The sequence below is a fragment of the Mytilus edulis genome, chromosome 1 (genome assembly GCF_963676685.1).
Source record: "Mytilus edulis chromosome 1, xbMytEdul2.2, whole genome shotgun sequence".
Taxonomy (NCBI): Eukaryota; Metazoa; Mollusca; class Bivalvia; order Mytilida; family Mytilidae; genus Mytilus; species Mytilus edulis.
The window spans coordinates 103,449,001-103,510,053 of NC_092344.1; the positions used below are offsets into that span (position 1 = coordinate 103,449,001).

The 61,053-nt window shown below is 32.4% G+C and overlaps 2 protein-coding genes across 9 annotated transcripts; both read left to right on the forward strand.

Moving 5' to 3' along the window:
* Nucleotides 1–7,411: 7,411 nt before the first annotated feature.
* On the forward strand, nt 7,412–32,290 carry LOC139516616 (uncharacterized). 8 transcript variants are annotated; one of them, XM_071306825.1, is made up of 8 exons: nt 7,412–7,547; nt 22,997–23,131; nt 25,623–25,772; nt 26,298–26,530; nt 26,928–28,987; nt 29,362–29,642; nt 29,922–30,107; nt 30,482–32,290. In XM_071306825.1, the coding sequence occupies exons 2-8, from the start codon at nt 23,039–23,041 to the stop codon at nt 30,584–30,586; spliced, it is 3,108 nt and encodes a 1,035-aa protein (XP_071162926.1). In that variant the 5' UTR covers nt 7,412–7,547; nt 22,997–23,038; the 3' UTR covers nt 30,587–32,290. The 8 variants fall into 8 exon arrangements, with proteins under 8 accessions (XP_071162926.1, XP_071162976.1, XP_071162918.1 ...); XM_071306875.1 differs by having other exon boundaries at nt 7,443–7,547; nt 22,997–23,098; XM_071306817.1 differs by lacking the exon at nt 7,412–7,547 and adding an exon at nt 7,587–7,923.
* A 5,408-nt stretch (nt 32,291–37,698) lies between these two features.
* Nucleotides 37,699–57,417, forward strand: LOC139516661 (uncharacterized). Its single transcript, XM_071306886.1, has 7 exons — nt 37,699–38,043; nt 38,563–38,804; nt 39,463–41,591; nt 54,599–54,763; nt 54,958–55,238; nt 55,524–55,709; nt 57,100–57,417. The coding sequence occupies exons 1-7, from the start codon at nt 37,831–37,833 to the stop codon at nt 57,232–57,234; spliced, it is 3,351 nt and encodes a 1,116-aa protein (XP_071162987.1). The 5' UTR covers nt 37,699–37,830; the 3' UTR covers nt 57,235–57,417.
* The last annotated feature ends 3,636 nt before the right edge of the window (nt 57,418–61,053 follow it).

A 61,053-nucleotide genomic window follows, 5' to 3' on the forward strand; every position in this document is an offset into this window, starting at 1 on the left:
AATACCTGAACGTATAAGATGTCTGCATGTTGAGTTATATTTACGAATTATTTCCTTATACCGGTGATAAAATTTAGTAAATGTTTTGACCAGTTTGTGATATCGAAAACCCTGGTGTAATAATTTTTCAGTAATACATAAATTTCTCTCGCTAAAATCTAATACATTGTTACATACACGAGCGAATCGTACAAGTTGAGATATATAAACACCATAAGATGGTGACAAGGGAACGTCACCATCTAAAAATGGATAATTAACAATAGGAAATGAAAAATCATCTCTTTTATCATAAATTTTTGTATTAAGCTTCCCGTTTATGATATAGATATCAAGATCGAGGAAAGGGCAGTGGTCATTGTTATCATTAGCTTTATTTAAAGTAAGTTCTACAGGATAAATTTCTTTAGTATACATACTGAAGTCGTCATTATTTAGAGCCAATATATCATCCAAATATCTAAAAGTATTGTTAAATTTTTGTATCAAATGTTGTTTTGATGGGTCTTTGCTAATTTTAGTCATAAATTGTAACTCATAACAATACAAAAACAGGTCCGCAATAAGTGGTGCACAGTTAGTCCCCATTGGAATTCCAATAACTTGACGATATACGGAATCTCCAAAGCGAACAAAAATGTTATCAAGTAAAAATTCAAGTGCATAAATAGTATCAAAGCATGTCCAATTGACATAGTTCTTTTGTTTATTGCTACTAAAAAATGATCTAAAAGAGTTTGAACATATGTACTCGCATTCCGACTTTTTAAATGCCCAGTTAATTAGGGATGTGAATTTTTTCTTAATAAGAATATGAGGCAAAGTGGTATATAGGGTAGAAAAATCAAAACTTTGAACAGATTCAAAATCACCAATATATGCATGCAATTTATCAAGTACTTCCAACGAGTTTTTGACACTCCAAAAGTAATTAATTCCACTATTTTCAAAGGCCTTATTTGAACAATTTATTATCAGGTTTTTTATTGTACCAAGTGTACTAGTAAGTAAAACAGACAATTTAGTAGTTGAACAATGGCTGGAAGATGAAATAAATCTATATTTGTAAGGTTTTTTGTGCAGCTTCGGAAGCCAGTACATAGTTGGGACTTTCATTGTGTTTGGTTCTGCTTGTAAAGAAGTAGCTAAAAGTTTATGTTTGTTACAGATGTCGTTTTCTGAAAATGAAGTCAGTTGGAATGTTGGTGAATTCGTGATTTCCTTTTGCAGAACCTCTATATAAAATTTACGTCAAACAATAATGATATTATTAGCAGCTTTATCAGCCGGGACAAAAACAAATTCCTTGGCTAGTTCTGTTAGTTTATTTTTGATACGCGAAATAGGGTTTTTATAGTTTTTGTCGAGGGTAAAATGTTCTTTAAAATGTTGTATTCGAATATCAACTTTCTTCATTACTGAATTAATAAAAGAGTCCAAAGATTTTTTGTCAGCTTTTTCCCGTTACATGTTTGGTATGTTCACTCCCAGGTTATTGAGTGGGTTCGTGTTGTTCATTGTTTAGTCTTTGACTTAAGGATGTCATACATTATCGGTATGTTCACTCCCAGGTTATTGAGTGGGTTCGTGTTCATCATTGTTTAGTTTTTGACTTTAGGATGTCATACATTATCGGTATGTTCACTATCTGGTTATTGAGTGGGTTCGTGTTGTTCATTGTTTAGTTTTTGACTTTAGGATGTCATACATTATTGGTATGTTCACTCCCAGGTTATTGAGTGGGTTCGTGTTCATCATTGTTTAGTTTTTGACTTAAGGATGTCATACATGTTTGGTTTGTTCACTATCTGGTTATTGAGTGGGTTCGTGTTGTTCATTGTTTAGTTTTTGACTTTAGGATGTCATACATTATCGGTATGTTCACTCGCCGGTTATTGGTTGGGTTCGTGTTGCTCTGTCTTTAGTTTTTGACTTGAGGATGTCATACATTATCGGTATGTTCACTCCCAGGTTATTGAGTGGGTTCGTGTTGCTCTGTCTTTAGTTTTTGACTTGAGGATGTCATACATTATCGGTATGTTCACTCCCAGGTTATTGAGTGGGTTCGTGTTGCTCTGTCTTTAGTTTTTTACTTGAGGATGTCATACATTATCGGTATGTTCACTCCCCGGTTATTGAGTAGGTTCGTGTTGCTCTGTCTTTAGTTTTTGACTTTAGGATGTCATACATTATCGGTATGTTCACTCCCAGGTTATTGAGTGGGTTCGTGTTGTTCATTGTTTAGTTTTTGACTTTAGGATGTCACACATTATCGGTATGTTCACTCCCCGGTTATTGAGTGGGTTTGTGTTGCTCTGTCTTTAGTTTTTGACTTTAGGATGTCATACATTATCGGTATGTTTACTTCCCGGTTATTGGTTGGGTTTGTGTTGCTCTGTCTTTAGTTTTTGACTTTAGGATGTCATACATGTTTGGTATGTTCACTCCCCGGTTATTGAGTGGGTTTGTGTTGCTCAGTTTAGTTTTTTACTTCAGGATATCATACATGTTTGGTATGTTCACTCCCTAGTTATTGAGTGGGTTTGTGTTGCTCATTTTAGTTTTTTACTTCAGGATATCATACATTATCGGTATGTTCACTCCCTGGTTATTGAGTGGGTTCGTGTTGCTCATTGTTCTGTTTCTTACTTAAGAATTGAATGCTTCTTATCTTTTTGTAACTTCATTGGGGTGTAAAAGGTTGACCTAAGTTCATTTTGTTTTCTGTGTAGAGTTGAATGAATTGTTGTTTGTTTCTTTAAGTCTCTTTTTCTAAACGAGTTCTTAATTGAGCATGTCCGTGTTTCTTTGAATTATGATTTTATACTTCTTGTGATGGATAAAATGTTTTTTGACAAATTCATCGTCAAATATTACTCTGTAGTTTAAGTGTGTTACCGTTGGCATAGTAGAGGTATAGAATTCATTTTTATTTGAGCAAAATGGAAAATGCAGTTGTTGTTAGAATGCATGCACAAATGAATGACGTATTATGTGTACAAAGATAAGTTCATCTCTGCAGTTACAAGGTTAATTTGAACTATAAATAGGTTTTTTAAACAGTGGAACAATGCTTGCTGTTCTTCGTGGTGTTTTTTTTTTTATTCTTTGGTGTATTCGCTAGTTCATAAATTCTTATAAATAAATAAGATGTGGTATGATTGCCAATAAGACAACCGGCCTTCACAGAGACCAATGTAGTAAAAGTTAACGACTATAGATCACCGTACGGTCTTTAACAATGAGCAAAACAAATACTGCACAAAAAGCTATTATTGTATAAGTATTTAATTATTTGTTCCATCCGTCTTTAAAGTCCCATATTTTGAAGTATGCCTTCTCCATTAACAGCATTAAAACCTCTCCAAAACTTACTGGTACCCTATATCTTTTAGCAGCGTTTGTAACTGAGTGCATTTATAGACCAATTGTGGGAACTGAACACGTATTTTCCATTTGCACATGCTTTGTCTCTGTCAAAGCCTGATTAGACAAACTGTTTTAATGTATTAACCTGTGTGATTGAAGTTATATCTGAGTATTCGATAGTAATTCATTTATTTACTAACACTTAAAAACTCAATAAATGGCTGATAGATAATCACTATAGTAGTGGTTCACTCTCTGCGACATTGGTCCGTATCAATCACCTGGATTATCACCTGTAAGGCATGTATATTTTATTATGTTCATATTTCGGTTTGATTTATATATCAAATTTACTTATAATTGTTGAATAATTGATCATCATAACATTTTTTGTTACTGTTAGACTCATACTTTTAATGTTCGATTTGGTTTTAAAAGTATTGCTTTTCAGTTTCTTATTGACGTATTTTAAATATTTATAAAAGTCGACTTACAGAAATCTTGGAAAATACAAGATTTGTACGTCGCCCTTGCAGTTGTCATATTTACCACCGCTGCTGTAGCTTATACAGTGTATTGTAACAGTATTTACACTTTGTTCATACATTATAAAAAAATGGATAAAGACTGTGAAATGAGAGTCAAAGTACTATGATAGTTACTTTGACTCTCATTTCACAGTCTTTATCCAACATCTGTAGTATGCATCTACGGAATATTTCGCATTCGTTTGGTCTTAAAAGCACCTGTATAACCATCATCTATAACACCACCCGTAAACCTACCATGTATGATTACAGTATAATTTTCAGAATTCTACATGTTTCCCTTCTTACTTCTGATGTAACCTGTAAATTGCGTAGATTTGAATCTTTGTGTTTCAATAGGATATAACATACCATTTTATACCATAAAATATCTATCTTGTTATACTAATAAATTATTGTGAAAATTAGTTTGATGGTTGATGTAGTGTTTGGAAAATGAATTAGAAAGTTCGTCCTCTGACGTTACCATTTGAAGACATTTACAATTGACCTTATACGACTCTCTGTTAATGGACAACTATCGACATATTTTGCTTTGTTTGAGCTCGTTTCCTTGTCAAATCTAAAGTAAATATGAATGGCAAACTTGATTCTTGTCTCAAGTCCGATATTACAGTTCTATTCATCGATGTTTTATATCTATGTCTGGTCGTTGCAATCAGTTACACCATTGAAATCTACGGCGAACGAAATAACGGATGTCATTAATTAATTATTGATGCTGGCTTTACAATGCCATTCTAGTATTGATTATGTATGAGAATGTATAAGGACATAGAGACAACATGCTTTATGAGAATATGACAGTCGATTTTATTTTATTATGACTAAGAGATAAGAAATAGATCTATAATGAAGACAAATGAAAATGAGCTAGATGAAAAACTATAGTGGGCTTTGTGTAATGTCTTATACTATTGAATACAGTTTTTTTTTTTATTGCAATCATGCTATACCCTTTGTTTGTTCTCTGATCGAGAATATCTTTCCTCATCAGATTTCTTACCTCATGGTTTGGGTATTTCGAGATTTTAGGCTTGATAGTTTTTGTGTAATTCACAATTTAAAATTTTTGAATTGTATAGACTATCTAAGATACGATAAGAAGCTAAGCTTGGTATATTGCATAGACAACTGCGATGTCTATTGTTGAAGACTGTATGTCGATACATGATGGATGTCTTGTGGTTATTGTTGTCTTTGGTGGCTGTTATTGACGTGTGCTCCGGATTCTCTTTATTTAAATGCAATATCGAGGAACTCTATACTAACAGAGAAATTTTGAAGCATGATACAATTTTAATTTGAAATAAGCTAAATTTCACGGTCAAACCATTAAAAGTGGTATTAATGAACGTATTCGTTATAAGATGTCTTCAAATATTGACCATCAAACAACGGTAAACATAGACATTGTTTGAATCAAACAGAAATAATCGTGAAGACCATCAGTTTTTGTTCTATAAAACTTGTTTGGCACATTGTTGTACTGATAATACAAAGAGAATTGTTCTGTTTTGTCCTGTCAACACTGTCATTGATATACGTTTTAATTAAGGTTATGCAGATGTTGAACTTGCTTTTAAGAAATTAATCTAAGCTGCTTTTTAATTGTTGAACATTGCCATACATTTATCACAATATTTGCGTAACTTGAGCTTGACAAATATCAATATTATGAATCAATTTAGGGTAGATAGTGATGGTGTTTGTTTTATTTACCCCTTGTCAATTCTTTACCAATCAATTTGTTAACCGTTAGCCTATTCGCAAGCATCCTTTGATTGGTAACTTTATCTACGGTTTTTTTTTTGGCGAAACCACTTATTTAGTTCACAAATTCTTATGGCATTCGATAAAATGTTTAATAGAAATAATTATGATTGGTAGACATGCATCTACTGACTGTGTGATTATAGCCAATAACATTGACTTCAGAGAGACACCCGGGACTGAAACCACTCGTTTTTGTAATGTGCAGTATTCGTCTGTCAGCAGATGTGGGTATACTTTTGTCTATTTTTTTTTTTTTTTCAAGCTAGATCTCTGTACTTTGTATGTCAACGGTTTTGATGTAGCCCTTAACGAATTCTATGTCGAGTCGAGTTTGCTGTACTTTTTTTTACTCCAAGATCCTAAGGAAACTTTATGCCTACTTTTTTATCAGATGTAAAGTACTTCATTACTTCCTTACGTGCATGGATTCGGATAGCTTAAAACTTGCTCGTATTCCGGATTTTTTTCGTATTATACTTCCTGTCTCATATAACATACACTAGTCCGAGCTTACTCTGACGTCCAACGGCTGTTTTGTCAGACAAGCTGGGGTGGTCCCACGTACATCTGGCAAAACAGCCGTTGGACGTCAGAGTAATCTCGGACTAAACATACACATTCAACTTTTTCCCCAACGGAATGGCTACTACGATGTTTTAACAAAGATTCATTCCATTACACCATGACGAGACATATTAAGTTTTATGTTATATCTTATGAAGTACCACAGCTTCATATCCTAAATTTAATCAGAAAATACATGTTTTTCTCATTACTAGATCTGCTGCAGTACAGTTTTAAGTGCTAACTAATTTATTATCCTGTTTGTAAAGCAAGAGAAAAAACATCTCTGAAATTGTTTCAGTTTGAATTCATATTGTGCATAGTTGTTTAAAGGATTATTCTGGTGGTCATATTACCGGTAGATAAAACAGGATCTGTGTTCCCAAATGTTATAAGAAACAATTGCATTCACTATATAGTGAACAGCATATTTGTGTCTGTGTTTCCGATATCCAAAGCAGAACAATTGGTCCTGTTTTAACAGATTTTTCTGTGTAACTAAATGGTTCTGTAGGACCGAAATACGCCAATAGGGTCTGAGGACTGATTTTAAAGGACCTTGTTTAAAATATATATATAACAGAAACATGCACATGTATTTATCCCTTGTTTTTCCGTTCTTTCTAGATGAAAATAAACATGACTTTTCTTTAAAATGATTAACAATAGACGTGGGGACCCTAGATTTAAGGTGGCACTTGAGTAAATTGTGCCCTCCGAATTCGTACATTTTTATAAAATGTAAATATTCCCCAAAAGAGTTGCTAACAAGTATTTAAGAGTACATAGGGTTACATTTCCATACGATCAGCAATTGACTTTCATAGTCTTGTATAATATAAAATCAATTTCAAGGTATTTGTGGAAATCTTTGGTCAGTTATTTTAATTTTACAAATATTTGTTTAACCATGGAAGTGGTATATTTCATTTTACTTCCCTGATATAACCGACTATTTTCTATTTTTTGTATATTAAACACTCATGATTCTAGCTATAAAATTATGGCAAACGGATTAAAATCAAATGCAAATCCGATTTATTGAAAATATCGCAAAAATATAAATGGTAAAGGAATTTAAAACAAAATAATAAAAGCTTAATTAAAAAAACAAATACTTAACGCCACCCATTGTGATGTTAACAAAAGAGTGTAAATAAATAAAAATGTTTGTTCTTATCACGTGACAAAGTACCTGTTCTAACACGGTGATAAATATTAAATCAATTTTCTTAAAAGACTCATATGCAGATAAAGTTTCTATCAAATACGGACTTGCAATTTAAAGAGGTTAGTTACATAGTTTATTTATACTTTATAGTTATATTTATATTATGCAATAGTCATGACTGAGTGAGTAAGCTGCCTTTGTATGTCAAAGCGTTGGTATTTATGTATGCTCCCATAAGTTACTTTTCGAGATAGTGCATGTAAAATGTACATTATGACTTAAATCCACCCTAAAGACGCGATTCAAAAATTGTCAAATTAAAATTCGTTGCGTTTAAACGTAGTTTGTATATGTGTAGAGTCACACTGTAACAGCCTCATGCTTAGAGGAATTATTCCACCAGTTCCATGTAAAATTTACTGTTCTAACATTTCTTGTGGGACTTATGAACTAATGACGTTGTTTAGGAGACAAAAACATCACGACTTTCAACAGGTATGGAATTAATCGTCTTATTATGTTTGGTTTTAGAAGTTTTCTTAGCCTTTTACTGACATAATCCACATTATAAAACTGAATTTAATAAAGCCTCACTTAAGCAAACACGACTGAAAGATTAATATAGGTTATAACAAAGTTTAATCCAATTCTATAACCTTTCTATTCTAGTAATATTTTGTAAGATTCGAAGAAAACTTGATGTTTTATCATAAGCTCTGAAAAGTCTGCTCATCAACAGGTCTTATAAAAAATTGTGGTAGACTAAAGACTTGAATTAATTTGGGCGATATAAGTACACTTTGTTTCCCCCCTTAAACTAGCAAATGCTTTCTTTTTATGAACCAGCAACACATTGGTACTGGCTTCTTATTCTTGTAATTATTTTGTAAGTTTGTACATATGCTCTATTTTGATATCTTGTATGTATCTCTTTACCAATTGAATTTTGTTTGCTAAAACATAAAGATTCATTACCAGCCCAAATACCCCGATATTTTGTTGATTTACGTTACATTCTGTTCGATTAAGCAATGATATATTGCGATTAGTTTACATGTTAAAATTTACCCTCTTGTTTAGTTTGTTTACTATGTTAAGTTTCCTGACAGTTACCTAATTGAAATGGGTTATCTATTTATGATCTAAGATGTACAAATCTATCTACTATATTGATCACTCAAACATTTAGTTTAGCTGGATTTAAAATATTTGTATTTACGCCAGGTCTTCCGGGTATAAACACAAAACAAATTAGTCAAATTGAATCCTAATTCATGGTAAACACTTCGGGTCGAATACCATAGGAATCAATTTTATATCAAACATGAAGCCTCATTTTAGTATGGCACATAAAAGATCGGAAGGTAAAGCATATCTTAACTTGGATGCATATATATTGGAAGAGGCGTTTATAATATTAGCTCCAACTAGCCGATTACATACAATTCATATCCCAATAAACTGCAGTATTACAAATTCGTTTCTTAAAAAGAAATATACAAGTGTCTAAAAAAAACTCTAACTCATTAACGATTATTATATTTGGTAACTGAATGTCGTGGTATTCGATAATGCAAACGAAACTGTTTTAGATAATCCGTTTCCTAATGTATGGATATACAAACAAAAACAAAACTGTCTACCGCTAAAATTCAATTGGAATCGATAACTAAGTTTTGACAACAATGTAAGAAAACAGATATGGTCGGTTAAATAAACGTGTTTTAAAATCCGGGTATAGGCCTTTCAAAAGTTTAATTCAAACGCTCCAGTAAGTTAAATTTATTTTTATTGTTTGTACCATTAAGACCTACGAACTGTAGACGCGTAGGATTTATAAATCAATAAATTTGAAACTAGGTATATACTTACTGGTAGAACAATGGACTCCTTCAAGGTAACGTAATGAATTCATTAATTATTTATTGGCGTGTAAATATGGTGTTGATTATGACATAAATGGACATATTATATAGCAGGTAGGAAACGTCATTATTATCATTATTTCGTGTTAACTTTTTAAAGTGAAAATTAAAGAAAGAACAAATGAACTCTTGTACTTTCGTACTATAAGTGTAGTGTGTGGTTTAATACAGTGTTTTTTAACTTGTTAGTGTTGTTACCTATTGTATTGTCATTATAGAGATAACTATCTTCTTGTACTTTCCATTTTGTGTGTTCTTTTATGAAACTGTGAGTTTCGTTGGTCTACGATGAGGCACATTAGAAATTGATTCCTGATTACCTGTCTAAGTCAGAGTCTCATGTGATATCTTGCTGCTCATTGATAACACTCCTTACACGTTTCTTTAAGTCTTACCATAAAATTGAAATTAGCATAACTTGTGAGTCCATGATATTGTCAGATCATTGGAAGAAAGGAACATTTAACCGAATTAGTGAGTATGCAATGCGTGTTGCTTTGAAAGATGTAAGAAATTTCTCCTACATTAAACATATTATTTCAACTTAAGTTCTTTAGACATCACACAGAAGATCTTGGTTTCAAATATGTAGTCACTACTGTTGAATATATCAAAAACACTTCTGAAATGGGTAGGGGCCTCGGTGCCCGAATGGTCTAAGTAGTTACTACTGTAATCAATAGCCAGTCAACACTGAGGTTCTGAGTTCGAATCCCGCTCGTGTGGGTGCTGTCGACTCCAATCTTAAAATTGACTAGGATTGTCAGTTTTCCTATCGAAGGTCGGTTGTTTTCTCTGGGCATTCCGGCTTCCTTCACCGAAAAAAACTGGCCGCCATGAAATATCCCAAAAGCGGTGATTAAAAGTGGCGTTAAAACACCAAAAATCAAATCTGAAATGGATGGGACGGTGTGGATACCTGTCCATTGTTGATTGTCTGATCAATTTTTATAAACTTTACATTCAGTGGCAAATATTTCATACACACGACATTGTATTAACATCGAATCTATAAAAGGAAGGCAATGAAAAGTTGGTCGACAGCTGAAGGCGCGGGAATTTAGTCTGGTACTGGAAATAATGCGTCTGTACAAAAGATTACATGCAAACCCCTTAATCAGTTTTTGCAATTTTTTTCTCAGTATGAGTCTCGTGATACCTTGCATCGATTAGAACTTTCAAAACTCCCATTGAGCTTGAGCATACACCAAAGGGACGCCCCTCTTTAACATATATTTACTTTGCTAAATGGTAGATCGCCAGAAGACCATATTTCTTTACCAGTAAACCATTTAGGTTGTCCATTATTGAAGGCTGATGGGTGACCTGCATGATCTGCATGAATTGTGTTTGTGGGTTGTCACCTCGCAATCTCGACTGTCATGTCTTTTAACGTTTAATGGGAGATTTCTGAAAATAACATTTTGTCATTGTATAGTATTTTTTAATGGGGTTTCCATTTTTAAACTATACTGAATCATAAGTTGTCATGGGAAAACTTTTCAAGCGAAGCTTTCAGTACGAATGCTTCATGCTTATACACAAGGTGACAGTAATTAGGGAAACCCAGATTTTTAGAGGGCGTTTATTGTAAATAATAACATATTTTCAGTGCTCATGTACGTTTTTTCTTGAGTCCCATAAGGGATTTAAATGTCGGTTATTCATCAAGCAATAAAAACTTATAATAAACTTTCTACTTGATGTATTTCAATTCATTATGTATACATATCTCACAAAGAAGTTGATTAATGTTTTGATAAATTTATCAAGATTCTTTTCGTTTATAAAGTACAATTTTAAGCCTCACTTATTTTTTTCTGAAACAGAACGCCAAATCTGAGAAACTGAAAGACTACTTAAGTATTTATAATCTATTTCGATATTGTCTCGTGTGCGTCTACCACAGAGTTTACAATAGTATTAAAGATACCAATTATACTGCGCCAGCTACGCTTTTTGACAATAAATATCTTTGCAGTTGTGCTCGAGAGTGACACCTATGGCAAGCCGTTCTCGTCAAAACTATGTTTAAACCATTTTTCGAAAAATTTACACACTGAAAATTACAACAAAGCACACTGAGATTTAAAAACTTCAAAACGCACACTGAGAATTGAAAATTACACCTTTGATAATCAACAACTTTGTCTAGGAGCTGATAATACAAAAACTGACCAAACATATATAGCAAAAATCCAGAACTAAATCAAAGAGTAAGTTCAGAGTATTTTCGTTGGCAACCATACCACATCTTTTAATTTTACAACATTTCCAAGTTGATATTCAGAAGATCGCTTCCAATAAACATTTGAAATTAAGAATCGTGGTTTCTATGGATCTTCAACATAAGGCAGTTCACATGTTCGCGTTTGTTATTATTTGTTTGTTGTACGAATTGTTAAACCATTTCCTCTGTTAGTAGCTAATGTTATACACACCAGGAACATATATATTAGATATACTGTTCCCAGTACACACCAAGTAAATATTGAAATATAAGAACATGAATATTTCTCTTGCTCAATACTGAAATGTTATAAAATCCAACGTTTTAACTGATTCTTTATAATCTGGAACCTATCAAACATTTGGAGTATGTATGGCCTCTATTATCACTGAACTAGTATGCATTTTTGTTTAGGGTCCAGCTGAAGCACGCCTACGGCTGTAGGGTTTTCTCTCTGTGTTAAAGGCCCATTAGTGGCCTTCGTTTGGTTTTTGCTCTTTGGTCGGGTTGTTGTCTCTGTGATACATTCTATTTCCATTATCAATTTTATACTGCTAACACTGGTGTCAACGTGATGATCGGAGTACTTTTCAAGCGTTGCTTTCAGTAAGAATGCTTCGTGGACTGGTTATACACAAATTGATGGTAATTAGTGAAACCCCAAACTTTTTTGTTGTAAATAATAACCCATTTCAAGTGCCCGTGTACGTTTTATTTTATTTTCTCCCATAAGGAATTTAAATATGTTAACTTATTCATTTAGCAATAACATCTTATAATAAACGTTTTACTCAAGGTCTTTCAATTATTTGTGTTTACGTATTTCACAAACAAATAGATAAATATTTTGATAATTTTATAGAGATTCTTTTCCTTATAAAGTAAATTTTAATAATTTTATGCTTCACTTAAACAGAACACAGAAGGAAAACCCTACCTACTGAAAGACTACTTAAACATTTTAAACTTATTTTGTTATTGTCTAAATTAAAAATGTACATTTACACTAAGGATTATAATAGCATCAAAACCTTATACTTTTGTTAATTTTGTGATTACATCAGATTTCGATAAAACAAAATCCATTCTGTTTTAATGGCAGTACACTGGACTAGTGAAACCGTCGGAAACTAATAGTCTACCAGCAGAGGTATTGGCTCAGTGGTAGTAATTATATTAACGGTACCGGGTTCTTTTTCTGCCCCATGCAGATGTGCATCTCAACAATTAATCTCACTTCAGTAATGCACGAGGTCAAAATATTTCAAACTACGAAATAAAATATTTAGATGATCGCAAGGAATAAACGATGGTTTCTTCAATATAACTTTACGCGAACGCTTTTATTTGATTTACATGTAGTTTGGACACAATTTGTTACAAAATCTGATTTGTTAGCAGCTAAATTATACACAATACACCAACTTGTGTGAAAACTCTATAGGACCAACGTTATTTCACTAAAGCAAGATTATTATTGCTCAATAATTACATTAAATGTATGTTTCACTATAATACTTTATTCTGATTGGCTAACTGTACATCACGTGTTATTCCTTAAGCAGTTGTATCACACAATAAAACTGTTCATTCATGATGACACGAGGTCCCACAATAAAGTGCACAGGTAAATGAAATAAAAACTTGATAAAAGGCGTGTTTTCATGATCCTATAGGTAAAACTGTAATTATAAGTATTGAAATGCTTTTTTTTTGTAACTTTATATGGTTGTAAAAGCGTTGAACGTGCGCACATTTTTAGTATGAAGCGCGGAATACAAAATGTACTTCGGTCAACGCTTTTACACCCCAATAAATTTACAAAAAAGAGCATTCAATTCTTAAATAATGAAATGTTATAAAACTAATGTTTCAACTAATTCTATATAATTTGGAATTCTTAAAGAGAAAATAAATATGTCTACTGCAGCAGGTGTCCCATACACTTATATTCTTACATTCCATATAAGTACATGTATATAGGCTAATAATGTCATTTTTGGGGCCCTTTATGGCTTGCTGTTCGGTGTGAGGCAAGGCTCCATGTTGAGGACCGTACTTTGACCTATAATGGTTTACTCTAACAATTTGTGACTTGGATGGAGAGTTGTCCCATTGGCCTTTACCACATCTTCTTATATCTAATACGGATACAAGATAAAACAAAATCCCTTTTCTTCTTGCTCCACGGTAAAGACAAACAACCGTATACGGCGACACAAATACCGGATAACGACAACAACTTCCTTGTTTTGATTTACAGTTGTGAAGACCATAGATTATAACCTTTATAGATTTTTAGTGTCTATCTATATTTTGTCTGTCATGACTATTCATATTTATCTTGATAAAAGCCGTCAGGAATGATTTTCGTGTTTACTTGTCGCTCTTATTTTGGACAACAACAAAGTTATTCGATTATTCTTGCTTGGTTTCTGCATTATCGTTTCCACAAATCGTGTTACTAAAGAAAATCGCCATTCATGTTTACAAGGTATATTTATCTGTATTTCTTCAAGCTTGATTATATACATACAACAGATATTGCACAATAGTGTATGTTTATATTTACCATGTTAAGTCATATACAACCAACTATTCTTACGTTTCATACATATAATTACAAATAGTTGATTATAAGACAAATAGGAATAATTAGCCTATAGTGGAAGAGGTATTGTTAGCTATAACATCTTACATGTATACGACTTGACTTCAAAACAATTGAGCTAATTTTAAAATGTTTTAATACCGAGTCTCTGCAGTCATTCTTCTGAAGTCAAGACCGGATTTTTGCATCTGCAGTTCTTGATCAAAATGCTTCCATCAATTCTATGGTCATTTAGGGACATTTATTTCACTAGAAACTTTTGGTCATGTTCGTATGTTATCAGGATTATGTTATGTTTATGAGTTTTTAAACTAATTGTTCATGATTAAAGATATCGCTTTAACAATATTCAATAAGGGCAATCCAATAATGTGAAATCAATACACATTTAGTACAAACCCGCTTATACTAATGCATTATTCACTAGAATATGGAAAAAGAATATGGAAAAAACGTCAATTTGACGATAAACAAGGCGTAAGTTGAGTTCTCAAGTCATTTTATTAGCATATTAAATAAAGATAAGAACAATGAGGGGGACTATGTATTACTATTGTTCTGCAAAGGTAAATAATATAAATGCAAAATGCACAATTTAGAACATATTTTTGAAGGTTACCTTTGGTAAACCCAGAAACTGTGTCTAAGAACACAATTCTCCAAAAACATTACTCCAAATTGTTTTTGGGAAAACAAATTAAAGAAAGTCTACAAAGACTTGATGTCTTGTAAGAACGCGAACGTTTGCAACGTAATAATTTGCCTTTACTAAAATATATGAGAAAGAGACGAAACGTTCGATTTTCTCTTCAAACGGAACAGCCATTCCACACCCCGTCTTCTTTTTGTTATCTCTCAAATTATCGTCCTGAAGCAGATTCGTCTTACTCTTTTAATTCACAGTCCGCTGGTTTATAACTCTATATCTTGTTGTTAAGAAGATACAAAATATCGGATACGATATTGTCAAAACAAAAAGATACGTACACCAAAATTAAGACAAAATGTTCCACAAATATATAAATGAGATTTTGTATGGAGAGTCAAATAAACATAGTATTACATTTCTTCAAAGCTAAATGTATATTATAATTTAATTGTTAGATTAGCTTTTAGCAGAATAACTATATGTTGTATCAATATTTTGGCCTTAATCTGTTTTTTACCATCACAAATGGGGTTTTAACCAATCGTCAAGAAAGAAACATTGTCAAATAAATATTCTACAATTTGAAACATTTTTCAACTTTCTATATATTTGCCTTTACAGTATCGTATTGTTAAAATATATCAATTTTATTTACTGCTTGATAATGTCATCTTTTATTGATTCTTGTAGGAATGAAGTGATGTCAGTAAATACTTATATGTGTAAAACTCCAAATTATAAACATATTTTATAATATTACAATAATACTTCAAACTAAATACGGTACCACTTTTAAAACCGTACAGTGACCCATAGTCGTTGACTTCTATGTCGTTTGGTCTCTGGTGAAAGTTTTCTCATCATACCACTTCTTCTTGTTTTATACTGTTACTCTCCAATAAAAGATAACAGTATTTATACCTCTTGTCATTGATTTTAAATTTCAAGTTATAAGTTGATGTTGGATGTGTACGGATTGATAATTTAGATCACTGAAGAGACATGTATTGTCGAAATGCGCATCTGGTGCAAGAAAATTGATACCGTTAATTTTATTAGATGCATGATTTGTTTTATTAGTTGTTAGTGTATTTGAACTAGCTGTCAGTTATCTGCGAGTACTCTCAGATCTGTACCTAGTGTCTTTTTTGTTGTTGGGGTGTACAAGTACTCGGCCACGTCCACTTGTATTTTTGTTCACCTGATGAGTTAAACCTTTTTTAACTGATTTTTATAGTTCGTTCTTATTAATGAAGTGATTTCAGTAAATACTTATGTTTTTTAAACTCCAAATTATAAACATATTTCATATTTTATAATATAATATTACAATAATACTTCAATCTAAATACGGTACCACTTTTAAAACCGTAACCTATTGTCGTTGACTTCTATGTCGTTTGGTCTTTGGTGAAAATTTCCTCATCACACCTCATTTTTGGTTTTATATATGCCATTACTCTCCAATAAAAGATAACAGTATTTTACCTCTGGTTTTTTGCTTTGAACCTCAAATGATATGCTAAGGTGAAATTGAGAAGCAGCTCTGCTTTCAGTGTCCATTAAAAAGAAACAAAAGTTAAATAACAGCCTCAACCATGAAACCTTACAGTTAATATGCTCCCTGTTTCATTGAAAACCGAATACCATTTGGCTAGCTTAAGTTGTTTGGTACCTTCCATTTTCTTTATAATTGGAAAAAAATATGCCCATTGTGACAAATTTGCCTCTCTATTTGGTATAAGCGAGAAAAAAATCACTTTTATTTTGTAAATAAATCAGAATGTCTTTTGATTTGTTTTTGAAAATGTGGTTTAAAATTAACTCAACCGAATAAAATATATTGAGAACAACGTAAGCTAATTGATATTTGTTTTTGTAACACACAACATTACGTTATATTTGAAATAAAAATATTAAACGAACATGAAAGTACTTTAATGGATTTTTGTACAAGTATATCGAACTGTTTGCCTTTGTTGTAGACCAAAAAAGGAATGCTGAATTAAACATTCATTGAAACGTTCTATTGGTTTTGTTCAATATTTTTACTTTTGTTGAAAACATTATCTAACTATTTACAACAAACTATGAAAAGCTTTCATGATACGTTATCGCAACAAAGTTGCAAATTGATAATTATTGTTTTCTTTCCTTTCCTTGTTTGCCCCTTTCAGCTAAGGAGGGGCATCTGTTAATGAAGTTCTACTAAATAACACTGTTTATAAGCATGATAAAAGAAAATTTAAATTAAAACTCATAGACAGCGTCCAAGTAGTATTGTCTGAAATGAGATATAAGTAATCATGGTAATACCCTAAACAGTTTTGACCAATGTTTATGACGAGGTCATATCTTGAGACATAAAAGTAGGCCATTGCGAGGTTTCTCTTGATCAATTAAAACACGTGGTTTTAAAACAATGATTTGTTTGTCAAAATAACAATGATATCCAGACACTTCCTGGTCCCTGCAATGACGTTTATAAGAACACTTCTCAAGTAAAAAGGGAAAATTAATATGGTTGTCTATATGGTATATAAAGTTTACAAAGAATACAAGGAATACAGTATTATAGAACTTCAATAATATGAGTTGTTCTGTGAAAGTATAACGATTATATGGTAAAATTCTATGCTTGTTAATTTGGCTTTCATTAAGATATCTTTCCTCCTTAAACTTTTGACATCTGGATACAAATGCATATCATAAAACGACAAGTCCCTATAATACTGAAATATTGTTATTTATATATTGTTATACAAGTTGTGGTCAAGATATGAAATATTTCACAAAGAATGACAGATGTTAGATAATTGTAAAAATTCAAAAGTCCAACATTTAACTTAATAACTAAAAACTGTATTTAAAATGATTAACTATATCATGGATATGTGCGTTTATACAGACTTCGCAGTTCGTGTCTACATAAGTTGTGGTCAAGATATGAATCTATTTTTAAGAATTGAATGCTTCTTTTTGTAACTTCATTGGGGTGTTTAAGCGTTGACCGAAGTACATTTTGTACTAAAAATGTGCGCACGGTCAACGCTTTTACAACCCTATGAAGTTACAAAAAGAAGTATTCAATATTTTAGCTAGGATCATGAAAACACGAATTTTATCATTTTTCTTATTTAATACACCTGTGCACTTTATTGTGAGACCTCGTGTTAGAATGAAATTCAAAACAGTGTAGCTGTGGCCATTGATTGACACATTAAAATCATCCATTGACTGGGACAATTTACGTGAACGTTTGTCTGTAACGACCACTGTTCACGACGTACCTACGATAGACATTTAAACTGTGGGGTCACCAAAGTTTTCTTAACGCCTTTAATTATAAAATAATTCGAAAAATTAATCAGGAATAACCTTTGTGTTTTGATTTATGTAATTGATATAAATCAAAATATCGTGTTATTTCTGATTAATTTTTCGAATTACTTTATTTAGGTGTTGAGAACCTTTGGTGACCCCATAGTTTAAGTGTCTTAAAAAGGTACATAGTGAGCATTGGTTTTAGTTTAGTTTAGTTTAAACATATTTTATTTGCTCAAAGCGAAAAAGGATCAGACACAAGTAAAACATACTTATAAAGTCTTCTCCACAATACAATATATATAACAATACAAATTGAACGTGAGCATACATCATATAATATAAACAATATAAATATAACTTATCTATACTGAAAAAAGTAGAGGGAATGAGGAAAGAACGACAGAGATTAGGTTGATGATGATAATGATGATGATGTGTGTTTTACCTATGTTGATACTATACTACGAGGAATCGTTTTGATCTCTTTATAAAATTGAATACTTGTTTAACAATTTGCACATTTTGATCATAGGAAAGAGTGTCTCTTGAGCATTGGTCGTTACATACAAACGTTCACCTAAATTGTCCCAGTCAATGGATGATTTTAATGTGTCAATCAATGGCCACAGCTACACTGTTTTGAATTTCATTCTATCATCAATGAAAAGTTTTATTAAGTTCTAATGTATTATATGGCCTTATTAACTCGCAGCAACAACGCCTTTGAAACAAATCATCACGTTTGAAATGTGGGAATCAAATTCTAAGGACTAGATTTGCATTCTAAAGCATTAACAGAACATAATTTATGAATAATTGTCATTGATAGGGGTCTTATTTACACCCGATATCAATTGCAGCATAACGTGTTCTTTTAACACATTCGAACAGCGGTATACTACTTGTTGCCTTTATTTATATGTGCATATATATTAAGACAATTAGAACACTCTAAGCTAAGACATGACCTCCGTGATATTGTATGTATATAACAATGATTTTTCTTTACTATGAATATTTAAATGATTATGCTGTTATATAAAGTACCTTCAGAAATATGATTATTGACAGGTCGGGTTTAAAAGATTAATTATGTTATAATACAATAGGAAAGGGTTGCACATATATGCGGTTTAAAAATACATTGTTGATAGAAGTATCCTTTTAAAATATTCAATAATGGTAACTCTAGGAAGTTAAATCAATACGCCAGTTTATTTCTCATGTATTCATTATTAATGACTTTTAAAAAATCATTTTGAGGGAAAAAAAGAACATTAATTGTTTTTTTATATGAGAGTTTGTTTCGTTGTATTGGAAAGTATCTAATAAATATTTAAAACATATCCTGGAATGTTAAGGGTTATCATGTTTTTGTACAGTGTAACACGAAAAGAACTAGAAGATTTAGCGACAACATTAAAGATAACTTGCTGCCTGTCGTCGCATTTTTATTCATAACCGAAATCGTGTGTGTAGTAGCTTTTTATCGAGATCGTCCTGGAAATGGTGTTGATAAAATAGACACAAGAGTATATGATTTTTTGGTGTATTTATGTTATATAGTCTATTTTTGTATTTACAACTTTTATAGACTCTAGCTTGGCATATTGTATAGGCACCTTATTGTTGTTGAAGTCCGTATGCTGAGCTCTATATGGTCTCGTTCAGTTACTGTCTTATTGACGTATGTACTATAATTTATCATTTAACCCTAAAGCAAATCGCAGGGGAGCAGTAACTTTACTTTATATTATTCTTTTGACGAGGTAGTAACTAATAACTAATAACAAGGATGTTTTCTTCTTCAAATCGGGGAACCGAATCTGAATAGTTGATTGAACTGGAACTCGTAGAAGAGTTCTTATCCAAAACTATGTAAAATTTTATCACAGGCAGTAAACCGCCAGATATTTTATTCTATTTATAGCGATAATAAATTTGGTTGTGGAAAGAGAGGTGCATAGCTGAGGTGCATAGTAACATTGATATAGTGTGCTTTCTTTATACGGTATATATCTTGTACCTAACTTCAATGTTGTTTAGAGGTGTCAACTTTATCTGTGTGTCAACAGTAATAATTATAATCTTTATTGATCCATATAAACTTTGAAGAGATACTTCTATGAATTATTGAGATAGCACTGTAAAATGTCAAATTTACTAAATTATATTGTAATTGTTTTACTACCACAGTATCGTTACTTCAAAATTGTCAGAACACTTATAAAAATACCACATATCATTTATAATGACTAAATATGAAAAGTTTAAACGATAACAGCATGGGAAAACGTATTTTAATAATTTAATTTTCATTAAAAAATAAGATTTTCCAAAAGTTTTTTTTTTTTATCATAAAATAGAATTTATATTAAATGTCAGTTAAAGCCTATTAAACATTTACTAGTAAAAAATTGGTAATTATACTAGATATGAAAAATGTAAACGATTTCAATTGGGGAAATCAAATTTACATATATTGCAAAGAAGATTAACCTAAGGTAAAAAACCTGTCTAAAAATTTATTCTAAGTTTAACGTAATTTTAAGCCAATATAATATTATAAATGAGTAACTTATACACACTTCAATACGCATGATCGTAATGCTAGGTCGCCAAGTAGTGACTATAGGAGGTATAGGTCGCTCGAGCTATTACTTCCCTAAACTGTTACTTTTCCAATATTCGTTTAAATTTTAATTACAAATAAAAAAAATAAAAAAATTATGTCGGAAATTCAATCGTGTTATATGATATTTAACAATCAGCTTGTGAGTTGTTTTTAAGATAGATAGCAAGACAATCGAGAGAAACGATAATTCATATCATACTATAGGCCATCGATGAAGTAAATCTAAACTACAAAATAGTACATAGAATTTTAATCTAAATCTTAATGAATGTACACAGAACAGGTCACCAACTGGAAACATATATTGGATTTTAAAATTGAAATGAAAATTAATAACATGTTATCGAAATAACCTTCTAGATTATTGTTACCTTTGTTAGTTTCATATATCAATGCTGTCAATCATGTTTAAGGTTTTACTGAATTATCCATATTTTGTCACAATACATGTTAAAGAACAAACTAAATAGCCCGTTTTCAATTTCATTTTCCAAGACAGATTACCCATTGTTTAAGGGGAACATTTTAATATAAACACCAACCTGTTTTTACTTTTATACAATAAACAGCGATCTACTGGTATTATACGGGATAAACTCTCTCAAAGAAAAGAGACTTACCTATTTACTCTACAGTGCGACTAACATGTGAAGTATTCAAATTTTGATTGTCCGTTCGACTTCAGGTGATGGCGTTTTCACAAAAAACTTCATTTTGACCTGTTAATTATTTTCATTCTAAAAACAGTTACTGTATTCTTTTTGTTTTTCTCAGTTATTATATATTACGTATTTTATTGCCTAAGTTAGTATGAACATTGTCTCTATAAAATAATTGCCATTTAAGGGTAAATTTCACAAAAAAGTTATGTATGTCTAGGCCGCAAACAATCAATCAAACAACAGTAAGCATCAGGCTGGAGTTTTCCCGCAGTTATTACAATGTTTTACCGTTTTGATCAACAAAGCACAACTTTACGATTTCAATAAAAGTTTCAAAACGATATGTAAAAAAAAAGAAATAGTAGAAGAACTACTTATTTTACACAAATATAAATCTTTAATAGACAAGACAGAAAAACCCTTAACAGAGTGTAGTCTTAACTTAATGTGATTACTATTAAAATACCCAATGACACGTAATATCTTTGATCAAATATATTAAAATGTGTTCCCTATTGTTGGATGAATTGTATTTTTTTGTCTGTCCTGAACGTAATAAGTGACAGTCTTTTAACTGTGCGGTGTTTAATCAATTAGACAAACAAATGAAAACGATTTATGATAATGTATAATAAGATTGCACGCGGTGCCCCCACTCATAATTCTAAATGCTGGAAAAGATAAAGTAGTTGTCTCATAGATCCAAATACCTCACACAACGCATCACTTTCGAGTTGGATTAATGTAGAGTCATTCTGTTCAGTAGTATAGAAGAAATGTGTGAGGAATGATTTTTTCAATAAAGTTCATTTACCACTTAAAATTTTAAAGTATTGGCACACAGAAAACAGGTTTATATTATAAATTCGAGAAGGGCTCACAAGTAACAATTTACCACTCTCAAACTCCAAAATAAATAAGAACTCATTGCGTTAAAAATTTTTGGAGAAAAATGTGACAAAAATATTTTTTGGACGAACGAATGTACGAACTATAGGTGTTGGGTTACAATTAGCTCTTGTTTCTTTAAATATGGTATTACAAAAAAATGGTAAATACTTTGAATTTTCTTCAACCGGATGGTCATAGTTAAATGCGGGACTGCTTTTCATCTTTCGTTTAAAAACATATATTTCGAAAGTAAGCCCACAGTATGTCGGAGCATATATGCGATCCAATTCTACAGAAGTAGAAGAAAAACAGGATTTTTTAAAATGATAATAGTTAGAGTATATGAATTAAATCAAATGTATTGCAATTGCTCGATTGGTTATGGCATACATTGAATCAACTCGTTTTCTTACTCTTCTAAACTTTCTCACGCGCATACGATACCCGGGTAAAATCCCGCTCCATGCTATACTCAAGCCTTTCTCAAGGAATTATATCAGAAATCGTAGTTGATTGAGTATCATTTATTTAACAATCCGCCCATTGTATATTATATCAGCTGTCAGCTAAATGATATATAATAGGATTTTCGCATGTTGATTGATTGTTGATTGCTTAATTTTACCTTGTTGTTTCAGATAGTTAGAGTGACCATGTAATGAGGTATTAGACAACAAACCATGGGTTCCGGTACAAGTCAACAAACTCAACAGCGACCTCAGTCATCTCCGAACAACAAAGTAAACGGCATTGCTAGTCAGCATGATGCACCTGTGAGTCTGCACCTTTCTCTCATACTTGTACCAATCAAGAATAGTAAATTTAAAAGTATAAAAAAAACAGCTCTAGCGTTGCTACATTCTTTTCATTTGAACAATATGTTTACGCCCTCATAAGAATCATTCTATTTGCTTAAAAATTGAATTGCTGACTTTTAACTGTCGTAATTATTTTCAAAGCTTATGAAACATATCAAAATCGACGATGAACGTTTAAAATCCATTTTATTTCATTTACATTATTTTATAATAACAGTTTCAAACGATTAGTTTTATTAAAGACATTATGTACATGAAAGGGTTGACAAAAACATGATAACATTATAAAGATTAAATGATTGGTACGGGTATTTAACCTTTATTGTAACAACACAGTCAGTATTGCAAGTCTTTTATATGTTAGTATATGTAGATATTTCAGAATGCCATCGACTGTAAGTGTCGAATGTGTAACAACCATGTAATAAGCATGATAATGCATGTTCATTGTAGACCGTCCTATATATATATATGCATATTATATCTGTTCTATTTTAGCTTGATAATTTATTCTTGTAGCATGTTATGAAAAGTTTCGTTTTGCGTTAGCATGTATGTGTTTTGATTCTTGTTGTTAGTTGTATTTCTGTACGTGTTGGTAGTTTTATTGTAGCCAAATATATCATATGCGTGGGCATGGACTCTTATCATACTTTTAAGTATATTTCCGATTCTTTATTTATTTCGTTTTGATACTTGCTGTTGTACGAGATAGAATAGATGTGATATAATTGCCAATGCAACAACTATTCACCGAGGACGAAAGGACGAGAACCCAAATCATGCGTTGTTTTGAGATTCTATATTCTGTTTTGAGACGTCCATACTATTTATCTATTTAAAAAAATAATAATACTTGTTTTTTTTAAAAAGGAAGATATAAAAAATCATCAAAACTTATCGATTCTCCTAATTTTATCATGATGATCATATTTTCATATTTTTATAATCACATGTTTTTGTGAAAATTTTAGTTGATGCAATTGGTTTGTATGGTGTGATTTATTAATGTTTCTTTATATATTTTTCTGTAATTCTCAAGATGAATAATAGCAATTAAAACGTTTGTCTATTTGTATATAAGGTTTCTATATATAATCTATCATGGGAATCCTGCCTTATCTATCCCCTTGTTATCATTTTCTCATGTGAACAGTTGTTTCAACCAATCAATAGCCAAACTGGTATTAACTTCCCTGACAGAACTTCATAATAGTCAACGGGTCTCGCCCTCATTATGACATCTTTAAGATACAAGTTCAATTTTGCTTGAACTAAAGTAGGTCAATTGCCATAAAAATTAAAAACGTATGAAAATAACGTAATAAAACACTTTATAACCATATATTCTATTATAAAACACTTAAAAAGTCAAGTGAAAGTTAACTGTACAATTATCATAGAAAACACAAGTATATCATTAGAAATTATATATCTAACCAGTTTGAACTTACTCTTTATATAAACTTCCTTCTTCTTTTCACACGGACTCAGGATATCTTCTTTTATTTATTCTAATTTGAACGATTGTAAGGGGGTTCCCGAAAATATTTTGAATAAGCATGCACTAGTCTGAATAACAAACGGTTTCCAATTTCTTTTTGTTTTCATTACATACAATATTGACCATTGATCAAAGCAGATGTGGAGTGTACGTCAATGTGACATCAACCCAACAAAAAAATCGAGAGATCAACTTACAATATTCAACAATAGAAAGGTGTTTTGTTTGACTTTTGGTCGTTTCTGTTTAAAGATAGAGCAATGTCCCCCTGTTGTTTTATCGTCATTTTCATTTTTATCTGAGTAGGTTTGGTATATATAATTCATTGAATCTTTAACTAAGTAAACTTAAAAAATAGTGCCTCAAAAGCCAGTTGGCCAAATGTTAATGGAATGGTATACTTAAATCAATGGTTGTTTAATGGATTCAAAACACCCGAACGTTTACCGTAACTACTTGCACTAAAATAAGGACTTAGAGTGATCAGGATATTAATTTGACTGTCTGCTTCTCATCAATTCAAAATTTAGAGTGGTTCGTGTTCATATCATCCATGTGTTTATTGTAAAAATAAGCATGTACTGGATAAGCTTAAGTGTCTGCGTTAGATCATGAATGCCACTTGTGATGAATGCACGGTTTAAATATTTCAAATGGACATATTCATGATAAAACAGTTTTTTACAGCAATGACCTGTAAATTTAATCTTTATGGTAACGTGTCGTGAATTTGGTATGAACTGTTAAATCGACATATATGATTGCATATACACTTAACAACAAATAAATAGATTAAAATTTTAAAACTTTAAGATATATAGAACTTTATTATAAAATTTCTAGTTGAAAAATAAAACTGTAAACTATGATACAGTAATTTATTTGTGATGGTATACGCTTGTTTGATTAGGATTTCAATAATAAGCAATGTTTTTATTGTAGGACTCAAGACCACAAACAACAGGAACAGAAAGACCACCTGATAAGAAGCCATCAAAGCCACAAGTTCCTCCTCCGTGTCCCCCTAAACGACGGAAAGCTGATGTGTTCCAGTTATCTAAATATACACATGTTGACGATTATTCACTAAATGTAAATACTAGTTTTCTTAGTAATGACTTTGATTAAACTAACATGATAAAGAATAGCAATAATAGCGCCACTTTTTTCGTATGTATAGTTATTTTCCTGTAAATCTTAGGAATGAATGTTCATGCACATTCACCAAACATCATATTTTCGAACAGATCAGTTTAAATTTGTAGATGCATCAAAGATATAACACTTAGGTCTGAGCACAGGGAAAAGGGCATTGACTCACGAAAGATCTTATTTTGACAAAGCTGTATTTACTTTGACAGAAATATGTACATAAGGGGTTCTTTTAATTTGTTTGTTGAAAGAAAATTGTATTAGAAGTGTAATCAGTAGGATAAACATACCACCTACTTGTGTCTACGTAAGAACAAACGTACTAAGTCAGAGTTCTGAAAATCAGTACTGTCATTTGCGTAATCTACCGCTCGCTCGATATCTATGTATATCCTCCAAGTACACTGCGACTATATATTTTTCCTTTATTTAAAATTCACAAATACATTACATGTTTATTTTCAGTCACCACCCAATTTACTTGTGGGTACCTTCAAAGAGTTGATAGCATACTTAACAAAGAATCCAGAATGGGATGACATGTGTAAAGTTCGTGCCATTTTCAGATGGGTGTCGTCTGTAGATGTGTACAGTCTGAAAACAGAAAATGACCCTCCTACGCATTCACCACTGGAATATTTTTTAAAGATCCAAAAGAACATGGGAAACCACGCCCATCTTGTGTCAGGTCTTTGCCAGTAAGTGTTACAATGTTTTACTTTTTTTTACTAAGCAATTATCGGAAACTGTACGCCTATCAACAATGAGAAAAACACATACTGTTTAGTTGCTAATAAAAGGCCCCGACATGAAAAATGTGAAACAATTCAACAGAGAAAACGAACGGCCTGATTTATAACGAAAAAACTTCCGAAAAAACAATATTATATAAATGAAAAAAAAAACACACAAAAAACAAACATATAACAAAACAATAATTCCCTTTGTTTTTGAGTGAACTTATGATGCTTTTCCAGACAATTGCTGAGTTTACTGGAGCCAGAGTTATAGTTTATACAGTAAATGCATAGGGATTATTTCAATATACATTAAAATCGCTGTATTCTATATAAATGTTCTCATATATTTTGACAGAATGGCAGGAATAGCCTGTGTAATTATCAGCGGTATGAACAAGAGTGCAGCATATGAAGTAGGCAGTAAAGTAGACCGTAAAATGATGGGTGCTCAATGGAATGCCGTATATATTGATGGCGAATGGCGCTTTATCGATGCCTTCTGGGCCTCTGCATGTGTTGTTGGTAAAAAGTCAGGCGAGTGGACTTTAGTGGACACCGATGGTAACGTGACCCAGGATGACGAAGAAACTTCTGAAGGAGAAACACAACACAGAGTTAATGAGTTTTATTTCCTGCCCGACCCTGACCAGTTAATTTGGACACATTTTCCTGACGAAAAGTCATGGCAACTTCTGGAGAAGCCGCATACTGTTTCTGAATTTGAAAATCATACTTATATCCGTGAAAGATTCTATTATCTTGATATGTCCTACACAGACAAGACTAAAGAACAATGTATGTTAACTGCAACCAAAGGAGAAGTAGGACTTGAATTTGGATTGCCTAAAGAGAAAAGTGAATACTTCAGATTTAAATACATGTTATATCAAAATCGAGCAGAGAGTGGATTGGATGGAGGCAATCTGTCTCTTGAAAGATTTGTAATGTTCGAGCATAATTCCGATTTATTAAGATTTGCATTACGATTTCCGGTTGCTGGTAAATTTAAGATGGACGTTTTTGGGTTAGATGAGCGAGAATCTGATGTATTTGATCTTTGTTGTACATACCTGATTTCATGTTCTGACCCTCAAAAGAACTGTATGCCGTTACCAGATTGTCCAGAAATTGGATGGGGTCCTGGCGTTGAAGCCAAGAACGCAGGTCTTAAAGCTAAATCGCACGATGGAGCAATTATTATTTCAAAAGATGGAAGGGTTGATATCAAACTTGGTGCACACAAAGATGTCCGTCTTCACCAACTTCTTAAAAATGCTATTGTTGATGAGGCAACACTAAGTAAATACGCAGTAATCAGAGAGGAGAATGGTGAGTTCACAGTTCATCTACGTCTACCACAGGATGGAGAATATGCAATGAAACTTTATGCAAATGACGAAGGTGAAGACGGAGATGCATCGAATGTCTTGAACTACCTGATCAAATACATAGAAAAGGGAACTAACGAACCATTCCCGAATATCACGGATGGGAAGATCGGTAAGAAATCCATAGCTGATAAACTTGGAGTAAAGGCAATCAGTAATCCGGGCGGCTCAGTAATTACGAAGGACGGCAAAGCATCTGTCACCTTTAAAGCTAGAAACGACGTCGAACTTGTGTGTGAAATACATAGTCAAGATCCAAACGCTAGGAAACACATGATAGTTAAACCTACAAATAAAAATGGTACTTGGACATTTGATATGGACATGCCAATTGAGGGAGAGTATTCTCTCAACATATTTGCTCGGGAGAAGGGCAATCCGTCAAGTGTTTATAATGTGCATTCTTACCTGATAGAATCAGACGGACATGCTATTGACGAGGAGAAGGCGGATCTAATAAAGGACGACCACAGCGAACCAACCGTTATAACAGAGACTGTTGAAACATCCGAGCCTGAAATTTTAATTCCCGCTCCAACTGGTTACGACAATGTAGTCGCTTGTTTCCACAGACGACACGCAGATGATTCTCCAGACAATGACGCAGTTAAATTGATGGAGCAAGACGGACTTAAACTTTTCCTGACTAAACTTGAAGACTTTGGAGAATACATGATGGATATATATGAAAGGGATGCCAAAGGTGTTCTTTTACATTTGGCTAGGTACCAAATCAATAGAAAACCAGCTTCAGAGTTGTACAAAGATGACGCCAAGATGTTGATGGAACAACTTTTACAGAAACCGGAATCAGAGGAAGAATTAGTCGATGACAATGATAATCAAGATTTACCAGATGACGAAAAGCAGCGACGAAATGCCAAGAAATTAATGGAAAGAGCAATGCAACAGAAAGATCAATATTCTCTAGAGAAGGCAATTGCAATGTACGAAAGTGCCGGAGGCAAAGACGATGAATCTGTTAAAAAGGCTAGGAGATGGTTGGAACTTCTTCAAGCTAAAGAAGGTAATATATGCGACAACATTTTGGTTATTTCAGAAAGTAAGAAACATTAATCAAATGTTAAGAAATACTAAAAGAAAAGATGAATATACTAAATAAATAAATTATGACTGAAAATGTCATATTTTATTTTATTAATATTCAATGAAATATTAATTGAAAAACAACTTTATTTATATAGAACTTAGCATTGCAAAAGATCTTTATATGTCAGTTAAAGAGATTGTTTTTTAAAAAACATTTGGTATCATTTACCAAAAATGGGTGCTGCAAGTTATTTATTTTGTATACTAATATACTTATCCCATTGGTCACATACGTAATATGTGAACCATATCAATGTAATCAGCGATTTTAATTGTGGTTCCTTATTTCAGAACTGCAAAACGCTGCACAGAGGAGAGAACTGGATGCCATTGATAAAGCACTGGCTAGAGCAAAGGCAGCCAACTTTGACAATCAGTTGGACTTACAAATAGTTGTTGCACAAAGACTCCGTGACCAGTTAGCTAGAATAGAAAAACTTCGTCATTCAGTGCTGAACATGGACCAGAAGACTATTGCTGAGATCAGGACCTATTCTAACCCACCAGAGGGTGTACATCAGTCACTGATGGGAGCATTCTTGTTATTAGGACATCCAATGAAAGAAGTTAAGGTGAGAGTTTATTTCCTTTCATATACACTCGGTTTCTCTCTGTTTTTATGTATAACTGGCTGCAACATCCGAACGAATGTTAGAGTACTGTAGTTTATTTTATGGTATGAAAGCTTGATGAATCTGTAATTATATAGCTTAAAGTTTCTAAGACTTTGAAAATAAATAAGGTTGATAAAAGGATTCATAATAATTTAACATGACACAGTCATATACATTCGAGCAAGTTCTTGTACTAGGGTACTCGGTAACTTTGATTATCATATTGTATTATTTCAGGTGTGGAGAACATGCCAGAGCATTCTGGGTAAAACTGGACGAGAATCTGTCATGAGAAAGATTCAGAAATTTGATCCCAAGGATTGTTTCTTAGCCGCAGCTGTACAGTCCAAAAAGGTCATTGCAGATTACACTCTCGAACATATACGAGATGTCAGTGCTGGTGCAGCAACGTTCTTTGTCTGGGTTAGTATTCTTATCATGTTATGATTCAACCTAAACTTGCAAGAAAGAAATGAAAACAACACTTTGAAAATTGCATGATGCGATTCTACGCTAAACACGCAGCATTTAGGAGTAAGAGCAAATACTTGTCAACTCGGAGTCAAAGCCATGGTTCCAACTATAGTGTGGAATGTCTTCCTGCGGACTGTAAATGTTAGAAATACAGCTCAGCTCTTATACCGAGGCTTATATCTTGTTATCGTCTTCATATGCACGCAATATTTTCCACTGATCATGGTCATATTTTGATTACTTAGATTGATTTGGTTTATATAACCTAAGTTTTATGAATATAAAGTATTTTATGTGTCTTCAAACAAATGTCTTTTTTCTAGGCAAAGGGAATGATTGAAGAAGTAGAATCTACAGGCGGAAAACAGGAAGAAGATCCTGTGACGGGAGCAGCGAAACAGTCAAAAGGAAGGAAGAAAAGACGATAGATGTTAAATTAACAATCAAGCTGTCAGCATAAACATTTTCTGTTCAAGCATATTTTTGCTTTTTGGACAGACATATTTTTTTCCATATAACAATCAAATAGACTACAAATTAAATTTGAAGTTTGTTTCAATTTATATTATATATGTTATGTTTCATTTAAATGAAGAATACTGATTTCATATAAAATGATACATGTCTCCATGTTATGAACTTAAAACAATATTTACATTTTCAAATGAATAGTGCCTACTGAGATAGGAGTCTCTATTTCTATATTATTCTAAAGACATACTCTTCTTTCCTATCTTTAAAAAAAATGAACAATATTCAAGTGCAATCATTATCATACTATATATATATACATAGGTATCTAAACGCCTTCATCATCAGCATCATCGTGATTGTCATGTTGTATATTTCACAATTTCAGAACTTTTAATGCAAATTTAAATTAATATTTTTCTAAATCAAGAAGGAACTTGAAATCAAACAAGTCCCTAGCTGGTATACCCTAAATGAAATACAGTTTTACAAATTTATCGTAGTTTTCTATTAAATCTTTCCGGCAATATTATTCCTATACATCTGCCATGACAGGGACCCTCAAAAGAACAGCATGATAATTAGTAAGTGTTTATATTTGAATCAATCAAATTTCAATGTTTCACCCTATGATTGCATAGTAATTTCTTCCCTAAATGTCATTGACATATATCTTCTGTGTTTTTAAAATGATATTGTTTTTTTTTATTATAAATGTGCTACAAGCGTTAACATGTTAAGTATAGTATGATACAGAAGAAAATTCACTTTTTGGATGAATGAATTTCTGTATTACTGTTTAAATATCTTATTCATTTTCTGTGTCCAATGGAGTATTTAATGGCAAACTAGGATCGTATATAATCTTTTCTCTTTTTAATGAAAACCGGTTGAATAGTTCAAATGTGAAAAAAACTAAAATCACAATGTTTTTACTTTATGGTACTTTAAATGACACATAGTAATGGTTGACATATAAAATGGTGTAGAATATATATTTAAAAAATATGTTTTAAGGAAAATGCACATTTTTATTGAAATAACTGTGATAATTTGAAATTGCCTTTTTCAAATATCATACATGGAAATAGTTTTGTTGACTTTTATTTTATATTGAAGGAGCTCATGCCACTTTTCAAATATGTTCAAAGATTTTAGAAATAAAAACTATTACATAACTGTTTTTCAATATAAAATGCTGAGTGAAATTTGTGAGATTTAAAATCAACAGCCTTTATTGTTGGAAAAATTTGAATAAAATAGCCCACTTGCTTTTCTGTTACCTACCATTTATTGTTTAAGAATGTTAAGTTCACTACATTTTTGTCTCAAAAACTTAATGAATCATGCATAAAATGGCGCACTCACCATCTTGTGTGCATTTTTATTATTACAAAGGAAATTCTGCTTCGTCAATAAGATAAAACAGAGAGACCTCAAACACACATTTCAATTGTGATAAGTCTAATGTTTATATTATATCCGTCCTTATTAAAAATCTGTGATAAATGATTGTTATAATACTGAAGGAAAAAACAAACACTGTTTGTAAACTTCAAAAGCCGTCCTTTAGATTTGCAGTCAAAAAGTAATTTATAATTTGTATTTTTTTTTATTTTGTTGTCATCTTTTGAATAAAACTGTTGATATAGTCATTGAAACATTTGTTGTTTTGGTTTAGTTTTATCTTATCATATTATTTGATGTACGTCAAGCTACTTAAGTAATAACTTCTTCTTTTGAAATCCTGTTGTTGTTGAATTTCAGGCTAAACTGTACATGTTAAAGGAATCATCATTTTACGTTTGCTATACAAAACAACATGACATTGGTATTTCAAACCTTGACAAGGATAAGCGTCAACGTCAATTCTATTGAAAAATCTTGGAAAAAATCGGGTTCAAAGTAAAACATGTTAGAAAGAAGGGATACAAATTTTGATAACGACCAACTATTGAAAATCATAGAAATCCAATTCAACAAAACTGTTTTATCTACAATTGCTTTCCGAGTTATATTCCCTCATCAAATGGAATGGCAAACGTCGTTTTTAATTGTATAACTACTTTCTGTAATCAAGTCGCTAAATAAGGGAGGGATCCGTTTGCGCCAAAATTGCGTCCTTTTTCGCCACAACTTTTTTCTCCAATGCTACGTTTGCGCCACATGTTTTAAAATTATATAGTATCATTTGCGCCAAAAATAAAACATACGATTGCGCCAATTAGAAGAAAAATGACTTCCCTACTCCTTTATTCGGACTTGGAATCGGCAGTTTACACGGCAAATGTTTCCTTTTCTGAAACATATCTTCTTTTTACTGCTGCTGCATGGGTACTTCCCAATTTAATGTAGCTTGTAACTTAACTTTATTGTCAAAAAACACAAACATTGAAGGATTACATGCATAAAACAGTTTATAATAATTCCTAATAATAACAAGGCCCATACGCATGCAGGGAACAACGCACTGTGTTATAAATATAAAATTTAATCCGTAAAAGCTTCTATTTTCTTCTCTATTGGCATATCTCTATTAAATATTAAGCAAAGCAATAAGTTTTATTCTCTCTCTGTACATTGACATTCTAATGCATTTTAAATTATTTCTCTCCAGATGCTCATCTTATTCTTCATGGTGAAATATCTCCGAACATATGATATTTTTTACCCCAGAATAAGAAAATATAGTTTAATCAATAATATTTATGATATTTATGTATACAGGTAAATTGGCGCAAATGAGTTCCAAATATTGGCGCAATTGATACATTTGGAAAACAAAATTTGGCGCAAATGACACCCCTGAAAAACAATAGTTGGCGCAAAAGGACTGCTGCACTAAAAAACATATTTTAATTGTTGAACAAATAAAGTATAGCCCCCCCCCCCACCCCTCCAAAAAAAAGAAAGAAAAAAGAATGAGATTGTAAACTGTAATGGCAAAACATACAGAATGGAAAAAACAGTTTATCTTTAAAACAATACAAGAATGGAGGTTTTCCCATCCAGACCCCCAATAAAAAGAATGAAAGCAAATGCAAGTACACACGGTGTGATACGGTTAGTGTGTACTGGAAATGATAAAAACTATTTAAAAAAATGGGAAACGATGGTACACAGCTTTGAGTAACGACATAAAATAATGTATTATTGTACCTATATGCAAATATGCCTATATTTAATTCACAGGTTACTAACTTAACATGTACACCAAACAAAGGGATATAACTGGAGTAGCCAAGACGAGGTTCAAATTTTCGTACAGTCATTTATTTGAAGAATCAAAACACAACCCTCTACTTGTAAAGACTGAAATAGTACAATGACATTGTTTTTGTCGTATATATAAATTATATCAAAAGTAACACAAATCATAAGATAAATAAATGCTTTAAATGAATACACAAGTCTATTTTAGCGACAAATTCATTTGAAACTCAAATATATCACTAACTTACTGCTCTGTACGCTATTGGCGTAAACGACATGACAATCATGATGATAAATTAACAATGGCACATCTTTTCTTGAATATCAATCAAAACTTGTAACAGGAGAAGCACACACAAGACAAGTCCTTAACTAACTGAACAATTCAGTCTGAGTTTACAACTTTTACAACTTAGAAAACCTATATGTATATATATGTTTTCGGTAAAATCATACCTACGTAGAATCACAAACAGTGATGATGATCGATGGCGAATTTACATCCTGTGGTAGTTTAAATGCATTTTGTGGACGAGAACATGTTAATGTGATGTGAAAATGAACCCTGCTTTATACTGACCTGAGACCGACACACTCACTCAGATTTTAATGTGCTAGTTCACAAGGTAAAATGTACTTGACCACATTATTTAGACTCTGAGCCAACCATTATATGTCTATACCTTAGCGAAGAAGTAGCAAATAAAAACTTTAAAGTGTTTAGTTTGACAAGGCGATTGAACCAACGATCTCCCACACTCGAAACGAGCATACCCCATACAAAAGACATAGTTAGGATCGGTAGTAGTTCGAACCTTCTTTCATGTAAATGCAACAAAGAATGCAAAACAGTGTATGCCGGCCCGATCTTATATCGACAATTTACGTTGAGCTCTATTAATGTCTTAAAATGGGGATACTCTTTGATTAGTAAACCATTGTTTACCGTTATTGTTTTAATTGGAATTTTTGCAACTGGTTATCTTTCGTATACCGTTACTTTCTTTAAGGGCAATTAATTTCATGTGTAGAATCCCACTAATAATGCAAAACAAAAATCCTTTGCCAATCAAAAGATGATGATAACCAAACTTTGTTAAATCCTCATGGGTAGTTTAGTTAGTTCAAAACCACCATCAGCATGAATTTTGTATTGAAGCCAGATCTTTGACTGTTTTTGCTTAATTTATTCACATCTGTCTTTGGAAGATTTGGAGCTTGACATATTGTATAGACACCTGATTAGTGTGGAAGATTGTACATCTTCGTTAACTATAAGACATTTGTAGGGTCGTGTGCTGTCTTTTTCATCCACATCACATCTCCTCTGCGTAACAAATTACAAAAAGAAGCATTCCTTTTCTATATTTTGTACATGCTTAGACTATACAAAGTTAATGTATGTGTTTTAAAGTTTAAAAAAAATAAAGATTGGATAAATATTTTATAACTTTACTTTGATTAATTCAAAAAGGACATATAGGTTAGGCTTTTCTATATTGGGTATGTCAATCTTTGTAAACAAAAAAAAATCTTTCAAATTTTTAAGAGTGCAGGGTAAGCAATGTGGCAGTTTAAATGCATATTGTGGACAAGAAAATGATATTTGGATGTGAATATTTACACTGCTTTGTACTAGACCATCACACTGATCCAGATTTAAATGTGCTGGTTCACTAAGTAACATTTACTTAGCCATCTTATTTTGACTCCGATCCAATCAGTCTTTGTTTATACCTGAGCAAAGAAGTAGCAAATAACAATTTTAAAGTCTTTAGTTTGCAATGCAATTGAACCCACGACCTCTCACACTTGAGACGAGCATTCTACCACATACAACACATAGTTATAGGATCGGGAGTAATATGCATCTCTTTCATGTACATGCAACAAAACATGCACGACAGTGTATGCCGGCCAATCTTATATCGACAATGTACTTTAAGCTCTATTACTGTCTTAAGTGCTGGAATTCTTTGTGATTGTTATATTTTTCTTATAATTGTTGATTTTGCAATTGGTTTTCTTTTGTATCGTTACTTTCTTTTAAGTTACTAATAGCCTTTCGTGTGTTGTCATTTGAGGAATTTGGTGTTGAAGGCAGAACTTTGACCGTTTCTGTTTAATTTATTCACATCTGTCTTAGCATCTGGAAGATCTGGAGCTTGGTATATTGTATATACACCTGGTAAGTGTGGAAGGCTGTACATCTTCGTTGACTATTAGACATTTGTAGGGTCGTTTGCTGTCTTTGTCATCCATATCACATCTTATTTTGTGTAAAACAAATACAAAAGAAGCATTCGTTTCTTATATTTTGTACATGATAAGACAGATAATGTATGCGTTTTAAAGTTTTAGTAACAAAGATGATTGGATAATGTTTAATAATTTTACTTTGATTAATTCAAAAAAGGGCATATAGGTTAGGCTTTTCTATATTGTGTATGTAAATCTTCGCCAATAAAACATTCTGTATTTTGTTTAAGAGTGCAGGGTAAGCAAGAGGATAAATAACTTAAATATTATTTTTTTTCATTTGCCTAGTAAAGCGTAGTTTTTTTCTCTCCATAAAATACCAACCAAAACACAAGTGTCTACACAAATAAATAAGTGTCTAAACATTATACCAGGCGCATCAAACAAAAGGCCATACGGTATATAAAGGCAACAGTAGTATACCGCTCTACAATAGTCATAGATCGATTAAGCAAAAAACAAATCCGGGTTACAAACTAAAACCGAGGGAAACACAACAACTATAAGAGGAAAACAACGGAAAACAGAAACACTGCTCCATAGAACTCGACACAATATACAGACGCTTCTATATTGGCGATGTCCACATCTTTTAGCTAGATGCGACATTTTCATTATACGAAGAACAATTGAACACTTGTATAATGGTTCATGATTTGGTTAGACCATGGAAGTATTATATTAAATATAATTAAATATAATACTTCCATAGTTAGACTAAGTAGTTCAATAAAATAATAATATGTGGTATTTATTTATTTTGTTACTAATCATGATTTTCATTTGTGATTAAATTTTATAAGCCGCAATAAGTTTAAACTCAACATACATATGTAAGTAGATTATATGTGGTCGTTGTTGCTCATAGGCTGCATATCTTGGTCATTTAAATACTTGTGTACTCGAAAATAGTTTCCTGTCCTCGGATTGCTAGTAAACATTTGACAATTACTTCGCAAAATTAGAAAAATGAATTAATATTGTGACATTTTAAAACGCTAATTGGATACAACACTCCAATCTGAATTACTTGCTCTGTAAACATCAAGGTTATTTTAAGATTTAAATATAATTCCTGCTAATACAGATCATATCCTGACCTAGCCAAGATTATCAAAATCCCTTGCATTCGGCTATTACAAAAAAGTATGTTAAGAGCATTATAACTTTTAATCCACGAAATTAAAAAAAATGTAGGCTAATTAAAAGTCTGTACTTTTGTGAAGTAGTAATTGATTGTAAACTGCACATGCAATGCAGGAGTTGAATGGAAGCTGATGTCACATGCATTTTTGTTTAACTATGGGAAGCAACTTATCGTCTGTTCCAGAAAGTAACTACAACAGAGAGAGTTTTGCAGCTAATTATCAAAGAGGGGTGAGTTTTCACATAATTAATAAAATTAATATATTGCATATATTGTGAAAACAAAAATAACCACAGAGCTTAAATTCTATTACATTTAAGATGAAACAATATGTATACTTGTCTGCACAATCTACGGTGTTTACATATCTCAGTGAACACGTGACGATTGATTTTCTAGTGTTCTCTTTCATCGGTTTGGTGACTACTTCAGGTACATGTAATACAGGACGACATATATCTCTATAGTTGTTCCCTGTTCTCAAATTTCAGGATTTATCTTCTTTTTATTGCCAATGGACTCCCAAAAATCTTTCAGAAACGACTGCTGTCTGAATCTCAAGTCAATGGAGGTCTACGCCACATGCCATCTAGGAGAGGGACTTTTCCAAATGCCGACAGTGCCGGAAAACTATCATCAACAGGAGACACGACTACTGATAGTCCACGCACGTTACCAGCTAGGAGAGGAACATTAACGACAAATGATCAACCAAGACCTCTTCCACCTAAATTAAAGAAAAAAGAGTTTTTGAAAAATATCAATTTTGCTGATATTGATTATATTGTGTCGGAGGTAATTTATATAAAACATTTTTTTTATGTCAAATAAAATAAGTTTTTCAGTTTCTTATCAATCTTTTAAAGCTAAGTTTGACGTTCCAGCAGGTCAGACGTTCCAGCAGGTCAGAGTGAAATAAGACTTAATTCACATTTTCTAAAAATATCTCTTATATTTAACGGATCATGACTTCCAGAATTGAGTGCAAATCAAAAAAAGATTGGTTGATAGTTTGATTGTATTTGTGATGAAATGTTCAACATTATTTGCTATATCGTAGCAGCAAGTTCTTATTGACACAGGAAGCCAGAATTACCGAAGAGAACCACTGCCCTTACGCAGAAGACCTGGCAATTCTAGTCAATTAAGATTAAGGTCGAACACACTGGCCACATGCAGAGTTTTAACTTTAATTTCAGTGTTGACAGGCTAATGATAGAGTACAAAACTACTTACACCAGTCTCTGAGCACCCGAATGAAAATAGAATCACAATCATACTTGAATGATTAGATATTACATTTATTTTTTTCAGGCACCTCTTGATTTATTGACTAAATCAATGTGGGATGTTGTAGAATATTTAGTGATTACTCCAGATGGAAAACAGATTGGTGATTTATTAAAAATACGTGCAATTTTTCGTTGGATGACATCATATGACGTGTACAGCATAGACTCAGAAATGATTCCCCCGACTGATTCACCATTAGAACACATGCTTAAAATACAATGTGACTTAATCTCACATGCACAAATGTTTTATATGCTGTGTTTGTAAGTATAATTCATATAAATTTGATAATCTTTATTCTAAATAAATGAAGCAAAAAATTGTATCTCTCCCTTGTCAACTGGCACTTTCACTATTCATTGTACTATATAAAGGATGAAACAACCCTTTATAAATGTCGTGTGTTTTCCGGAACAACCTTCATCAGATACCCTCAAAGCCAAATATATTGAAAGATAATGTTGTTTAAGAACCAAAAACGATTAAAAACAAACAGTTTTTGTTGATATATGTCGTGTTAATTATATAATACTATCATAAAGCCAAAAAAATCTCTAAAGTTTTGAAAAAAATCAAAATTTCAGTATATGTGACCATATGTGATAACTGAATTGGTATGGTATAGAAATTTAAAAAAAAAGAGACAAGATTGGAATATATAAATATCTATTTATAAACTGCTAATTTTCAGAATATTATTATATTCGTTGATTTCAGAAACACGAATACAATTTTATAGTAATATTCATACTAAAATGTAATAAAAAATATTAACATTCACCATTAAATTAAAATGGCAAACAATGTTGAACTCAGACTTACACTATGACTATATACAGATTAGTTACTACATGAACACTTTTTTCTTTGTGTTTCTATATGTCTGGAAACAGTTGCTCCTGAATACATACTTTATTTTAGGTTAGCGGATATTCCATGCGTTATTATAAATGGTATAACGAAAGGTGAACTATACAAAGTCGGATGCGACATTAAGTGTGATGAGCTGTACAGCCAGTGGAACGCCGTTTATGTAAAAGGTCAATGGCAATTTGTTGATGTGTTCTGGGCGTCAACATGCGTACTTGGTCGCAATATCGATAACACAATAAACATAAGTTCGGACGGTAAAATTTCAAGAGAAGGGGACATCGATGAAATCGTGAAATATCATGAATTTTATTTCTTCTCTGACCCAAACGAACTTATTTATACACACTTCCCGGATGAAGAGTTCTGGCAGTTACTTCCAGTTCCGGTAAATTTTTCTAAATTTGAAAAGTCGCCATATTTACGAGAGTATTTTCATATGTATGAAATGAGTATTGTTGAAAGAAGTTGTATTTCAAACAAGCTTACAGCAGAAAAAGAGACAATCAATATTTCGTTCGCCCTTCCGCCAAAAAGGAGTTCAAATTATATATTCAAGGTTATGCTAACCCAGCAAAGAACACAAATTCAAACAAATAAACCTGTCGATATTTTACTAGAAAGGTTTGTGAGTGTTATTCACACACAAGATAAAGTAATATTCAAAGTAAGACTTCCGTTCTATGGTAAATATCAGTTCGATGTATATGGATGTGATTTCACGAAATCAAACAATTTTTCATTAGTTTGTTCATACATGATTGACTGCATAGACCCCAAAGAACCATGTTTACCATTCCCTGATTTTCCGGAAATAGGATTTGGTAATAATCCGCATGCAGAAAAATTGGATATCTACGCAATTTCACCAAAATCACCATTTGTAAGGACAGGAAATGGCGTAGTGGAATTTATCATTCATATTGATGCAAAATTAGAAATATCCCACATGCTCAAAAGCCTTCTGATAGGAAGTGGTACTCTGAGCAGACATGTTGTTGCTAGAAGAGAAAAAGATAAGTACATCGCAAATATAAAATTACCAAGAGAAGGCGAATACGCTGTTAAATTTTATATTGGTCAAACGGAAGACAATATTACTCAAAATGTCCCAGCTGATTTGCTGAATTTTGTAATCAAATTTAAAGGAGAAGAAAGACCATGTAACTTACCTTATCCGAACATCACCGAGGGGCAACTAGGTGCAAAGTTAGATGCCATGTCACTAGGAGTGAGATGTTTGAGTAAAACCGGAGACTCTTTAAAAGCACCAGATGGAAGAGCTTCATTTCGTTTCCTGGCAGATGAGTCAGTTGAGTTGTTATGTGAGCTTTCTTGTTGTAAACGTGATGGCAACAGTAGAGTATCAGTGGAAACAGAAGTAAATAATGGAGTATGGAAATTTGACGTTGACATGCCGATTCCAGCAGAATATTCTATGAATGTATTTGCATTCAAGAAAAATGATCATTCCCGATTGCACCAGATACACAGTTTCTTCATTCACTCTGAAGGAAACATAGTTAGACGAGTGAGGTTTTCTGATGACAGTATCGTGGAAAATATAATATCAGACACAATAATTACTGCTAAACCGGACGTCGTTATTCCGATACCGAGCCCAACACAGTACGAGGCACTATTTACAACTGTACGCAAAACAGATGAGAAGATTTACGAAAATGAAAACGAAATAAAAGTGAAAACAAGCAAAGATTCAATTGAAATACATTTGAATGATTATGGCGAATATGTACTCGAGGTATTTACTCATGATAAGTATGAGAATGCAATCTGTACGAGCGGCAGGTTTTACATACATTTTAAAAAAGATGAAGACATTTTTGAAGGTGATTTCCAAGAACTCGTTAATACGCTTAAACCTGTCGATGAAATAGAACCTGTTGAAGAACCAATTCCGGACAGAAAAGATAGCGTTTTTGAACAGAGTCAGTTTGAGGAGGTATGTAGTGAAGATTCAGACAGTGACAATGCTGAAGTTAATGAAGAACAAGAAATGGATGGCAATGAATCAGATACAGCGATAAGTTTTGATGAAGATATCACGTCGGTTGTCTTTACTGAAGACGGCACAAAATCTGTGGCTATGACGGAAGATACAGACTTTCAAGAAGAAATGGATGAAATGGAAGAAATAGCAAAAGAACAATTTAAGCAAGGTAGCGTCAAATAAGAATATAAGCAAAAATATAACAAAAGTTTCAATTGTGTAATCAGAATAATCACTATTATTGACAGAATGCATTAATTGGGATAATAGTCGGTAAAAACATACACTTCCGATGTAAATTTAAAGATTGTCAAACAAAAGTTAATAAAAAAAACCCACCAAAAATGTTACAATCAAAGAAATATCGTTCAGTAGAATGACCCGAGAATTCAACAAAAATGAATTAACATCACTTTCTTTATGTTTGCGTCTCTGCAATCCCCAAAGTAAAATTTCACGCTTCTACTTTTTACATAAACTGGTTTTTTTTATGATCTGCATAATTTACTGCTTTTGTTCTAATTATGTATGTTTGCCTTACAATTATAGGTTATTGACGTTTACGTGAAAGGTAAGTGAGGACTGCGATACATTAAATTCAAATTATTCGTTTTTCACTTTAAATCACAGACAAATCAAACTACGGGATTGTGAGACCGTGTATATTTACGCCAAACATTTTTCATTTTAAGCTGAACAAATAGATTTTGAAAATACCCTACAAATTTTAAAATTTATTGGTTTTATAAATGTAACAAACATCTGTTGAAGTCACTTCTGAAAAATCATTTTCGTTATGAGAATTGAAATTTGTAATTTTCATGACATTACATTATTTAATTTCACGAGGATAATATTAAAAGTAATGATAAGTTTGTCTTAAAAAGATTTCATCTTATCAACAGTTTGAATAAATTAAAACATTTGAATTTGATTGTTTTAGAAAAGAAACAAATTTAAATCTCCTTCTTAAGGACAAAATATTGAAATTGCTAACCTTAAGCATTTTTCAATTTGCCATAAAATATTGAAAAATGAAAAATGCTAAAACGTGGAGCATTTTTCAATTTGCCTTTAAAAATTGAAAAATGAAAAATGCTCCAACGTGGAGCATTTTTCAATTTGCCTTCAAAAATCAAAAAATGAAAAATGCTCCAACGTGGAGCATTTTTCAATTTGCCCTTAAAAATTGAAAAATGAAAAATGCTCTAATGTGGAGTATTTTTCAATTTGCTTTGAAATATTGAAAAATGAAAAATGTTGAATTTTCATCTTTAATTTTTTTTCCTCAAAAATGAATATGTGTTTTTTTTGTGTTGAGGATTTTTCAATTTGTTTAATCAAAGTTTTGTTTTTATGCTTTAAATATAATACACATATGTGTATGTGTGAACCCGTGTATACACATTTATTACCTTACCCCGAAAAGATAGGAGAACAACAACGCACCAGCAAAATTTTGTGATGTGGCGCAGGATTATTATGCAAAAAGTTATTGTTATTTCCCTTGCTTAAAACCCTTAACTTTATATATCCCTATTTTGTTATTCACATTCAGGTTAACTACATATTCTTTTATATCTGTTAAATCAAATGAATATTGGTTTGTTTAATTCATTGATAGAGATATTTATTTTTACTCCAAAGTTTAGTATTTGCACCGTTGCAAAACATTTGTAAACTTCTTTAAAAAGTTAATATAAATTTAAGATAACATCTGAGCAATACCGACACGCATAGATCAAGGCATATATTACTCTGCTCGTATCAACACGGTTCGGTTATTGCCAATAAAGGATTTAGCATAGCGGAAAGCAATTACAATATGCCCCAAAAAAAAAACTCAACGACAGAATAGCTTCACCAAAGCTGAGAGCCATTCGTCAATAAATAGTAAATGAAAAATATTGTAACATAACATTTCGTACTTTCATGCAATTGCTACGGATTTGGTGATACCCTCGTTGACAACCTAGAAAATATGAAAAGATAAAAACAACACATAGGAAAGCTGTTCTGTTCCCAGTCTCTCTGTATAAGGTTGATTAATATGCCATTTTCCTTCCAAATACAGCTCATTTTGGAAGTCATTGAATGCTCCCTTTCTTAACTAGATAAAATGAATTAAATAATTTGTTCACTGGTTGTTTTTTTGGGGGGGGGGGGGGGGGGGGGTAGTATTACTTAGCTATTTTAATACCAATAGTGCTTTAACATTTGGCATCCATCGTCTCTGTTTACAACTAGAACAAGCTGTGGTTTACATCTCCGTCTCTGTTTACAACTAGAACAAGCTGTGGTTTACATCTCCGAATCTCAATCAGAATTACTAATGCTAAATGTTGGTCCCGCGAGGTTGAGGTTGAATTTTACAGCGATTTTTCTTTTTTTAACTGAAATACATTATTTTGGGAAAACTAATCAGAAATGAAGCAGACATTTGAGTCAGTGCTCGGTGGAATTAGATACGACTGTCTTTAGGAGACAAGTTTTGAAAATGTAGGTGTATAATTGTTCCTGTGGTCTTTTATTTTTATAGTATGGTTTATTTGGTACATTTTGTATCAATGTATAGTCAAAATATGTTTAATGTTGTCAAGACTGATATTGCTGATTACTTAAAGTTTGTTCATTTTGAGACAGATTTTCTTTTATTTGGAATGAATGTGCGGTGGCATTTTAGCTAAAAATTAACTTCAAATGTGAAGCTAGTTTACATTTCTCTAGATATAAGAAGATGTGGTATGAGTGCCAATGAGACAGTTTGCCTTCTAAGTCACAATTTTTAAAATAAAAACCATTATAGGTCAAAGTACGGTCTTCAACACAGAGTCATGGTTCACATAAAACAATAAGCTATAAATTGTTCCCAAAATGACTAGTGTAAAACGATTCAAGCGGGAAAAAAAACACGATATAATCTATATACAGAACGAAAAACACTTATGAATCACATCAACTAACGACAACAAGGAACATTATAGAAGATAAAAAAAACCCTGTTTAACAGACTTAGGAAGAAGGGATATAGTACGATTCTGTTGTGGTTGTCAGATTTTTAAAGTTTGCATATTTTGGTTTTTATATTGTTTCACTTATCGATAGGGTCTTTACATCGGGATTAGACATATTTTTTAAAAACCAGTTGTTGGCATGACACGGGTTATGTTCTTCTCTTAAATATTTTATAATTTGTATAATACTGAACCCCTAACAGGGGTTGCCTGATATTCCTATAATGAAAACGTAATCTTAAAATCAGTTTAATTAAGGTCTGGAGCTGACATGTCAGTAACTTCTAGTAGTCTGTTGTTATTTATGTGTTATTATCATTTTGTTTATTTTCTTTTGTTACCTCTTCTGACATCGGACTCGGACTTCTTTTGAACAGAATTTTACTGGGTGTATGATTATGCGTTTACTTTTATACATTGGTCAGAGGTATCAGGGGAGGGTTGAAATATCATAAACATGTTTAACCCCACTTATTTTGCGCCTGTTCCAAGTCAGGAGCCTCTGGCCTCTGTTAGTCTTGTATTATTTTTAAATTAGGTTTTTAGTTTTTAATTTGTTTAGTATGGCGTCCATTATCACTGAACTAGTACATGTATATATATATATTTGTTTAGGGGCAAGCTGAAGGACGCCTCTGGGTGCGGCAGTTTCTCGCTGCATTAAAGACCTATTGGTGACCTTCTGCTGTTGTCTGTTCTATATATATGGTCGGGTTATTATCTCTTTGACACATTCCCCATTTCCCTTCTCAATTGGATTGTCTATTTAAAAAAATAGAAGATACAAAATTAATATGTCTGAAGCTGTCAGGGAGAACCATAAAACCCTTGACATAAAATTATCCATATTTTGAGTCAGAGATGGGAGATCTTTTTATGATGCCCGCCCGTCCTCCCCCTAAAAAAAAGTAAACAACACTAAAATCTTATTCTGACATTACAGATGGGATTTCATTTCATTCACGTGAATGAGGTTGGAGTGACTCGGTGTGCGCCTTTTCCTAAATTCATCTTTTTTGTTTGTTCTCCAGATCCCACCTTTGGTGTCCCCTTGATTTCATTACCCACATTTTAATAATCCTATATCCGACCATCCCTTGTTGTAACCTCAATAGCACCCCCTCTCTATATCCCACTTCTGGGGCTACTTGCAAAATTCATTTTGATCAAGATGGATTGTATGCTCAAAATTATCAGCCTGATATGGATCAGGATAAAAGTTTCGTGATCCCTGTAAAAAAACAAAACAGTTGTGACTTTCTGTTTACATAACGAATATAAAAGGGGAGCGGACGAGCTACAAAAAATATAATAGTATCAACAAAGAGGCAATTTCGATAAATGTTCAAATTATTTAAAATATCTCAAAATACGAAAAGAGTGTACACGCTGAAATGTCTCGCCTTCTTTACTAATCATTGATATTATGTTGATCCAAAATCCTGGACTTAAAAACATGAAATCCCGAGGTCCTGAATGAAAAAAAAATCCCGGGTCCCGAAAGGGTAAATCCCAAAATCACAAGCTTAAAAACACCCGATCCTGACGTCCTGAAAAAGGTCCTGCCCACCCTCTATGTTGATAGTCCTAAATATAAAGCTTTACTACAACTATCACATAAACTTAACATGGTCAAAGAAAATTAGGACAAGGTCATATAAACAAAACAAGAAATACATGTACACCTTACAATAAATCACTAAGTATAAATGACCCATGCTAATAGTTTCTAAGAAACAGACTTAACCGAGAAAACTAAACACGTGAACCACGAAACTAAGGTCTAGGATCTGAACCATGGCATGCAGAAGTGTACAACTTACAATTCCATACAGCAAGTAAGGTTAACCTATTTCTTATAGTTTAAGAAAATCAGAACAAAACTAAAAAACTGAATACTGTGCAATGAACAGTGAAAATGAGGTCAAGGCCAAATAAAACCTGTTAGACTGACATGCACATCATTAAATATTTCCATACACCAAACAAAGATTACATATTGCATATAGTGTTAGAAAAAAAGACCAAATATCAAAAACCTAACGTTGGTCAATGTTTGATAAGCACAACCATGCTTGACACATCTATATCATTTCCTCTATTGTCAATAAAATATCGTCATTTGATCTCGATGGATCAGCATCGCGTTGTGACTCAGGTTGGATTGGTTGATCTGACATGCATATATGTCTACTGGATCAGAATTCGCATCAGAGGCTCCTCTGATTCTACCTCTATCTCTACCATCACGCCCACTAGTTCTGGTATATTTTGGTGGTATGTCTGTGTTGTTTGCGAGAATTCTACGTATTTTAACTGACAATTAGAAGAATTAAAGGGAACAGTATTTATAAACAGTATGTATATGCAATATGATGTTGATGATAATGACGAGAGCGTAGTCAGATTACGTTTTGAAAGTGGAAAGGACTTAGACCGGTCGATGTAAGAGTGGTCTATAATCGCAGAAAAAGTGTGTTAAGATCGTGTTGCAATCGAATAAATCGTGCATGTATTGTCGTTATGAAAACGTGATCAGCGTAATAAATCGTGATTATCGTATTGAAGACTCAGAATAGGCGTGATGAGAACGTGACCCGTAGCGGGATCGTAGTAGCATCGTGAAAACAATGAAAATCCAAACTTTCATCCTGCTCGTACCGGGACCTCACCTTTTAGATCGCGGTGAGCGTGGTGCAATAGTGGTCTAGTGTGACTTGGGCATAAAACATGCTCCTTGTTTCTCTACCTTTCCTACTAATCAAAATGAGCAACTGGTTCTTGTCTTGAATTGTTGATACCGTACGTTTCCTGCTTTCATCGTGTCAGAATACATTTTTTAATAATCGTGAAATATATATCACTTGTTGTTCAGTAATTTCAACTGTTGTTATTATTGTTATTGGTCGTAACGTAATCAATAAACATAATCAATACCGAAGAAACTGTGCTATCTTATTTTTTCTTAGTTTCCCAGGTAGCAAGTACAAAAAACATCACCAATTGATACATGTACATTTATAAAAATTCATATATGTACAGCATGTATGGCACATAAAAATAAATAACGCTGCGCTCTCTATGTATTCATTTACTCAATTCGTGAATGGAATGCTCTGTAACTAAACTGACGAATACTAGTGATAAACTTTGTTTTATTCATAATTTCACAAAAAAAAAGATGTGATATGATTGCGAGAGAAACAATTTTTTCCACCAGACATTAAATGATGATGAAGTGAACAAGTATAATTCATAGTACAGTCTTCAACATTGATGAAAACCATTACCGCACAACAATCTATAAGAGAATCCAAAAAGACAAATTTAAAAACAATTCAATTCATTCGAGAAAAATTAGTTTTACGGCGCATATATAGGACTCTTAGTGATTAAACTCGTTTTATGTGCACAACCATCCCCTTAACATTGAACAGTGATAAAAAGCATATTATAAAAACAGTTGAATCGTTTTACAAATGATATCGGATATGTTCCTTACGTCGTAACTACAATCCCCTTCCCTTTCATGAATGTGACCTACCGAATTAGACTATTTACCGGATTTGTTATCACATTGGCAACACGACGGTAGCCACATGTGAAGTAGGATCTGCTTACCCTTTCGAAGCACCTGAGATCAACCCTAGTTTTTGGTGGGGTTCGTGTTGTTTATTCTTTAGTTTTCTATGTTGTGCCATGTGTACTATTGTTTGTTTGTTTGTTTTCTTCATTTTTAGCCATGGCGTTGTCAGTTTATTTTAGATTTATGAGTTTTACTGTCCCTTTGGTATCTTTCGTCCCTCTTTTGAAAAGACATTTCAAATATATAAATAAAGAGCTCCGCTGTAAGCGCATGGTATTCCTCTTGTCTTTATGCTTTAAGGGCATACGATACAGTAGAGATCCCTCGTTTGTTTTTTTCTTAAAATTTTGATAGAAGGTCAATTTCAATGTGTACTTTTTAAATATGTAAAGAAAAAAGTACCTTCATGACCTACTTTTAGGGATAATTTGGTTCGAAATTTGCATATTTGGAAGAAAATCCCTGAAATTTAATAAACTATGACGTTTAAAGAAAGTAACAATACTTTTGAACGAAAAGTCATAACTTAACCGGGTTTTTGTAAAATATTCCCTTGATCCATGACATCAACATACTGAAACAAGTTTAAGGTTAAACCAAATCATCATGTTCCGGATTTAGATTGCTATATCCGAAATAAAAAATTGACCATACTTTTGCGTCTTTTCGGAAGTGCAGAAAAAATTTGATCGTTGTTTTTTTCCTGAAATTTTGGTGGAGTGTTCTTGAAACAGTACTTGATTGATTGCAAAAGAAAACAATTGGGGTCCATGTGCTGGTTTTTTCAATAAAAGCCATACATCTTTATTTTTTACGACGTCTGTCAGTATGGCGCTAAATTACGTTAAATTAAGTTTTAATCGCAACAACGTCGTGTAATCATTCCCGCCGTACACGAGTTCGCTGTCAAGTTTATGCAGGTGTTTTTCAAAGCGTTGATACTTAATATAAATAAAGGATTCTAGCAGATTGCTTTGTCAGATGTAGATCTGCTAGAAGTATAAAGGTGCATCTCCGTCCGACATTAGTTCTAAATTGCTTGATGTACTGTAGGATGATAGACAACATTATTGACATGACAAAATGTGAACCAAGTGAACTATAAATTAAGTGAGGCGATCATACCATATAACCGTCAACAATGACAAAACCGATACCGTATCGTCAACTTTAAAAGGTCCCGACGTACTTTGATTTTATTTTTTTTTACACTCAAAAGATAATTATCTTTCAAATTTAAATTATGAGCAGTACTTCTTGTAATATAATAAGAGCTGTTTTGTGCAATTTAACTCATGCCATTATTGCATCAATCGACCGAAAATGAAGTTGTAATATAATATTTCATAGGAAGTACTGCAGCCGGTATAAGAGAATGATATTGAACGATGTCTTTATCAATAGATAAGTTACATAACATTTTTTTACGGCGTATACGTATGAATATTTGCATACTTGTTTGTCTAGAAGAAGAGCTATATTGAAAACACTTTGTTCGTCTGTCTGATCGTCTAACTATACGACGAGTTTTAACGTGTGTACACTTTCTGATCTGTCTGTCTGCAGTTAGTGTACATTTGCCGATACTTCAATTTTTATCTCTCAATACATTGAAGTAAAAAATGTACAATAGGGACATGCTTATACAAATAAGAAGACAAATGACTAAACGACTATAGGACATCGGACGGCCTTCAACAAAGAGTAAAACCCATACCGCATAGTAAGCTATGAAAGGCACCTACATGACAAATGCAAAAAAACTCAAACTTACGGCCTGATTTAAGTACAAAACAATGAACAAAATACAAATATGATGAACAATAGCAAAAGACACCGTTAATTACAAGCTCTTTTAACAGCATGTGAACGGGCGTTTTCTTGTTTTGGTCTATTACATCCAGTTTCATATACAAAAAGAATACATGTACAACCAATTAAACAAACTAACGTGTGACAATGCTGCATCTATTGGTAATATTTTGCTTAAATTCAAACCATCCAATATTATATGTTTTTAAAATATCAATTAAAATCGTTTTTTTTATTTACCAATTTCAAGTCCAGAATAGGATGAGACACTCTCTTTACTTATTATTCTATTTACGAATAGAGGTGTTATACGACCTTGTCCACCAATGAGGGTCTCGCACATGCAGTCGGTTTTGTTATTTCATTGATAGTATGTTAAGTTGGCCTTACAATGACAATTCTCCGTAAAATTTGGAGGCTGCCAAATGCTAAACAAGAAAAGAATTCAAGATAGTATTATTTACTTCGAATTCATTATCAATAAATAAAAATAACTGTTCTCGTCATGAAAAATATTGCACAGCTGTTCAACACGCCGTAGTAATGACTTTTGTGTATGGATTTCAACACCAGACCAGATTCGGCTACCCTACGCGCCATAAATTTTGTTAAATTTTTCTCATTAATTACGGGTTCATACGTTTTCTCATTTCTTTAAGTTTCATTAAAATAACATTTGGATGTCATAAATGTGCAAAAAATATTTGCCGCTGTACGTTAAGCAGCTACCAATACTCATAGTTAGCTATTGCAGGTCGTTTTGTTCCGAATTTTGTTTTTCAGCATGTTACAGTTTAAGCAACGAATAGTAAGATAGATCCCAATTCCTTGAAATATTTCTTTCTCTACGCTGAGCAGATTCCGCTGGGCCGTGCAGCGTTTTGCAGTTATTCAGTGCCAGACTTAAAAGCTCCACAATTCTTGTTCCGTCTTTCCATGTTATACTGTCAGTACTCTCTTTTGTGTCTATCACCATTTCTTCAATTTCGTCATGCAAAATTTCCTTGACCGTTTCCGACATTTTGTCAGAAGAAAAAATCCCCAAAACTGTACAACATCAAATCAGAAATTATATAAAAATCAAAAGGGTACTTAGTTTAATTATTAGATATATTAACTAGTCACCATAGTCTAATCATTAAATGCTGAAAGCATTTGTGATTTATTATCCGAAAAACTGGAAAAAAGCCTGATTTTTTTATGAATAAAAACTCCATAACTCCAAAAATGTAAATGTTTCATAAAAGTTGGTAAAAGCGTGTTTGAGTTATTGTCCAAAAAACTGGAAAAAAAACCTTTTTTCAATATAAAAATTCATAACTAAAAAACGTAAAATCTAAAAAAAAAATTGAAAGGTAGCTTAAGTCAACAGATTTAAACAGTTCACTAAACTGTCATAAAATTTTGTTTAAGCGTTTATGAGTGATTGTCCGAAAACTGGAAAATCCCCCCTTTTTTAAGCATAAAAATTCATGACACGGAAACGTAAAATCTGAAATTTATAAAAATCAGAGCATACGTCAATAGATTTATACAATTATTCACCAAAGTCTCATTAAGTTGATGGAAGCATTTTAGAATTAGTCTCCGAAAACTGGAAAACTCCCCCCTTTTTAAGGAAAAAAAATTCATAACATGGAAACGAAAAATTTGAATTTTATAAAAATCGAAAGGGAGCTTACGTCAATAGATATAAACAATTCGATAAAGTTCCATAAAAGTTGGTGGAAGCTTTTTTTATTAATTGTCCGAAGTGTGGACGACGGACGGACAACGGTATACCATAATATGTCCCGTTTTAGACGGGCGTATACAAACAAAGAAACAAGTTATAAAAAATGCTAAACATATAGTACAGATACAAGCGTGTTCGATGTTTGTGATAGAGGGGGAGGGGTGTGAAATTGCTGCCAGTTTTGTTTATCCAAAATCGATTTTACATATGTCCGTTTTTTACATTCAATATTTCACAAATTAAGTTAAGAATAAGGAATCAGTGAAAAAACTATGTAAATAAAGTATTTTTTTATTATCCTACATTGAACTTTTGATGTTGTCCCTTACTTTGGCTTTGTGGAAGCGTCGACCATGTGCATTATACGCTGTCATCATTGCAGAAGTTGAAACACTATGTATTTCCGTTGGTTCCCCCACCCTTTTATGGGGAAAATTTGGTTGATTATATAGGAAATCGCTGAAGTATGACTGGACCCCCTTAAGGTCAGTCAGTGCCACCCCTTATGAAAAGTTCTGGATCAACCACTGCTGCTGTCGTAAATGATGGTAGCGAGGGTTAACTATCGCTAATGCTTTACCAACTCTAGCTTCACACACGTTGATTCCTTTGCTTGATAAATGTAACTACTAGTATTTGTTCCATGTACATGATGCATACGGTTTGAAATTAGATCATTTGTGTCGATCTGTGTCGATCTGTGTCGATCTGTTATTTTTTCCTTTTTGTATTTCAAAAGAAGATTGTCACTGACTGGGACCCCTTTTTTGTGTCGACATATTTGTCCTATAATACTCGTTTTGCTTTCACATATTGAAGATGTAAAATCATATTAAAGACATGATAATAGAATGTACATAATACAGAACCTCGGGGGAACTGTTTCATGTTTGTTGAAATAGTCTAGTCTGTCTACGGCAAATATTGCATGAATCTAAACAAATTGCAACAGAAATGATTTCAACAGTTTTATAATAACAAAGCATGACACAATCATATATGAAGTCTAGAAAAATCGTACGATCGGAAATCACCATTTTGGGCTAAAACATTGATTTTAACCAAAAATCGAGGAAAATTGTGAAAAAATTTTGAAAATCGAAATTTTGGCACTATGTTAGCCAATCAAATCTCAAAAACGAATTAAGATGACTAAAATAACTACAAAGAACATTTCCGATGTAAAATTTACAATCCAGAGTTAGAATTTATTGGTAGAATTATCCCTTTTAATGATAAAGTCACAAAAAAATGCAAAAAAACCCCGATATATTTGAGATTCATATATGGCTGTTTTCAAACGTTTTATAATAAAGGCAGCTTTAAAGTTAAAACATTAAACACAATTATTTACAATTATTTGCGAATAGAAAAAAGAAAACAAACAGTTTTTCAAGGAAAATCTATTTATCTATCATCGAAATTAGCCCAAAATTAAACTTTGTTTTTACTTGGTTACTTTTGTTTTTATGTAAAAGTATTAGAATGGTAAATACAATTTCTGAATTTATCTTTGAAAATATTTGATTTTGTTTTAAAATACTATTCACATAATTATTATATATTCTTTGCTACATTTTGTTTTCGGTAAAAGCAAATATAAGAAGTCTTTCATTCTTCGAAATATACATTTACCACACATACATGCATGCAAGTTAATTTCATATTTTCTTTTATAAGATGATTGCTTATTTGAAATTCTGCGAATGAAATTGTGAATATCATAAGCTTGGGAAAACAAGTTGTATTAAACAGATTCAAAATTAGGAAACGCTGTACAATGTAGAAAAATACAAAATTGAAAACATATACTAGCACAGTGATCAGAATAATTTAACATCTACACCCATCCCTCCTCATCCCTTTCGAATCGCGAACCCTGCTCCTTGAGCATATACAGAAACTGACATGGACAATATCTAATATTCTAATATTTTCTCTTCTTTTCTAACATGTTTGACACATTCAGCCACGATATGGTTCAATGCAACTTCGTCTACTCCGCATCGCCTAGTAATTCCATTTTCAGAACAAAAACGACTTACGGAAAGAAAAGACAAAGAAAAACAAAAGTCAGATAGATAGACAGATAGCAAGATATATACAATGAATGACAGATTGATAGATCGAAAGATAGATATAAACACTTAGCTACAAAGACAGCTATATACATTGTATATAGATAAAAAGAAAGAATGATTCTTTGTGGTCATTATCGTACTTGTCAGTGTACCATTCTTGTTCGGAATTTGTTGATACCACACATAGTTCACACACACACACAAACACACCTTAAAAAGATCTTCAAGACATATTGCGCTTAAAACAAGACAAAAAAAACCGGAAATAGTAAAACATTTAATAAATAATGAACATTTTTCAAATTTGAATATTGCACAGTAAAATGAAAATTGAAAAATTGGAGCATTTTTCATTTTTCATTATTAAACGTCAAATTGAAAAATGCTCCACGTTGGAGCATTTTTCATTTTTCAATATTTGAAGACAAATTGAAAAATGCTCAACGCTTGAGCATTTTTCATTTTTCAATATTGTAAGTCAAATTGAAAAATGCTCCACGTTAGATCATTTTCCATTTGTCAATATTGTAAACTAAATTGAAAAATGCTAAAGGTCAGTATTTTCAATATTTGCTTTTAAGAATGAGATTGAAATATGTTTTGTTTTCTAAAGCAAGCAAATACAAATGTTTTAATAATTTTAAACTTTTGACAAAATAAAATCATTTTTAACAGAAAGTTATTGTTATTTGTTTCAATATCTTCGTTAAATCAAAAATATAATTTCATGAAAATAACAAATTTCAAATCTCATAGAGAAAATGGTTTTTCGAAAGTGATTTCTATAGGTTTTTGTTACATTTTTCAAACCAACTACCTTTAAGATTTGCAGAGCAATTTGAAAATTTATTTTTCATTTTAAAATGAAAAATGTTTGGCGTAAATGTACACGGACGATTGTGCAATACATTTGCACTTCGTATAAACTTATTAACATTTATCTTTTAGTAAAAGAAAAGTCTATCAAGAAGACAATGACAAAGGCCCTGAAGTCAAAAGATCTTAAACAAATGAAGACACAACTTAAGCGATTCAAGCAGTTTGACCTTGATCCCGAGGATAAGATGGTAGCATATGTACAGAAAGTAGTTAAAGAGCTCACGGTCAAGGAAAGTAAGTACTTAGTTTTTGTATCAGGTTATACAATACAAAATAAACATACAATGGATAATTTGCAAATCATGAAACGAGAAGTCAACACTTTCCATGAACATCACAAATTTAGCGAAGCAAACATGTAACGCGTTCTGAAAACTTATTCTATAACTATATTACCGATGTTAATGTATTGCAACGTTATTTTGTAGAAATGTCAGAAGCATGTCGTCGACGAAATCCTAAAACAATTAAGAAATATATCAATGAAGCAAAGGAGGCAAACTTTGATCATCGACTTGACATGCAAATTCAGCTATCAACAAAGATTCTCGACAGAGTAACAAAAGTGGAAAAATTGATGAAGCCCTTGTTAAAAATGAATCAAAACATGTTGACCGAAATGAAAAAATATATGACACCTCCTGAAAGTGTTCATCAGATTCTCAAAGCCACTTGTATACTACTTGGTGATGACCCTAAGAAACTTCAGGTAAAATTATATATATTTTGACATGCAAGTTACAGACTTTTTCATGGAAATATCAATATTAAATTTCTATCGTGGGGTACATTCATTTTAAAATAGTCTTGTTATTTCCACTGTATAATTCCAAACACAAATACTTGTTCCTCTTATTATACCGCTAAATAAAGCCTTTTTGTATATTTTTCAATCATTATTTTAAGTGTTTTTCAGCGTAATGCTTACCGTTTCCAACATTTTTTAAAAACTTATTATACATTAAATGTGTATTTTTTCTTTATTCGTATACAGACATGGAAGGACTGCCAGGGTCTTCTTTTTAAAACCGGCAAAGAAAATATAATGAGGAGAGTATCTCAGTTTGATTTTAACTCGACGTCACCAGCCATGATCAATAAAATTAACAGCATACTTAAACCTTACAATCTCGTACAGATACGTGACGCTAGTATCGGTGCTGCTGCATTCTATCTATGGGTAAGAAATAAATGATATTTAAGAAAGAAAACAGAACAATTATCTTAAAAAAAAGTTTAAAAGAAAAATAATATCAAACTGCAAGGAAAATTCAAACCGGAAGTCCCTTATCAAAAGGCAAAATCAAAAGCTCAATCACATCACACCTGACTTTTCAAAGGCAATTTAAAGGAAAGGATTTATTACTTTTAGCACTGGCTAATTTATGCAATAGATTTATGGGATTTGAAAGAATAATTTCTTACAAAGTTATGAAAAAAAGGAAAACATTTGAAAAAATATTTTCTTAAAAAGTTAAAGAAAAAAAGGGACGGCAAAAAAAAGCAAAGAAGAAAAAAGAGGAGGAAACTAACAAACAAAGAACTTAAATGGATAAGTTGAAGAGCAACTGAAAAATATTTTAAAAAGACATGACACACGACGAAAATCCATAAGAGTAGCAAAAGATATCAAAGGGACATTCACAGTCACAGGTAGAAAATAAATCGAAAACGTCATGGCTAAAAAAAGACCAACAAACAATATTATACAAAATACAACATAGAAACAGTCTACAAAACACTACCTAAAAACGCCTGACTGAGCAGCACGAACCCTATAGAAAAAACCAAGGGTGATCCTTAGATATTTCAAAGGTTCAGCATGTTGTATAAAATGCCACACAGAAGTATTTAGCATTTCTAATACCTATGGAACTTTTATGCAATGTTCTACATTAATATCATGCAAGCAAGCTGATTCAAAAAGTTGTTACCACATAAAAGAGGTCCCGTCGAGGGTTATCATCTTAAAGCCTCTAATACTTCGATAGTGAAACTATTATCAGTGATTAATCGTCGTCGAAAACGCTGTGAAGAAAAAACTGAAAAATGTGAAATATGTGTAAAAACGCATGAAACTTTCCTTGTTATGATCGTAAAACCAATCAAGTCTAGTCAAATTGTGTGAATCAAAGCACATGTTAGAGTTTAAAATTGAAATAAGGTCTGAGTATTTTTCTTATTTAGTGACATAAGAGGACTTGTTTACAAATTCGAAAAAGAACTTTTTTTGCCAGCAAATAATTTGAAACTGAATACGATCTTGTATACTGAGTTCTATAAAACTTCTTAATTTACCCTCAACGTTTCATTATGGTTCTTCTTGGCAGCATTTTTTTAAAGAGATTCACGTTGTCGGTTATAGGACTAAGCGGTTCCAATATGTTTTCAGCAGTTGTAAAAATTAAGCGATCGTGAAAAATTTGTTTAACTGTAAACAAGTATTATATCTTTATTTATTTAAAATTTAGAAATCCACTGTTGAATGGAAAGTCCATCAACGAAAACTAGAGTGTTAGAATGAACAATGAATAACATTTTTTATGTACATTTTTCCATGATTAAAACAGATCACTGGTATCTTGGACGAGATAAAGAAACCACGCCGAAATAAAAGTAAAGACATGCTACCAAGATCCTCTAGACCAAGGCCCGCAACGCTGTCAGTGCATCACCACGGCGGTAGCTTCCAAGTTCGAATATGAACAGATTAGAAATCACCAATGACCTATTCAAATCATTATATAATAAACACACCTTGATGGACCATATAATATAGAAACCTTTCTTGAGAGCGTTTAAAGGTCTTTCATCTTAAAATGTATCTCTTGGTTTTAAATGTGTTCAAAAAAGGCTTTTTGACTGACACAATAAAGTCTTGTATACTAGTATCAATGATGAGATTATTGTACAGAGATTAAGATTAATAAGATTAAATTTTATGAAATATAGCCGTTAGAAGTAAGCAAACGCGGAATCGTAAGACCAAACACAGAATTATAAAATTACAAAAAAAGATGTATAGGCATTTTATCATACACTTCATTAATTTTATATACTTAGTTTGCAAAGAGTTCTGATGTGTTTTATCCATATTAAATTACACGGGAAACACGAAATCAAACCAAAAGGACAATAAAAATGGCCTTATATAGTAATCGTTTTCTATTGTGAGTTTGAACGTTCGAAAATATAGGTCCCGTAGGGGAAACACCTTAATAAATTGGATAAGTGAAAATTGAAACCAAAAGTTAGGATAGGAACGGCTATGAAACAGATTTACACGAGCAAACAGTTTCTTTGACTACAAAGAAATAACATTTCAAAAGAACATAGATAAAGGCAACAGTAGTATACCGCTACTCAATAGTGATAAATCGGTTAAGCAAATAACATATTCGAGTAACAAGAAAAAACCGAATGAACACATCAACTATAAGAAAAACAACAGAAACACTGAACTGCGACAAAAACAAACGCAAACATACACGGAAATTGGATGTTTGATTACAATTGTCATATTCCTGACTTGGTACAGGACATTTTAAGAAAAAATAATAGATGGATTGAACCTGGTTTCATGGTTTTTTCTTCAACCTGCACGTTGCAAGCATAATCGTAACGATTTAGTTGGAAATGAGAGGCGAAAGATGCCAGAGGGAATTTCTAATAGTCGAAAATAAACTCACAACGCCATTGTTAGAAAAGAAAAAGACTGGCAGACAAAAAATACTACACAAAACACAACATTGAAAACTAACGTATGAGCAACACCAACCCCACCAGAAAATGGGGATGATCTCAGGTGCTCTTGTTCCAATTGTGGCTCACGTCGTGTTGCTTATATCAGTACGATCCCATAAATAAGTATAATTGTATAGGTCTAAAAGATTATATACCATACGTTGGAGCATAGGGTAAAACTAAGAACTGGAAAGTTGATACTAGAAAATTTTAAATCAGCAAAGAGATTACTGTCCGGCTGTTCATAAAACGTATACTATTGGCATATATCATCATATTCTAGAAGGTAAAATATCCGGATGCTTTAAACCTTGTATGCAGATGCCTTATATTACCAAGTTTACGTTTGTTCTATATCCATAATCCCTGTTATCGTTATTATGATTCAGTGACTTCTTGAAAAAGTTTACAGTATTTTGTCCTGTGTATTAATCACTTATTATGAGAAACAGAATAACAAAAATCGTCTTCATGTCCGTCAGACAGGCTGTACCTGACAAAGACCTCACTTCATATATCAATGTTCGAGTGGCGTTTTCGCATTCAAGTCCGTATCTCAGATATAATAACCAATAAGTCAACTGTGTTTGGTGTAAGGAAGATAGTGAGGTGAACATGTCCTGCTGGCAGGTTTCATCTGACCTTGAATTCATGTTCATAGTTCATTGGTTATTGTTTCGTTTTTGTGATAAGTGTCTTGGATTGTATTGTATAGGACCACTATATTGATGTATGTCATTTTTGTAAGATGTTTATCTTGTACGATTCATACTACCTTGACCTCATTTTCGTGGTTCAATTGTCAATGTTGAGTTTTTGTAATCAGAACAGTTTGCCGAAACAAAATGTAAATGTAATTTCATACGTCCGAAGCGCTTTTCTGGATTTACCTTCATCGGGAACGCTCAAAGCCGAATATTTGAAAGCCGTGTATGTGTAAGTGCCGAAACCGTTGCAAATACTATAAACAATAGATAGGTTAACTTAATTTGTTTTATGGTATGATTGTTTGTTATGCATGTCTGTCTGATGGGGTCCCTCTGAACTTTTCCTCTTTTATATAGATCACTGATAATGTTAAGTGCATGAAATATTTGTAGTAAAACCTTCAAATTACAGACTTTCAACATAAGTTCAAACCTGATTAAATATAGTAATTAAAGGCAACAGTAGAATAGCAAAAAAAAAGCAGGCATGTGCATATTTGTTCGTTTGTCTATTGGAAGGTTCTGTATGCATTTTACGTCTGATGAGTACAATAACAAGGTAGCCAGTTGGGTTGCAAAAGAAGTACTAATTGGAATGCTAAATGTCTGTTGAATACTAATCGACGACATGAACATCTGATGACATAAGGATTTTATGACCATAAATGTTATCAAACAGAATAATTTTCATGTCATTTTTCAACACATTTGTGGGAAATCGTTTTAGTTCAAGAAAAGGTGAAATGATCTTAGTATGGGTGTCGCTCATTGTAGAAGGCCGGACGGTTGACTTTAGTTTCTTAAATCTACGGCATTTGATCTGTAGTTGACAGTTGTTTCATTTACCATTAAACCACATCAGCTTTTTTTGTACTGGAAACAGAATGCCCTTTTTACACTGTTTGTGACGTCTTTACACTAAAATCACTGCCTGTGCCATGGTAGAAAAGTTATTCTTGGAAACATTGTTCATTGATTAGTTAGAATTTGGTTTGAATTAGCTTTGATTAACTGCTAGTATTTATAAACCTTTTCATTGTGTTTTTTCCTTTCTTTTCTTTTTATTATCAAAAAAGATGTGTTATGATTGCCAATGAGACATCTCTCCCCAAGAGCCCAAGATGACACAGAAATTTACAACTTTAGATCACCGTGCGGCCTTCAACAATGAGCAAAGCCCATACCGCATAGTCAGCTATAAAAGGCCCGAAATAATAATGTAAACAATTCAAGCGAGAAAACTAACGGCCTAATTTATGTACAAAAAATGAACGTAAAACAAATATGTAACATATAAACAAACAACAACCACTGAATAACAGGCTCCTGACTTGGGACAGGCACATACATACAGAATGTGGCGGGGTTAAACATGTAAGCGGGATACAAACCCCCCTAACCTGAGACAGTGGTATAACAGTTCAACATAAGAACGAACTATACAAATCAGTTGAGAAAGGCTTAACTCATCAGATGGATAATTTAAAATACAAGTGGACGTGGACAACAACAACAAAAAGAAACTTGGTACAGATCTGAGAGTACTTGCAATTATAGTTGAAAGCCACTAACAACTAATAAAAAAATCATGCATCTAAGACTAAATTATTAATCAGTACACATCCAACATCCAATGGATTTAGTGTAAAGACGTCATAAACAGCCAGAGAAAAACATGACCTTGTGCAATGTTAAGATACAGGTACCGACAGATTGTAGATCCATGAATGTTTATATGTATATAACATACACGTAATATTTAGTTTGCTTTTAATTTACTGATAACAAAAGCAATATTTATACCAATAAAAACAATATTCTATGATATAATTACAGTGTCGAATTGATAACCTTTAAGAATAAGTTTACTTAAAGGATCGACAAGTTTACCAGGATCGTTTCTAAATTTTCCGGCACTGTAAACAAAAATTTCCCTAAAAATGCAGATGTGATATCCCGTTAGAAATACGTTTTCTACAGGTACAACTAAACTTCAAAACCAAATCCTTACATCTATGAAAAAAATTAGTAAAGATTTTAAGACATTTGTGGTAACGAAATTCCTGGCTTAAT

Coding starts and splice junctions, on each gene's coding strand:
- LOC139516616 (XM_071306825.1), top strand. CDS start 23,039: ATGGGTTCCGGTACAAGTCAACAAACTCAACAGCGACCTCAGTCATCT. Junction 23,132..25,622: donor CTAGTCAGCATGATGCACCT/GTGAGTCTGCAC, acceptor TTTTTATTGTAG/GACTCAAGACCACAAACAAC. Junction 29,643..29,921: donor ATCCAATGAAAGAAGTTAAG/GTGAGAGTTTAT, acceptor GTATTATTTCAG/GTGTGGAGAACATGCCAGAG.
- LOC139516661 (XM_071306886.1), top strand. CDS start 37,831: ATGCCATCTAGGAGAGGGACTTTTCCAAATGCCGACAGTGCCGGAAAA. Junction 41,592..54,598: donor AAAAGAACAATTTAAGCAAG/GTAGCGTCAAAT, acceptor TTTATCTTTTAG/TAAAAGAAAAGTCTATCAAG. Junction 55,710..57,099: donor CTGCTGCATTCTATCTATGG/GTAAGAAATAAA, acceptor TGATTAAAACAG/ATCACTGGTATCTTGGACGA.